The following is a 72,089-nucleotide window of genomic DNA, read 5'->3' on the forward strand; positions in this document are numbered from 1 at the left end:
TCAGAGTATTTTCAGTTTGCTGGGTGTATGTTGTGATTGGTAAATGCCCAGTTTGGGTGTATCACAAAAATGTATTTAACAGAATTGAGAAAATAGAACAACTATTAACACAGCTTTCTTTTGTCCTGAGGAAGAATCACAGCCCAAAATGTTGACTGTACTCTTTTCCACAGATGCTGCCTGGCCTGCTGAGTTCTTTCAGCATTTTGTGTCTGTTGCTCGGATTTCCAGCATCTGCAGATTTTCTCTTGTTTGTGCACATAACTTCCTTCTTCCTTTTTCCTGACGCAGTCCTGACCTGCTTCCACCCTAGGTTTATGCGTTCTGACATGGTTAATGAGGTCAATTTGGGAACCACACATTCTGTCATACATGTGGCAGGAGGTGGGTAGCTTGTGAGTGGAGCATTCCTTTTCACCATTTACACAATGGTGTTGCTATTGGAATCAGAATCAAATTTATTAGTCAAATAGTTTCCTGTGACGAGATTATGGACTACCAGAGGATGTGGATTAAAGGTCTTTGACAGGTAAAGTTGGTATCAAGTTTTTGAAAATGAGCTGCAGAGAGGGATTTCCCTGACTGAAGAACCAACTCTGACCATATAAGTAAAAAATGTATTTGAGATAAAATAAAGCTGACAAGAACAGTTGGCATAGAATACTTGGAAATATGGGACAAATGGCTCTATTTTTCAACAGTTTGTTACGTTCAGGTAAATTAATGCGACATTAAGGTGCTCATTCATACCTTGCTGAGGGTTTCTTGCTGACCACTAAATTTCTCAGTTGGGCATGTCCCAGCTTTCTAACTGATGAGATGGTGAAGGCATAGAGTTGCAGACAATTGCTGACCATAAACATTTTGCCTCTTGCCTTTCTTGTCTAAAGGTTTGCTCTCAGAAATGTCCAAATAACTGGAGTTGTCCATCCATTCTCCATGTGTGTTAACCTTGTTTCAATATCTGTCTTTGGTGATTGACCCTTTGGCATAACCAGTCATGGAGGCATTGAAGCTGACCTTGTTCTAAAAAGTTTATGAAACAAGCTATCATTCTTTTATGTTCTGTATTATCATGCCACCTCTCAGCAAAGACAGACATTAATGACAAAATTTAGAATCGCTGTCTATACATTCATATGTATATTGGTTAATGGAGGAATAGAGTGTTTGAGGTTAGAGGCAATTAAGTTTGGCACAAAACCCAGGCTCTGCCAGGAAGCAATGATCCTTGCCTAGTTTTATGTTTCCAAGACTTGAAATTACCTGCAACAGGCACTTCAAACCATTGGGAGGTACCGCCAATGTTTGTCCCACTGAATCATCCAAAGATAATCAGACTAACATCAGTATCTGCTCCCAACACCGGCCAGAGGCCCTAATTGCATTCAGATGGCCACATTGGGGTTACCACGTGATTCATGTGCCCAATAGAAAACTACAAAAAACAGTCTATCCCAAGCTCTGTTACAGGAAGAATACGTCAAATGGCCTGAAGAGAAGATTCCACTACGTGCTTAAAACCTCCTGGAGAAATATATTACATCTTTCTTAACTCTTGAGAACATTTGCTGGATGACTGCCTGTAGTAGTGAGGGAAAATTCACATCCTATTGAAAATCCCAAGATGGTGCATTGGGAGCATCTAGATGTCCTACATAGATAGAAGAAATAGAAGATCAATTTTTAAAAAACCCAGTGAAGATCCTGTGGGCAGGGTTGTATGGGAGACCGGCATTGCCTTCCTGTCAGCTTGAACGAGCCCAGCCATTCTGCTCTCACCTCTATCATTAACAAGGCATTTTCACCCACACAACTGTTGCTCACTGGATGTTTTTCTTCCTGTTTTTTTTCCCCCACCATTCTCTCCAAACACTCGAGAATGGTGTGCATGAAAATCCCAGCAGTTTCTCAAATACTCTAACTACCCTGGCAGGCACCAATAATAATTGCACATTCAAAGTCACTGAGATCACAGTTCTTCACCACTCTGATGTTTGGTCTGAAGAATAACTGAGCCTCTTGACCATGGCTGGATGCTCTTATGCATTGAGTTGCTGCCACATGATTGGCTGATTAGATATTTGATTGAACAAACAGGTGTACCTATTCAAGTGGTCACTGAGTGCATGTTACATCGTTTTACTATGAACCTTTATTATTGAAGAAAGGTTTTAAATAGTGTGAGAAAGTTGGTTGAGTTTGTCTTGCTGATGTTGAGCTTCAGGCCCTTCCTTTCATATGCTTCACTGGCCATGTAAACAGTAACTTGACACTTGGCCTCCTAGTGTGCACAAATACTGTACAAGTAAATTCTGCAATCAGCAAATCTAGTACTTAATGGAGGCAAAGCAGTTTGATCAGCTCGCTTGTAGGCCTACAGACTAGTTCCACTCCAGTGGCTATTTTTTTCGGATTCGTACAGCAAAACAGCAAGAAAGTTTGAAAATAATTAGCAAATGCTGACAATTTAACAAAGCAAATTTTGTTTCCAATGCAACAGCTGCTCCCAGTTTCAAAATACAATTTTTGAAATGTGATTTTGAATACAACGCAAAACAGAGCAATGTGTTTTTATCCTTTTAAACCAACCTTGTAATTTCCCTTTCCACAGCAAATCAGAGTCATTTGGCTTGTACTGCACAGTTAATTCAAAATAAAAAAAAAAGACGTGCTTAAAATCTGAAATAAAAAAAACGTGTTGCAGGTAATTAATTTGAAACTTCAGCTCTGCTTCTTTGTCCACAAAGCTGTGCTTGATCTGATGAGTATTTCTAGCGTTCTGTTTTTATACAGGTGTCCCCGCTTTACGAATGTTCACTTTACACCACTTTGCTTTTACAAAAGACCTACATTAGTAACCTGTTTTCGCATTACAAAGAGGATTTTTGCTTTTACAAAAACTTTACAAAAACTTTTCCCTTATAAATTAATGGTTCTTCACTTTAAGCCATTTCAGCTTAAGAAAGGTTTCATAGGAACGCTCTACCTTTGTGGGGGGGGGGGAGACACCTGTATTACACCTGTAATAATTTCAAAATGTACAAATCAGGAATATATTTGCCACTACAACAATTTATCAAGCAGACAAGTATAGCAAATAAAGATGAAAGATTAGCTCTATTTGCCACTTATATATAGAAACATACAGTGAAATGCATTAAATCAAATCAGCAAGGATTGTGTTTTGGGGGCAGCCAGCATAGCATTCCCACAACTTACTAACCCTAACAAAACTTCTTTTGATGTGGGAGGAAACCAGAGCACCCGGAGGGAACCCATGTGGTCATGGGGAGAATGTACAAAATCTTTACAGAGAGCAGCAAGAATCGAACTCCAACCAGTGCTCACTGGTGCTGTAAAGCAATTATACTAACCACTATGCTGCCTTTAAGGATAAGGATGGAAGAATTGGATCCTTGGACTAATAGCACACAGGTGTTGTATTCTTTATAACATGTTCATTTTTCTGGGAATGAGTGTGGCACGTAATAACAGTATTTACAACATGCCCCTGATATCCCTTAAAATTACCATGTTCAGTACTTTCTCAAACTGTTGTAATGCTCCCACAATGCTGTTGGGGAGGGAGTACTCAGATGTAGACCTAGCAACAATGAAAGAACAGTGATAAATGTAGTGTATTTAGTATTTCAGTAATATTGTAAAAATATTGTTAGATTAAGTATTCTTTTTTTAAAACTTTTTTTATTGAGTTTTCAAATTACAGAAAGAAGAAAAAAATATATACCCTTCCCCCTTCCCCTTAGCCCCTCCCCCTAAAATTCCTATAGAAAAAAAAAGAAAAGAAAAAAAAAAGAAAGAAAGAAAGAAAGAGTGCCTGGATATCGGAAGATCCCCACATGCTCCACGGAGTTCGTAATAACGTTAGTATATATATTTATTTCTTTCCCCAAATAACCAATTATTTTATCTTCAGAGCACCTATATATTTAATCCTGTCTTTTGTAAATAAGGGCGCCAAATTTTCAAAAATGTTTCATATTTATCTCTTAAATTATAAGTAATTTTTTCAAGTGGAATACAGCTGGAAATTTCATTCTTCCAACGATCTATACTTAAGTAGCACAGATATGTCTCTTCAAGGGGAAGAAGGACTTGTGTTGAAATAAAAGACAGGAAATGGACAAAGTTTACAGATTCATAAACAGTGAGTACAGGTGGTAATAATAATAAATTTTAAAACAGCAGAAACGGCTGGCTACAATGGAAAGATAGATGCATTGATTGCACAACAGGTAACTGGGTGATGTATACTGCACAAATTGAGCAGTATTGAAGCAAATGAAATAGCCAATGACAAGCGAGTGCCAGTTTTGCTGAGTGCAATAGGTGGAAAAGCATACAGATTGTTTAGATGTTTAAATGGTCCAACCAAACCAGCAGAAATGAGCTTTGCTGATATCATGAATGTAATGCAGGAATATTTAGAACCAAAACCATTTGCAGAACGCTTTAGGATTCATAAGCAAAATCAAAAGGATGGGGAGTCCATTACAGCATATGTGGCTGAAGTGAAGAGTTTGTCCAAGCTTTGTCAGTTCAGTCTTAGTCTTAATGATGCACTGAGAGATCGCTTAATTTATGGAATCTTACAAGAAAGCATTCAAAAGTGGCTCCTAACTGAAGCACAACTCATATTTAAAAGAGTAGTTGAATTTGCTGCATTAATGGAAACAGCAAACAGAAACGTGATTGAGCTGTAGCCATGAATGAAAGTGAGCATGAACAAAATTGCAATGTCTAAACAGAAACCTGCCTCGCTGAACAAATTGTGCTAACATGGCAGGGGCTTACATGCACCAGACCAGTGCAGGTTTAAAGGCAAAACTTGCAGAAAATGCTTCAAAGTAGGATGCGTACAAAGAACATATTGGGCAGACAAAAATAAATGGACTGCACAGGGAAGAGAAAAAGATTAAAAAGTCAAATTAAAATTTCAAAAAAAGCATTATGTGCATGCTGTTGATGAAAAATTGATTATGATGAGGGTGACATAGGACTTGAGATCTACAATGTGAAAACTAATGTGAGACAAGCAATATGGCTTACACCAGAAATGAATGGCAAATTAATTAAAATGGAATTGAACTCAGCTGTTTCAGAGAGGCCTGAGTGTGGTTTGGGGTGTAAAACATTTCAACCAGTGCTTGTATGGGAGAGAGTTTACCCTCATTATCGATCATCAGTCACTAGTGTCTATTTTCAATCCACAGAAAGGCGTAGCAGCACGAATGAAGTGATGGGCTCTGCTTCTCGGTGGACACATTACATGATTGAATTCAAAAAGACAACTAATCATGGAAATGTTGATGGATTGTCCTGTTTATCCTTGCAAAAGAAAGTACCTGAAAAATTTACAGAAGAGGACTCTCCTCTTGATGTATTCTCCCCAATGCAAATCAAGAGTCTCCCTATTACGGCAGAGATGATCCAAAGGGAAACCAGAAATGATCCCACACTGTCTCAGGTTTACATGGCTACCCAATGTAGCTGGAATCCACAGTGGAAATTCCATTTCCCCCATTCTCACCTGCGCTGGGATGAACTTGCCCTTGACGGAGGTTGCCTTATGTGGGGATTGAGAGTTGTACCATCCAAGCTGAGAGCTGAAGTGTTTTTGGAGCTATAGTACTGCACAAAAGTCTCAGGCACACACATATATAGGGAGGCTAAGACTTTTACATAGTACTATATATTATGTCTTTCCAGTTACCAAATACTACTTAATACTACTGAGCTAATGGAAAGCTAAGTAGTCTTATTTCTATCACCCAAACCACCTTTCTTTTTTAACCAATATGCAGTACTGTGCAAAGATCTTAGGCACCCTCGCTATACATGTGTGCCTCAGACTTGTGCACACTATTGTACATGCTGGTCACCTAAGTGTGGTCAAAGTGAAAGCGTTGGCTCAAAGCTTTGCCCGGTGGCCTGGGATGGGTCACCAGATCGTCCAGCTTGCTATGCACTGTTTGGGATGCCATCGCATCCAGAAGGTTCCAAGACCAGCGCCTCTCCATGGCCTGCATTGCTTGGCAGAGGATCCTTGTGGATTTTGTCTGACCATTCATGGGCTCAAATTTCTTGGTGTAGTGGATGCAACTAGAAAGTGGCCAGAATTGTTCCTAATAGTCTCTGTGTATTTATTATTTCAGTTGTTACGAACCCCGTAACTGGGTCACTTACCAGCAAAGATAGAGAGGTCCGTTGAAGTCTGATGGTACTATTTTTAACAGTATTTATTGATAAAAATACACAAAAATAATATCAATGCAAACATACAGATAATATATGTCGTCAATACTAAATCTAATAGCGCGGGTATAATAATAATCAATAAGAAATAGCTCTATCATTGTCTAGGGGATAATGTATTGTCCGATGGAAATATAAAAGACACTCAAGTTCATTCAGGCTGCAGCTTTTGGTTGGAGAGAGAGGCGGAGTTTAGAACTTGCCCGTTTTCCTTTTTATGATGTCGATCCTTCGAAATGTCGTCGGTGTCCTTTTCCTTTTAGCTAAGCCGTCTTCCGTGGTCAGCCCCACCAATTCCCAGGCAAATGGAAAAGGACGCACGTGGGCTTTCCACCGGCTGTCGCTATTACGCTGTCACGGGATTTCTAGCGTTTCTCTTGGTGCGTCTGAAAGGGGTTGTTCCTCAGTCCCTCTTTTATCCTTACTCATAGGGTCTCAGGTGTCAATCAGGTTGGGATGATGCAATCCCTCAACCAGCCCACTCTGGTCGTCCCCTGAGGGGCTTCAATGAATAGTACAGTACTCAATACACAATTCCATCTCCAAGAGACAATGGCCGTTATCCGTGGCTTTGTATCGCGGAGGCCAGGACACATTCCAAACGTCTCTCTCTCATTTCCTGGGTCTCCTGACCTGAATTAATAGCGATCTTGCGATTCTCAAAAAGGAGGGGGCTACTTTGTACCCTTCGGCCCCTCAGAGTTGGGGCACAGGCGTAACACAGTAGTATTTGAGTAATATTGTAAATATATTGTTTGATTAAGCATTCTTGTTCATTTAAATAATTCATTTCAGGTTGTATCTAAAAATAAGTGATCAGTATAAGTTATGATGCTACCACATAATACATGTGTGCCTTGCTTGAAATAAAAATGAACTCCTAAGTTAGCCTTGCATTCCTGGCTCCATTGTTTTCTTCCAATTAGCTTTATGTTTTAGAGGTATGAAACATAACAGTGGTGATGAGGTATTTTTAAAATAAACCCAAGATGACTATCTACTGTACCTGTTGAAACACAGCAAGACATTCGAGTTAAAGAAAAGCGCAGCGAGAAATGGTTGAGTTTTTTAAAAAGTGCAGCACGATTTTTATTCTTCAGAGCAGCACACTTTCTTTGCAAAAGGAAAGATGTTTGAGTTTAAATAAAGGCAGAAAAGGGAAGAATTTACAGTTTCATAAACAGTGAGTACTGGGTAATAATAATCATAAATAAATAAAACAGCCAGAAGTACCTCTCTGCATCGGAAGGATCGACATATTTGATTATGCTAAAGATGACTGGCTGCTGAACACTGAATGGATTGAGCAGTATTTTAAAGCAAATGGAATAGCCAATGAGAAACAAATGCCAATTTTTTAAAGGTTCAAAAGTTAATTTATTATCAAAGCATGTATCCATATACAACTCTGAAATTTGTCTTGTCCAGATAGCCACGAAACAAAGAAAGAACTTGAAAGTCATTTAGAGAGAAACATCAAAGCCACCCGCCCTTGCACAAACAAGAACAGCATTCCGTTTATCCATCTCCCTCCCCCCCCACAAAAAAGAACAGGATTATCAACCCCTCCCCTACACTAAAGAACTAACAGAACATCAATCCCCAAACACCCTCCCCTCGTACAACAAAACTGGAAAAGGAATGGGCAATAAAAAACACAATATCAAAACCACGTCTGAAAAAGTCGACAGTCCATAAACTCAATAGTCCACTCCATAAACACAGAACCACAATACCATCCTACAATATCACTGACATTCATTAAAAGAGAGGGACACCACATGAGACAGAGGCCTACCTGCCTGACACAGTGATAGGCCTTGCATAGACTCCCTCTAAGCTGCGATCAAAAGGAAGGCAGTCGGCACTGAACTCTTGCTCACTATCCAGTTTTGCCTCGATGTCTCAATCTCCCTTGATACTTTAATCAGCAATTAATAGACACTTTAACCCACGTAGTTTGCTCAGGAATTTGACTGCTCCAACCAAACCAGCTGAGATGAGATTTGCTAATATTGTGAAAGTGATGCAGGAACACTTAGAACGAAAACCATTGTTGTTTGCAGAATGCTTTAGGTTTCAAAGCCAGAATCAAAATGAAGGGGATTCCACTGCAGCGTGCGTGGCTGAACTGAAGTTGCCTGAGCGTTGTCAGTTTGTAATGGGCTTAATGATGTACTAAGAGATCATTTAGTTTGTGGAATCCTACAAGAAAGCATTCAAACAGAGCTCCTAACTGAAGCACAACCTGCATTTAAAAGAACAGTTGAAATAGCTGCATCACTGGAAACCACAGCCAGAGACACAATTGAGTTGCAGTCAGGAATGAAAGAGAGTGTGACCAAAATTGCATTGTCTAAACAGGAAGCAGACCGGCTGAACAAACAGTGTTACTGTTGTGGCAGGAGCTCACATACACCAGATCAATGCCAATTTAAGGGTGAAACTTGCAGGAAATGCAACAAAGTAGGACTCATACAAAGAGTATGCCAGGCAGACAAAAACAAATGGACTGAACAGGGAAGAGAAAAAGATGAAAAGTCAAGTTGCAATTTCAAAAACAGCACTAATATGCATGCTACTGATAATGATGAGAGTGATACAGGACTCTGTAGAATTGACATTTCTAATGTGAAAACTAACAAGAGACAAGCAATATGGCTTACACCAGAAATGAACAGCAAATTAATTAAAATGGAATTGAATACTGGCTCGGCTGTTTCAGTCATTACACAAAATGAGTTTGAATGGTATTTCTAAGATACTAAACTGAAGACAGTAGATATCCAACTAAGAACTTGTACTGGAGAATAGATAACTCCTGTGGAAATAACATTTGTAACAGTGCAATACAACAACCAGCAAGCCACATTGGGCTTGTGTGTGGTAAAAACAGGAATGCCAGCATTGTGGGGACGTGAGTGGCTCAGACAACTGCAACTTGATTGGAGACCCATCCACCAATAGCATGTCACATCTGAAATAGTGTCAACTGAAAACAAATTAAGAAAGTTACTGGATTATGTCACAACTGTCACCATGCTGTACACCATGAACCGTTGCCCAACAGAGGGCAAACAGGTGTTGGTGCCAACCTCTGTGCCTCTGGTTGGAAGGCATATTGGACCGGGGAACAACCCTGCTGCTCAGAGGACGCATGAACGTGACGAAAGCGCTGGTCCAACTACAACAATTTTTGTAGGTAACATATTTGAAAAAGCCTCTGATATGTTAATCAAGCAATTCTCATGAAATGTAGCTTGGTTTTAAACTGAAGGGAAGGTCAAGGAGCTTCAGGAAAATTGCAAGCAGAGTCAGAATCAGGTTTATTATCACCGGCGTGTGTTGTGAAATTTGTTAACTTAGCAGCAGCAGTTCAATGCAATGCATAATATAGAATTGATAAATAAATATATACAGTATATATATATATATATATATATATATATGTCTCCATTACAATGTATGTATATTGAATAGATTAAAAATCATGCAAGAACAGAAATAATATATATTTTAAAAGTGAGCTAGTGTTCAAAGGTTCAATGTCCATTTAGGAATCAGATGGCAGAGGGGAAGAAACTGTTCCTGAATTGCTGAGTGTGTACCTTCAGGCTTCTGTACCTCCTACCTGATGGTAACACTGAGAAAAGGTCATGCCCTGGGTGATGGAGGTCCTTAATAATGGATGCTGCCTTTCTGAGTCTTCGCTCCCTGAAGATGTCCTGGGTACTTTGTAGGCTAGAACCCAAGATGGAGCCAACTAAATTTACAACCTTCTGCAGCTTCTTTCAGCCCTGTGCAGTAGTCTCCCAACCCTCCCCCATACCAGAGAGTGATGCAGCCTGTCAGAATGGTACATCTACAGAAGTTTTTGAGTGTTTTATGTTGAAATACCAAATCTCTTCAAACTCCTAATGAAGTATAGTCATTGTCTTGCGTTCTTTATAGCTGTATTGATTCAGCTTTTGTGGGGATAAAGAATGAGAATCTACTCTATGTGCATTAAGGTGGGAGACAAAAAGCTGCTTGTGAAAGTAGATGCAAAGACCAAAACCCAACTGGATAATGGAAGGCCAAAAAGAAAGGAGTCAATGGAGATACAAAAAGAAAGGATTCAGCAGATAATGTTGTGGATGCTGAAGACAAGAGAGATCTGATTGAAATGGGAGCAATAGAAAGATTAATAAGAGAATACTCCAGAGAACTATATGTACCATCTCAGGATCAAGATGCACGTCCAAGAAAGAAGAAAAAAGGCAAGAGCTGTCAGAAACACTTCCTGCAGTCCCAGGGCCAACTCCTAAACAATCATAGAGGAGGTACCAGGACCTGATATTGGTTCACAGCCACAAGTCTCACCTGACAAGCAAAGTGATTGCTCAGTCAGGAAAGACGTGATCCCACAAGAGTAAGAACACATCCACAGCAATTAAATCTTTGGGCCTGAATGGGACAATCTAAAAATGACTCTGCAGTGTATGTCTGTCTCATAGTTGTATGGCATAGTAAACTGTGTATGTAGTTGAGAAGTATTGTATATTGAGTTGGAGTTTATAGCTAAGCAGGGAGGAGTGTTGTGTATATAATATTTCAGTTATATTTGAGTAATATTGTAAATATATCATTTGATTAAGCATTCTTGTTCGATTGAATAATTCATTACGTGATATATGTAAAAATAAGCAAATTGTATGCGTCATGATGCTATCACATGATACATGTGTGCCTCATTTAAAGTAAAAATAAACTAAGGTAAACTCACGTACCAGGCAAGGAACAAAACATAACAGCCTCGCGCACTGTTGATGTGTCGAGAAGTCTCTTCTGAAGGACTGGTTCTCCATAAAACTTAGTCAGCAACAATGGACCACAGTTTGATGCAGAACAGTTTCAGTCATTCCTGAAAATGAATGGAATAAGATATATTACACCTACACCGTATCACCCAGCTTGGCGGAAATTTGTCCAGGGTGTAAAGAATACACTGCAAACAATGTCAGCACAACAGACAACACTGACATTTATTGAGAAACACAAAAATTTATTTCTTGAATATCGCAATGCAGCTCACTTTGCAACCAACAACTCACCAGCTCTGCTGTTCCTGGGCCAGGAACTAGTAGGGTACCTGGTAGTTCCTGGTAGGGACTGGTGCTCACGCTTGGATGTCATCAAACCCCATCTCAGAAAGAGTATGCAGGATGAACAGCTAAGGCAAATTGAGGGCTCGTCAAACAAGGAGGTTAGAAAAGTGGGTAATTGGAAAGGTTATGGACTGAACTGGACCACTCTCCTACACAGTGGAGATCATGTCTGATGTAATCTGGAGATGACACATCCATCAGGAGAACAGTCAATTGTTAGAGAAGAAATGTGTCCAGAGATGTCAGAACCACTTCCTGCTGTCCCAGGGCCAACTCCTAAACAATCATAGAGGAGGTACCAGGACCTGATATTGGTTCACAGCCACAAGTCTCACCTGACAAGCAAAGTGATTGCTCAGTCAGGAAAGACGTGATCCCACAAGAGTAAGAACACATCCACAGCAATTAAATCTTTGGGCCTGAATGGGACAATTTAAAAATGACTCAGCAGTGTATGTCTGCCTCATAGTTGTATGGCATAGTAAACTGTGTATGTAGTTGAGAAGTATTGTATATTGAGTTGGAGTTTATAGCTAAGCAGGGAGGAGTGTTGTGTATATAACATTTGAATATTACTGTAGATTATTTTATTAAGCATTCTTGTTCATTTACATAATTTATTATGGGTTGTATGTGAGAAGTAAGTGACTGGCATACGTTATTAGAATAAATAAGTCCCCAGGGCTGGATGAGGTATACAGCAGAAAGCAGTGGAAGAGATTGCTGTGCTATTGCCGATGATCTTCACCGGCCATAGGAGTAGTTACAGTAAATTGCTGGTGGCAAAAGTTATTCTGGTATTCAAGAAAGTCAACAAGGATAATCCTGGGAATTATAGACCAGTGAGTTTTATATCAGTGGTGAGCAAACTACTAGAGAGAATTCTCAGCAATGCTCCTCAGACAGGATGAAGAGGTCAATACTCCCCAATGCCATTAGGCTTTACAATTCTACCGCCAGGACTTAAGAACTTTTTAAAAGCTATTATTAATGCTTTTTGAGATAGTGATTTAGATGCATATCATATTTTTTACTGAGTTAAGTATTGTATGTAATTAGTTTTGCTACAACAAGTGTATGGGACATTGGAAAAAAGTTGAATTTCCCCATGGGGATGAATAAAGTATCTATCTATCTATCTATCTATCTATCAGTGGTAAGGGCTTCACTGAAGAAAAGAAAACTAAGTACATGAGTATCCTCAGCTCCCATGTTTTTCTCTTGATTAGTTTCTGGAGTTACAAAACATAACAGTCACTGGCTTGAAAATGTTAATCAGGTTCACGAGTTACGATTGGCCCCTCACGTCCATTCTGACTATCCCTAATGAGACTTCGTTTCTCCAAAATGCTCATAAATCCTGTCACTGAGAATTCTCTCTAGTAGTTTGCTCACCACTGATGTAAAACTCACTGGTCTATAATTCCCAGGATTATCCTTGTTAACTTTCTTGAATACAGGGATAACTTTTGTTACCACCAATTTACATCAGATGCAATATTTGGGTGATATTGTAAACGTTTTGCTTGTTTAACCATTCTTGTTAGTTTAAATAATTCATTATGGGTTAGTGTGAAAGTATGTGAGTGGCTTATGTCACCATGTCACCACGACATACATGAGTGGCGCACTTAGTGTAAAAAAACTAAACTAAGGGATACGTGTCTTGGGCTCCCTTGCTTTTATTTCAATTGGTTTTATGTTTTGGAGTTCCAAAATATAACAGTGGTGACTTTTTAAATGAACCTGAGGCATTCCCTATTTGTTGAAGTGCAGTGAGACAATCCTGTTTTTTTTTTAAAAAAGCATAGTGAGATGTTTGAGTTTTTTTTTAAAAGGCATGGCATATGCTTCTACGGGGAGAGAGAGCAAAACAGCTGAGTTTTTAAAAAAGAGGCAGAAAATGGACTAAATTCATGGGTTCATTACCATGGGTACTGGATGATAATAATCATAATTTTTTTTTTAAAAAAGCTGAAATGTCTGGCTATGTCAGAAAGATAGATGAGTTTGGATAACACAAAAGATAACTGGCTACTGTATACTGAATGGATTGAGCAGTATTTGAAAGCAAATGGAATCACCAATGAAAAACAAGAATCGATTTTGCTCAGTGTATTGGATTTAAAGCCATGCAGTTTGTTCAGGAGTTTAACTGCTCCAAACAAACCAGCCAGACTAAGCTTTGCTGATATCGTGAACATAATGCAAGAACATTTAGAACTGAAACCATCGTTGATTGCAGAATGGTTTCCGTTTCATATGTGGACTCAAAAGGAAGGGGAGATCATTTCAGCATACATGGCTGAATTGAAGAAATTGTCTGAGCATTGTCAGTTCAGAGATGGGCTGAATGATGCACTGAGATATCATTTGGTTTGTGAAATCTTGCAAAAAAGCATTCAAAAATGGCTCCTAACTGAAGCATAACGTACATTTAAAAGAGCAGCTGAGATAGCGGAATCAATGGAAACCACAGTGAGAGAAGCAATTGAGTTGCAGTCAGGAACAAAGTGAGCATGCACAAAATTGCAACATCTAAACAGAAATCAGCCTGGCCAGACAAATTATGTTAGCAGGCTGAAAGATGAAACTTGTAGATAATGCAACAAAGTAGGATATATACAAAGAGCACGTCAGGCAGACGAGAACAAATGGACTGCACAAGGAAGAGAACAAGACAAAAAATCAAGCTGCACTTTGAAAAAGAGCACAAATCTGCATGCTGTTGATGAAATATCTGATAATGATGAGAGTGACATAGGGCTGTGTAGCCTTGAGATGTGAAAACTAACATGAGACAGGAAATATGGTTTACACAAGATGTGAACAGCAAATTATTTAAAATGGAATTGGACATTGGCTCAGCTGTTTCAGTCATTCCACAAAATCAGTTTGAATGGCATTTGAAATATACTGAACTGAAGACGGCAAATATTCAACTAATAACTTATACTGGATAGTAGATAACTCCTTTGGGAATGACATTTGTAACAGTGAAATATGACAACCATGTGTGTGGTAAAAACAGGAGGGCCAGCAATGCGGAGTCATGAGTGGCTGAGGCAACTACAACTTAGCTGGAGCTCAATCCATCAGTTGCAAGTTACACCTCCCGCAAGAGAGTCAACTGAAGGCAAATTAAGGATGATATTGGGTGATGCCACAACAGTGGTCAAGGGTGACATCAGAAAACTCAAAACATTTCAAGGGTGAAAAATAGTTAAATGGAAGTGCCACACCCTAGTTTTACAAAGCCTGTCCGGTTCCTGATACCATCCATGATAAAGAGGCCAGTGAGCTAGATCGTACGGAGGCTCCATCCCAAGGCTGAGTGGAACCCATGGGCAACGCCTGTGGCCCCAGTAGCCAAGAAGAATGGGTCTATCAGGACCTGTGGTGATTTTAAGGTCACCATCAACTCAGTACTTCAATACCCTCTAGATCAATACCCTCTGCCCAGAATAGAGGATATCTTTGAAAACCTTTCTAAAAGAAAACACTTCAGCAAAGTGGACTTAGCTGAGGCCTACCTACAGATGGAGATGGAAGAAGAGTACAAAGAATTTCTCACTTTAAGCACCCACACCACAAAGGGTGCTATTGCTAATAAAGTCTTATTTTTTGCACTTGCACTCTGGCAGAAATCTACAGACCAGGTGCCAAAAGGCTCCCCAGGCATTCAGTGTTACCTGGATGACATTGTTGTTACTTGTAAGGATAACAAGGAAAATCTCCAAAATCTCAAGGCAGTGTTAAAAGGTTGAGGTGGTTATGGGCTCAGTCCATGACTCCACAACTTTGATTTCTTTAAATCAAGCTTCACTTACTGTGGTCACACCATTGATACACAAGATTTACATAAGTTTGCTGAGAAAAATTTAAGCAGTAGTGGATGCTCCAAGCCAAAGGATGTGTCGCACTTGTGGTCCTTTTTAGGGTTTGTCAATTACTAAAACAGGCTCCTGCCAAGCCTGCCTACTGTGCTCCATTCCTTGAACTCATTACTACAGATCAGCAAGAAATGGCAGTGTGAAGTGGCTTTCAAAAGGTAAAGGAAATGATGACGACAGACACTGCTATAATGTTCCCTTACCATTGCAGAGAAAAATCACACTCAGATTGACAGAGAGGCCTTGAGTCTGGTTTGTGCTGCAAAGTGATTCAACCGGTGCTTGCACAGTAGTTCACTCTCATTACTGATCCTCAACCACTGGTGTCCATTTTCAACCCTCTGGAAGTGTTTCACTGTCAGCAGCAACACAAATGCAGAGATGGGCTCTGTTTCTTGGAGGAGACGATTACAAAATCGAATTGAAGAGAACGACTAATCGTGGAAATGCTGATGGATTGTCCCGTTTATACGTGAAACATTTACAGAAGAAGGCACTCCTCTTTATGTACCCTCCTGGATGCAAATCAGAAGTCTCCTTATTACGGCAGAGATGGTCCAAAGGGAAACCAGAAAAGACCCCACACTCTTCCAGGTCTACAAGGCAACTCAAAATGGCTGGAATGTGCAGCAGAAATTCCAGTTCCCCCAGGGCCAGGATGAACTTGTCTTTGACAGAGGTTGCCTTATGTGGGGATTGAGAGTTGTTGTACCATTCAAACTGAGAGCTAAGTTGTTGGAGGAGTTACAAAATGCAGTCAAAATGAAAGCATTGGCTCAGAGCTTTGCCTGGTGGCCTGGGATAGATCGGCAGATCGAGCAGCTTGTCGTGCACTGTTCAGGATGCCAACACATCCAGAAGAAAGGTGTCCAGAGCTGTCAGAACAACTTCCTACAGTCCCAGAGTCAACTCCTACAACCATTACAGAGGAGACCTCAGAAACTGAGATTGTTTCACAGTCTCAAGTCTTACCTGCCAAGCAGAGTGATTTCCCATATATATATATATATATATATGATTTAAAAAAAAATTTCTCACCCCTTTTGGGGGGTGTGTATGTGTATTTTCCCTCAATCTCGTGTCCTCTACCAGAAGCCTGGGAGCCCAAGGGTTCAGCGCTGTATTCCTGCTGTTCCTGGTGATGCACTCTTCTGGACCAAGATCTCAGATGTTGTTCCTGGGATTTGTTGGAGCCACTCTCCCAGTCCAGGTGTCACAGCTCCAAGTGCTCCAATCACCACCGGGACTACTCTGGCCTTAACCCTCCCCTGCATCCTTTCTATCTGCTCTTTCAAGCCCTGGTATTTCTCCAGCTTCTCGTATTCTTTCTTCCTGATGTTCCCGTCATTTGGGATTGCCATATCTTTTACTATTGCTTTCTTCTGTTCCTTGTCCAGTGTTATGTCTGGCTGGTTGGCCAGTACCTGCTTATCAGTCTGTATTTGGAAGTCACGCAGGATATATATATATAAATATAAATAAATAAATAGATGTGTCTGTGTGTGTGTGTATATAAGTTGCAGATATACTTAAGTACATATGTGTATGTATCTTTATAAGCTGAGATGCATTCTGTACTGAGCTGGAGTTTATAGCTAAGCAGGGAGGAGTGTTGTGTATTTGATATTTGATTAATATTGTAAATAGATTATTTGATTAAACATTCTTGTTCATTTAAATAATTCATTATGGGTTATATGTAAAAGAACATGAATGGCATACATTACCATGCCACCATGTGCATGCCTCACTTAAATAATGCATCTCTCAGGCTCCTTAGTTTATATTTCGATAAGTTGTATGTTTTGGATTTGCAAAACACAACAGTTTCATGTCCCCATCTAGCTTTCTTAAGTACCTTCTTTTAGCTCCCACCTGGCTACTTTATAACTCTCAAGAGCCTTGCTTGAGCTTTGCTTCCGAAACCTGAAGTATGCTTCCTTTTTCCTCTTGACTAGATGTTCCAGCTCTCTTGTCAACTATGGTTCCTTCACCTTACATCCTTTCCTTGTCTCACTGGGATAGATCTATCCAAACCCATGCAAGTTGCACCTAAACAACCTCTATATTTCTGTTGTACATTTCCCTCAGAACATCTGTTTCCAATTTACATTCCCTAGTCTTGCCCAATAGCATCATGACTTGCCTTCCTCCAATTAAATATTTTCCCGTACCAAATGCTCCTATCTCTATCCAAGGATGTGCCAAAAATCAGGGAGTTGTGATCGCTGTTTCCTAAATGCTCACCCAAGTGATCTTTATTCTACGTCTGACCTATGTTCTTCCTGAGCAACACATAAACAATGCTGGAGAACTCAACAGGTTAGACAGATCCTATGGAAATGAATGACTGTTTCAGCCCGAGACCCTTCATCAGGACTGCGTCTGCAGAGTCACTTGTGTCTATGCTTTTCCTGGCTCAGGCGCATTTCATTCAACATCACAGAGTAAATCTGGAAGTTGAAATGCAAAAAATTGCAGATCCTGGAATTATGAAATAATCAAAATGTTTAACAGGTCAAGCAACATCTGTGGAGAGAGAAAAGGCACTTCTCTGAGGACAGACTGGAGAGACCATAAGATTTAAGAGCAGATCATAGCTATTTCCTACCAGCTGAGCATTTCCAACATTTTATTCTTATTTTGAAATCCTGGAAGTGTTTAATTTGGATAACTTCTATATAAATTGCTCCATTGTGTAGCAGCTGAGAACAACTGAGTCTAAAATGGGAAGCAGTAGCACTTTACTGAACAGAGAGGATTTAAAAATTATTCTTGGGATTTGGCTGTCAGTAGCAAGATTCCCCAACACTATTTTATCATAAAAAGGTAATGTTTTGAACTATTGATGTCCATATAGTGAAGGACAGATGGGGGAGTGGTGCCGGGTGGGGAATTCCAGGATTAGTCCCAGCAATGAGGAAGGATGATACATTTCCGAGTTGGACGGATATGCAACTTAGAGGAGAGTTTGCTGGTATTGCATTCCTTACCATTTGAACATTAAAAAACTGTTGCTTTTCCAGAAAAAAATGTTGAACTTAAAAAAATAAAAAATGAAGATAACATACTAAAAATTGTGGAGATTAACTCAGCTCTGTCAGAATCTCCCAGACAAAGTCAAATAAGTGGTATTGGTGGTGTGCTGGGGCAATGGCATCAACAAAGGTGATACCAACAGGCTCCATAAACTGATTAGGAAGGCTGGCCCTGTTATAGGAGTCAAACTGGGCACACTGGAGGCTGTGGTTAGAACAAAGGACCTTATGGAAAACCCTGGCAATTCTGGACAATGTTTCTCGCCCTCTGCGTGCCACCTTGGCTGAACAGAGGAGCACTTTTAGTAATAGACTAAGACAACTGTGTTGCTCCAAAGAGTTCTATATAAGGTCATTCTTACCCTCCGCCATTAGGCTCTATAATGTGTCAACCTATACCTGAAGAAGTGATGACTGTTTGTGGTAACTTATTTTTTATTCTTTTTACTTCTCTTCTAATATTTGTATATCTGTGCACTTGTAATGCTACTGTGACACTGTAATTTCCTTTGAGATCAATAAAGTATCTGTCTAGTAGGGCAGAATCAGTGAGAGAGCTGACAAAGAAATCTGCTTGATGTCTCATTATCGTCTCTGAGTGTCTTTAGGGATTGTAACTTTCCCTAATCTTTGTATTCGGAATTTATCTAATTAGGGTTGGGGAAAATATGAATTTTACTTAAACCTTAGTAATTCATCCCAATGCTTTACCAACTAATTGTTTTTCTTTCAACAATATTTTTATTAGTTTTTTAAATAAAGAGAACATAGGAGAATGGGGCAGTGCATAACAAATGTACAATTCACATTCATGAAAGAGATGCACTCGGAGTACAAACATTATCATCCCACCCCTCCCAGTCCCCAACTCCAAGCCATCAATTCATTGGCAAAAAGGGTTAAACAGAACCTCCAACTAATTGTTTTAACTAATGATTTACAGATCAGATTAACGAGTGAAGTGGATTAAATGTAATCATTAGATTTCCTTTGTGTGGATTCTTGTTGAATGGTAACTGGCTGCTGCATTTACAAGCACAACACCAGTGCCCCCAAATTAAGGTTATAACTTTGGCCTTAAACAACAAGTTCTTTTTCTATTGAGACTGAACCAACCAGCAAAGTCTTATTTACCATAGTTTAGCAACGTTATGACAACTTTGCACTAAAATGGACTTTGTTTTTTGTTCTAATTCTTGTTACTAAGTTCTATCTACAAGATCTTGCCGGACAATTCCCCCAAAAATGTCAGCTCTAAGTGCTGCTGTTACATCCTCACATATCAAAAAAGATGCACATCCTCCTCACTTACCTGTACCTTTGGCAAGCCTGTTACATCTGTGCGTACAAACAAGCTGGGTGAACTCAGCAGGTCGGGCAGCATCCGTTAACTGCTCATTTCAACGGATGCTGCCCGACCTGCTGAGTTCATCTAGCTTGTTTGTACATCTTGATTTGACCACAGCATCTGCAGTGTACTTTGTGTTTACTGTTACATCTGTATCCTGGAATTCTGAGCTGCCAATCCTGCCCTTTCCTCAGTCAGGTTTCCATTAAGTAGTTTAACTGACTATTTATCGTACCTTGTTGTGCCCCTGTCTATCCTGGATAGTAGATTTGCTCTCAATAGCAACTGCTTTATCTCATGACTTGCTCCTGTTCATAGTCCCATCCTCCTGCCAATCTAGTTTAAGCCCTCCTACAAGTACTGTGCCAAGTTTTAGACATGTATATGCAGCTAGGGTCCCTAAGACTTTTGCACAGTACCATAAGCGGCAAAGAGCTTCCTGACAAGCTCAATGCCTTTTACGCTCACTGTTAGGGAGTATTGTGGAGTTGTGTGAATATAGCAGATATTAATTCAAGCAAGAACCAGTTTTCTGTTCTTAATCTAAGTTGTAAATTGCAAGCAGTAAATGGAAGTTACAGTACTGTGCTGAAGTCGTCGGCACCCTCACTATATATACGTGCCTAAGATTTTGTACAGTACTGCATGTGGCTCTAGCAAACTTTCCTGAAAGGATATTGGTCCCTCTCTGGAGTTAAGTGCAACCTTTCCCTCGTGTACAGTTCGACTGTATTCTAAAAGAGATCCCAATGGTCCCAGAACCTAAATCCCACCCCCCTCCCGCACCAGTTTCTTAGTCACAAATTGATATGGCCCCTTCCCCCCCTGCACCAAGTTCAATTATCATGCAGCCATACAGCCAAACCAAACAGTGTTCCTCCGGGTCCAAGGTGCAAAGCACAGTACCAACAGTCTTGCACAGCACATGATATATATAAAACAAATAACATAAAGGATAGCAATAAACTTAGTCACACAAAAAAAATATAGCCCTAGTCCCCGAGTACATGAATATTATCGGCAAGAGCAAACCTGCTGCAGACGAACATAATCCAGCTTGAATTCCACCGAGCAAACACTAGAGGGCAGCACCATTGCCAGCATGGACGCTGCGCCACACGTCGCTGGGCACCTATTCTAACACCTCTTTCCCGGGCGGCTGCAAACAGGTGACCCCACGGTATAAGGCCTAGTATTTACTACAGCCGAGGCCACACGGCCCGTTTTCTCTCAGTCCTGCCAATAAACCAGTGAACCAGACCTGCAGCTTTCCACATAACCAGTCCAACAGAGTCTTACGATCACAGGAAAAGTAACAATGGCAATCACTGTTAGACTGCACACCACCCTCATGGACTGACTCCGACACCTCTCGAGAGCGGGGAGCAACGTGGTCCACACTGAGTCCAGCTCCTCCACTGCCAAGCAACTTACTGATGGGTTAGTCCTGCAATACTTGAAGTTCTTAATGTCCAGCAGTATCTTGCAGTCGTAAACAAAGATATTTAAAACAGACAGTAATACTGAGCCTTTGGCTGGCTCTGTAGGGGCCACTGCATCTGAGCACGCCACCATCTTACCAGCTCCTTGGCCACAAATTCATCTAGACTATCCTTCTAGCAAATGGCACAGAGGTCACCACTATCGAAGTTCTGCTTCTTCTTACCTACCTCCCGATATTCCTCCGGCAGGGCCTCATCCCCTGGTCTACCTCAGCCACGTACCAACATGTACTACGACTTCTGGCTCCTCACACTCCTCCTCAAATATTTTCTCCAGCTACTCCGAGACTTCAGGTGCCCAGGAAGCCACACGCTGTCCTGGCGTCTTTTCTGTGGCCACAGAACCTCCTGCCTGCCTCCTCACTATCAAGTTCCCTATCTCTATTACTGTTCCCTCTAGGTTGTGTGGGAGCACAGCCACGCAGTAACTGAAATGCTCTCGCGTACATAACCTTTGTTGCCACACAGCAGGAGTTTTCTTTTATATAATGTTAACATAATTTTGAAGTTTATGTTAATGTAATTGTGAAATACCTTGTGTTAAGTATTAGTGACTATAATCCAAATATTTTCTAAATAATAAATGTACCTCAACCTTTACTTTGAAACATTTTAGAGCAACATATTTACATTAATAGTGTTTAAGTTACAACACCAATACAAATTGTAACAATAGACACAGAATGGACGTCGGTAGCTCATTGTTAACAAACTGCTGACCTGCTGAACGCTGATGTCTAAGTTTCAAAGGTGAAAGATTTTCTTAATTATACTATTTCATTGTACCTTTCAATTAATGAATAAAATCAAAAGTATGTGACTTTTCAATTTTCTTTCTAAATATTCATAGTATGCATAGTATTCATAGTAGAGGTCAATACTCCCCAATGCCATTAGGCTTTACAATTCTACCGCCAGGACTTAAGAACTTTTTAAAAGCTATTATTAATGCTTTTTGAGATAGTGATTTAGATGCATATCATATTTTTTACTGAGTTAAGTATTGTATGTAATTAGTTTTGCTACAACAAGTGTATGGGACATTGGAAAAAAGTTGAATTTCCCCATGGGGATGAATAAAGTATCTATCTATCTATGCATATTACAATAAAACTTCTAAAGTGCCACACAGTTTACAGGCCATGTAACGCTTCCTACTCAGAGTAGTGTTCATCGTGCGCAGCTGTTAAAAAAGAGGGAACGTTGAAACTATGGGACACCACCCTTACCCTCTGAGACTTATAGCCAATCACAGTGCCAGAGATCAGACTACTTCTGCCAGCTCTGACAGAACATCCCCATGATGTACTGATGACCTCAAACATTTCCTGTTCCTCTGTCTCTCCCTTCATAGCTGCTTGCCTGGCCTGCTGAGCCTTTTAATTGCGGATTTCTAGCATTTACAATTCTCTGACGTTCAATCCTTGCCAATTTTGTGACACCAATGAATCATGTCCCAGATAGCAGGGATTGATTCAGACCGCTTCTTTGTCTTCGCTCCATGGTTGGCTGCCCCGACTTCGTAAGCCTTCAGTGACCACTACCACACTTCAGCGATGGGCATGGGCGCAAGCGTTGCGTTGCTCAATTGGGAAGGAAGTATTGGCCGCAGTTGGTGAGGTCCTGGCTCCCAATCTGAGCCCTCGCCATGAAGTGGGCATCTTGAATTTGTTGATCTTTTGCATTTGGCACCTAGAAGACGGGACAGAGTGCCAGTGACCTATCGCCCGCAATCACGAGAGACACGCGAGACAGAAGGAAGGGCCGACGCTGGGCACCGGACCGGAGCGCCGGCTGGGGGGCGTGACCGCACTCACGCTCGGCGGCGTCTCGCCGGCGTCGCGACGTGCGTGAGATGTTGACGCAAAGGTGGGTCCGCTCAGTTGCCGACCGAGTGAGGAAGAGGAGAGGGGGAAGGAGGAAAAAGAAGTGGAGACGAGGAAAGGGAGGAGATTGCGCTGAGTTGGGGAGATGGAGAGGAGCAGGAGCACGGTGGTGGTGACAGGTAACTGGGTCGGTCGCGTTGCCACGGTGTCATCTCCACTTTTTGTTCCAGCGAGTAGCAGGCAGATGCTGCCGGGGGGACCTTCTGCCTCCGCGGCTCCCACCAACTTGACCGAGAGTTTAAGGGCTGGGATACGAACCCCCGTCCCTCCAGCCGAATATACTTCTTTGTGTGCATTTCGCAAGTTTTGGACTGCCTTTGACACCTTTCATTTTCCTTGTGCATGTTTTTGAAAGCTAGCGTCATCCTGCTAGTGTAAAAAGTTCTCCTCCAGCCTGACGCCGGTGGTTTAAAGTTCAAATATAAACACCTGTTGCAATTAGTGTTAAATTAAAAATAATGCAAATTACAAAGCATTTTTAGTGACTTGCCACCAACAAACCGACAACAACAACAAACTTTGTAATGGCTGCATTGTTAGGAAAGGTTATTAATGCTTAGCTCTTAGTGTATTGCCATAATAAAAGGAAGTTATATTAATCTGAGAGGGGACAGTTCTTGGAGTCAGTGAGGAAAATAAACAGCAAAACGGGATAGAGAACGTTATAGTTTTTTTTTATTGCTGTGTCGGGGAGCCATTGTGCTAACTCTGCTGTACTGCATGTGATGCAGAGTTCTGCCAGACAAAGGGACAAGGGAGTTGGTCAGACAGGGGCCGAGACTGGGGCCAGACAGTTACATTAGGCAAATGAGACCAAGCATGAAAGGCTTGGGATTGTTGAGTGTCTGCGAGCCTGGAGTGTTGTGACGACTTGCCTGACTGCAAATAGTTGGGGAATACAGAGCCTTTAACTAGTTAAGAAAGTAAAATGGGTCGGGGGTGGGGGCAAAGCGAGAGAGAAGGGCTCAGACTGAAAGCAGACATTTGTGTTAAATTTAATTTTAAAGTTGGAGTTGACGTTCTTTGAGTGCGGTTATTTTTGTTTTTGAAAAAGTTTACATTTATATTCTGGCAAAGTTTTTGAGTATCAATGAAACTGAGCATTTATTAGAATGTTGATGTTTGCAGTTACCTTTTTTTTGCACTGTCCAGTACTCTTCACGAGGGGAGGGGAGATTAATGGAGCAGCCAATGCAGGGAGGAGAAAGTGAGCGTAATTTGCAATTACATATAGTTGTAACAAGGCTTTCTATTTTCTAAAATATCAGAAAAGAGACAAGGTTATTGCAAGTTTTGGTTGTGTGACTTTTGGTGGCTCTTTTTATGACCTTTAGGTGGCCCCATACATTTTGCAGTCACTGAAATGCCACTTGTGCAGTTGCTGTTGTAGCAAGCTGGAGAACATAGTAAACTCCCTCAAGCAGGGCGATGCTTATAACCAGATCATAATAACTGTTTTAATAATTGTTCCTTGACAGAGAAATTTAGGCCTTGGGACACCAGGAGTTTGGGGCTGCATCACAGCTGTGCTTCCCACATAGTGCCCAAAGCTGACACTGCCTGAAATGAAATGCCTTCTTCTTGGATTTTGGCAATAATCGTCTTTTTTTTTTAAAAAAAGTCTTTGAAGTATTTTATCTGAAACACTTGGTTAATTTACAAATTTCAGAGTTGTATTTGGATGCATGCTTTGATAATAAATGAACCTTTAACCTTTTTAATTGTAAGTAACTTTGTAGGATGTCAGTGATCTGTGACGATTCTGGGATTTTAAGGGTAAGTAAGCAAGGGAGTGAGTGGAGGGACATTCTTGTGGGGTGGCTGTGGCCCAAAATTTAGAATGAATTTAAGAAATTTGAAATTACCTTTGTCAACTGGTCACATATAAAACATTAAGCAAAGGTGTCATAAATACACAAAAATTCTTCCACTGCCTCACAACATGGTGAACCTGGATTGGAGCATTCTTCCTTTATTCCTGAAGCAGCTTTTGTATTTGATCTGTAAAACAGAAATTCAAGAAAATTTTTTTTTGAAAGCTACATATACACGGGCAGGGAGGTGGAAAGCAGTAACTAAAGAATACAAAAAAAAGTTCTGTATATTTCAAGCAAATGGTTAATCAGTTACTTTGATTATAAGGTTCTTTCTCTAACATGCCTTGAAGTGCTAATAATAACCTTCTCTCGTATTGTGTAAACTGTCTGAATAAGTATCGGAGACATTTTGAACCAGTCACACGTGTGAAGTGGTGTCGTCACAATGTCACCAGCCTGTTGTGTTCACAGAATGAATAGAAGGCCATTCAGCCCATCATACTTATACTGGTTCTTCAAAAGAGCTCTCCAATGTATCTGACTCACCTGCCCTTTCTGCATGATTATTCCTCGAAGCAGGTCACAAGTGAGATGTCCATCTACGTATATTTTAGAGTTGGGTCAGTTTGTTCCTCTCTTATTCCGGTTGGGGAAAGAGGACCGCTCAGGATTTGAGAAGCACCCCAACCCCTCTGTAAGCTTCTTGGTGTGGCGACAGAGGCCCTGCTGCCACACTAGGCACCATATCCATCCTTGCTGCTGCCTGTTGGGCAGCTCAGATAGTAGCTGTGGGTATCAGGCTGTGACCTGCCCTGTCCTCCGCTCTGTTCAGTAAGGAAAGAGCTGTGTCAAGTCAAGAAGCAGCCACAGAACGACAGAGGGAGCTGATTTTGAAACCACTTTTCACGTCCTACAATGACACAAAGAGCCGCACATCCAATTAAGTGATTTTTTTTTTTCAGGGAAGGACTGTTGGCCTTGTAGGAAATGCGGCAGACAATTTGTGTTGGGTATTTTGAGCGCATTGCAGGAAGCTTTCATAAACCACAAAACTGTTATCAGATAAGCAGAGATGTACGCTTCTGGAAACTGAGGAACTTCCAGACTTTTCTTAAGAATGGCTGTGGGATCTTGTGCATTTGAAAGGACCACTGGAGCTTTGAGTTAATTTCATAATCAAGAGTATAATTTCTCGGAGCAGTTATGCACTCAAGTTGACCTTGCACTTTATGATCCATTTTGAGATGGCTCTTTCTCCAGATAGGAGTACCAGACCATGTTCCACATTATATGCCTTAATAGATTAACTGTGAATTTATGAAATTTGTGTAACTTTACTGTTGAGTTCCTTGCAGTACAAGAGTGAAAGCTCAAAGGGGGAATGAGGTGGAAAGGTGACTGATTAATTGGTCAATCAACATATTCCCTTTTCCTTTGAGTTTCTGTGTGGTTGAATAGTTTGTGGCACATTTAACAAATGCAACTTATTTGAAAGTGCCATCTACCTTGAGAATCATTTTCTTGCAGGTGTTTACTAGAAATTAATTTTAGAAAAATTACATAAACAACGACTGGCGGCCAATGTACAAAGGAAGATAAACTGCAAATTTAAAAAAAATACTGAGATAGTATGTTGTGAAAGTGAGCAAAGAGTCCATACCAATTCGGGAGTCTGGTTGTAAAGTAATAATTGTTCCTGAACATTTGGTAGTGTGGGACTTTACCCCCTGCCTGACAGTAAATGAAAGGGAGCGTGGTTCAGATCGTGCAGATTTTTTATGCTTTTTTGTGGCAACACTCCATGTAAATCAACTCAATGGTGAGGAGAGCTTTGCTTGTGATGGCCTAGACTGTATCCACCACGTCCCGCTTCCATACCAAGCTGGGGTGCAGCCAATTAGGATGCCCTCTGGTCTCTGCAGAAGTTTGTCAAAGTTTTTGGTGACATGCTGAACGCACACTAACTTGTAAGAAAAGAGTCGTTTTCGTGCCTTCACTGTGATGGCACTTGTGTGTTGGATCCAGGACAGATCCTCTGAAGTGTTAACATCAAGTAGTTTAAAGCTTCTGACCCTCTGATCCCCTTCTGAGGACTGACACGTGGACTGCTGGCTTCTTCCTTCTGCAGTCAATAATCGATTCTTTGGTTTTGCTCACGTTGAGTAAGAGGCTATTGTTGTGATACCACTCAACCAGTTTTTCAGTCTCCTTCCTATATGCTGATTTGTCATTGCCTTTAATTCAGCCAACAACAGTAGTGCTGTCAGCAAATTTAAATATGAGACTGGAGCTGTACTTTAACCACACAATCTTAGGTATGAAGCGGGGTGGGGGGGCAAGCACATGGCTTTCTGGTGCACTTGTGCTGATGCTGATTGTGAAGGAGACGTTGCTGCCAATCCGTACAGATTGGGGTCTGCCAGCGAGGGAATCGAGGATCCCGTTACACAAGGAGGGTATCGATGCCAAGGTCTAGGAGCTCGGTGATTACTTTCGAGGGACGATGGTGTTAGATGCTGAGCTGTAGTCAATTCAGAGCATCCTAACTTGTACATGTTCATTGCCTAGGTATTCCAGAGCTGAGTGAAGAGTTAATGAAATGGCACCTGCTGTCGACCTGTAGTGACAGTAGTCAAATTGGAGCAGATCCTGGAGCAGTAGTTAATATGCTTCATGACCAACCTCTTGAAGCACTTCATCACAGTGAATGCAAGTGCTAATGGATGATGGTCATTAGGGCAGGTTGCCTTGTTCATCGTGGGCACCAGTGTGATTGAACCCTGCACGTGGGTGCCTGACACTGCTGAAGCAAGAGATTGAAGACATCTGTAAACACAACAGCCAGCTGATTAGCACAGGTCTTCCCTTCTCGGCTGGGTACACCAGCTGCTTTCTGTGGGTTCACCTTCCTGAAGGATGCTCTCATGTCCAGGGTCTTTGGGCTGTGAGGGTGCCTCTGTGTTCTGTTGGCAATGAGATTAAAAGGTTGTGACCATGTGCTTGGAGGTAAATACACCCCCTCTCCCCAACCCCAACACCAGGGCCTACTTGGTTACCTTACTTGACCTGTTCAGCAGATTTGCATTCTTGTCCTTTGAACTCATAAACCTGAGAGCTGATCTATTCAGGACATTTAAAATGAGCAAGCGATTTGACTGGGTTACACACCACCCAGCTGTAGAAAGGCAAGGCCTTTATTTCATTACTGGGTCTGAATCGAGAAACACTCTTGCAGGCGCCACTGGGAGCACCTTTACCACACAGGTAAACGAGTTGTTTACCACCATCGCCTCGAGGGCAGTGAATGGCCGCACATTAAAATAGAGGCCTCTCACCAGCAGCACCTTTAACCCAAAAGTGATTTGTAAAGCAAAGGACCAGATCAGTTCCGGAGCACGTCGCGACCGCGTCAACAAAACCTGTAGAAGCAAAACATCTGGCAATGTTGAAAACCTGGGATACGTGTTGTAAAATCAGTGCAAGCCTGCAAGTGCCCTGGGGTTGACAAGGCAGACAAACACATAACTCTTTTATTCCCATTGTCAATCTACTGCGTACTCTTCAAAAACCAATATATCCATGGTATGCCTTGATCATTGTCTGATCAGAACTTTATACAGCGATTGTGGCTTTGATACCATCTTTGATTGGTAAGTCAGTGAGATAATGTAGAATCGTTGAATAATTACAGCATAAAAGGAGGACATTTAGGTCATTTGAGTTGGTGTTTTGGTTTTTGCCTGAAACTGGGTGGACTGCATGATTTAACCTGGGTTGGCACGGGTTAAATCATCCACAAATGACTAACAAATTTTACGACACATTGCAATGATAATAAAGCTGATTCTGAAAAGGAAAAGTTGCCAATCAGATTAGTTTAAGAATACGTACACGATGCTGGAAGAACTCAGCAGGTCAGGCAGCATCCGTGAGAAAAGAGTAGCCAACGTTTCGGGCCGAGACCCTTCATCAGGAATGGGGGGGGGGGGGGGAGAGAGGGCCGAAGCCCAGTAATAGAGATGGGGGAGGGGGAAGGGCTAGTGGCGCCAGGTGGAGAACCAATCAGAGGAAGGATAAAGGGGGAGGGGATAAGCATGAAAGAACTGTAGAGATAAAGGAGCAGAAAGTTGAAAGGGGAGAGAGGCAGAGAGGGACCTAGGATGGGGGGAGGGGGAGGGAATTACCGGAAATTGGAGAATTCAATGTTCATACCACCAGGTTGGAGGCTACCCAGACGGTAGATGAGGTGTTGCTCCTCCAACCTGAGTTTGGCCTCATCATGGCAGTAGAGGAGGCCATGTATGGACATATCTAGATGGGAATGAGAGGCAGTGTTGAAGTGGGTGGCAACCGGGAGGTCCTGTCTATTGTGACGGACAGAGAGTAGGTGCTCGACGAAGCGTTCCCCCAATCTGCGTTGGGTCTCGCCGATGTAGAGGAGGCCACACCGGGAGCACCGGATGCAATAGATTACCCCAACAGACTCGCAGGTGAAGTGTTGCCTCACCTGGAAGGACTGTCTGGGGCCCGGAATGGTGGTAAGGGGGGAGGTGTGGGGACAGGTGTAGCATTTGTGCTTACAGGGATAAGTGCCGGGTGGGAGTTCTGTGGGGAGGGACGTGTGGATCAGGTAATCGCAGAGGGAACGATCCCTGCGAAAAGCTGAGAGGGATCCCACCCCACCAGCCTCCGGATCCAACACATTATCCTCCGCAAGTTCCGCCACCTTCAACAGGACCCCAACACCAAGCACATCTTTCCCTCCCTACCCCCCTCAGCTTTTCGCAGGGATCGTTCCCTCCGCGACTACCTGGTCCACACGCTCCTCCCCACAGAACTCCCACCTGGCACTTATCCCTGTAAGCGCAAATGCTACACCTGTCCCCACACCTCCCCCCTTACCACCATTCCGGGCCCCAGACAGTCCTTCCAGGTGAGGCAACACTTCACCTGCGAGTCTGCTGGAGTCGTCTATTGCATCCAGTGCTCCCGGTGCGGCCTCCTCTACATCGGCGAGACCCGACACAGATTGGGGGACCGCTTCGTCGAGCACCTACGCTCCGTCCGTCACAATAGACAGGACCTCCCGGTTGCCACCCACTTCAATTCTGCCTCTCATTCCCATCTAGATATGTCCATACATGGCCTCCTCTACTGCCATGATGAGGCCAAGCTCAGGTTGGAGGAGCAACACCTCATCTACCGTCTGGGTAGCCTCCAACCTGGTGGTATGAACATTGAATTCTCCAATTTCCGGTAATTCCCTCCCCCTCCCCCCCATCCTAGGTCCCTCTCTGCCCCTCTCCCCTTTCAACTTTCTGCTTCTTTATCTCTACAGTTCTTTCATGCTTATCCCCTCCCCCCTTTATCCTTCCTCTGATTGGTTCTCCACCTGGCGCCACTAGCCCTTCCCCCTCCCCCATCTCTATTACTGGGCTTCGGCCCTCTCTTCCCACCCCCCCCCCCCCATTCCTGATGAAGGGTCTCGGCCCGAAACGTTGGCTACTCTTTTCTCACGGATGCTGCCTGACCTGCTGAGTTCTTCCAGCGTTGTGTACATATTCTTTGATCCACAGCATCTGCAGTTGTATTTTTGTGTTTAGATTAGTTTAAGCCAAGCTCAGAGACTAAAGGTCACTGGTCTGTTTTCCCCTCCTCTTTCCAATAATACAAACAAACCCATATTTGATTTGTTTATTTTCTAGTTTCTGCGTTGTCAGTTGACATTGGGCGAGATCAGTTAGTGAGTGGTTTACTGTGTTGAAGAGATGATTCAGGGGGAGGGGCTTGGGAGGAACTGTTTTGTGGTTCGTGGATTTCCGGTGGGACTGCTCAGGAATAATTTGGATGTGAATGCAATGACAGAGAGAGCTAACAGAAATTGATGTGAGAGTAAATACTTTTGAGTCTGAAGGAAACTGAATGATGATAGTGGCAGAAAAATAATGATTGGGCAATAGAGGTGAAATGTTGTGAGTACTTAAATCAACTTTTTAAAGAGTTTTTCCAGTAGAAGAAAATGTGGGTAGTGGGAGAATCAGGTGTTCAAACTGTGTTTTATATAAATAACAGCTTCATGTTATTTACCTTCACTGAGGCTGGGGAAGAAAAAAAACCAGAGGACATGGGTTAAGGGTGAAGGGGGAAAAGTTTAAAGGGAACATGGGGGGGGGGAATTTCTTCACACAGAAGAAGTCCTGTGGAATGAGCTGCCAGATGAAGTGGTAAATGCGGTAATTGTGGTAAATGCGGGCTCACTTTTAACATTTAAGAAAAACTTGGACAGGTACGTGGATGAGAGGTGTACGGAGGGATATGGTCCAGGTGCAGGTCAGTGGGACTAGGCAGAAAAATGGTTCGGCACAGCCAAGAAGGGCCAACAGGCCTGTTTCTGTGCTGTAATGTTCTATGGTTCTATGTGTGGAAAGGGCTTTTTTTTGTACAAAAATGACATATTTGGTTTTGTACTGCTTTGCATTGCATATATCTTCAAGTAGAGAAATGGGCACTTGGCCCAACGAATTCATGCTGGTGTTGATGCTGGCCGTGGTCTTCTACTTGCCCTTCTTCCCCTCATCCCCCCTCGTTTTATCTGACAGCATTGCCAATTTAATTCGTCGCTTAAGTGCATCCGTGATCCTGGTTTGAATCACACACTGTAGCATTGAATTCCACATTCATTCGGATGTTTGAACAAAAAAAATCTTCTGCGCTTCCAATTAGAACCAACTTTAATAGTAGCCAGCCTTGTTTTTTTCCAAATCTCCTGCTCAATGTGGAGAAGTCCCTCAACACTTTGCTTATGGACCACTCCACATTCTAAAGACATTAAGTTGCCTCTCAGCCTCCTTCTGAGCAATTCACCTTTTGAGATGTACACATTTATTTATTCCTGGTAGCATTGTAATAATATTATTGCGTAACTGTGAATTCATTTAAACCCTTAGACTATATATGTCAAACTCAAGGCCCGCGGGCTAAATCCGGCCCGCGGTGGAATTATCTTTGGCCCGCGAGATAATATCTAATTACTATTAAAGCTGGCCCCAGTAATCGAAGCGCCTATGGCGTATGATATGGCTAATGCTGAGTTTATTCAGGTACCAGGTTTTCAGGGTTTTTAGTGTTTATTCCGCAGTCTTGCTCGGCAGTCTTCTTCATAAGAAACGGAATTTGTAAAGTGAAACACTTTGTAGTTATAGCAGAGACTGAGACATATGAGAGCAGGCTGAAAAAACGGAGGCAACGAAAGCTGCGTTCGCACGCGTCCGACTGATCCGGCCCGCATGAAGCTGCATTTTGCTCAATCCGGCCCGTGACCTAAAATGAGTTTGACACCCCTGCCTTAGACAATAGATTGAAGTTGGGGCTCGTAATGTTTCTTACAGCATCAATGATCTGGCCCATTGTGTATGTGCCAGCTCTCAGATCAATCTCATTCAAAGTAAATTGGTTATCAATGTACATGTATGTCACCATATACAACCCTGAGGTTCATTTTCTTGCGGGCATTCATGGTAAATGTAGGAAGCACAATAGAATCAATGAAGTACTACACAAAAGAGGACGGACTAACAACCAATGTGCAAAAGACAACAAACCGTGCAAATACGAAAAGAAAGGGGGGAAAAAAGCAATAGATATCAAGACAATGAGATGAAGAGTCCTTGAAAGTGAGTCCATAAGTTGTGGAACAGTTCAATGATGGGGAAAGTGAAGCTATTACCTCTGGTTCAAGAGCCTAAAGGTTGAGGGGTAATAACTGTTCCTGAACCTGGTGACATGGGTCCTGAGGTTCCTGTACCACCTCCCTGTTGGCAGCAGAGTAAAGAGGGCATAGTCTAGATGGTAGGGGTCCTTGATGATGGATGCTACTTTCTTGCTACGGTGATCTATGTAAATGTGTTCAACGGTGGGGTTGACTTTCAGTTGCATTTTCCCATTATTTCCCTGTAAATATTCTCTAACGTTCCCATCAAGTCTTTTCTGTCATCGCTGACATGAGAGGCAGTTTTAAAGTGGTTATGTTTTCTTAGCTCCAGCATGTCTTTGGGATATGGTAGGGGGAGGGTGGTGTTGACTGGAGCTGTTGGAGGAAATCCATGACATTTTGTTAGAAGGTGAAAACGTCACCTCATTGGCACTCGAGGTCAGGATTGAACCCAAGTTCTGTAGCAACATTGCTACCTGTATACCACTCTGCTGCCCTATTACAGAATCCGAGATGCCATGAAAGAACTTTGATATACTGTCGTTATGTTGTTTAGAAAATATGTTTTTGGTTTACTTCTTCAGATTTGCAGGAGGTGAGCCAGAATCCCACTGTTACGAGTTTTTGAGGATGAAGAATGGCGGTTAGCTAATTTTTAATTGTAGGATAGCAAACAGGAGAACTTGGAGGCTGTGCAGTGTGCGTTTGTACAGTGCCTTTCCCGACATTGCACCATGCCAAAGCCAATTAAGCGCTCTCATTTTAGAGTCAAGACAATCTGGTTTGAGTCGGCAAGTTCTTACAATCAATTATGTAATAAATGAGCGGGTATTGTTTTTGTAATGTAAATTGATGCAAATGCATCAGGAATGCCCAGGAATTTGAGTTCCTTTATTAATCATTTGGATGAGTGTCACGGAGTCTTGTGGGCCTATGTAAGAGGATCGTCAGAGATCCTAATTTTAGGATCATGAGTGCAGCGTTCCTTCATGTTTCCATGAATTGGATCAAGCTGTGGAGTGGGAACTCAACCTGCGTGGCTGATACTTAAACTGTGTAGGAAATAGCGAGGAAAGGTTTTTGTTCAAGTGTGTTGTCTGTATCACTAATGTTCAGAGGCAGATTCTAAGTTAGGGTTATATTTCTGCTGTGTTTTTGTTTTACTGATGTTGAAACACTTCTATATTTAAGGTTTTGGCCCCTTTGGAGAACACACTACCAATGCGAGCTGGGTTGCGGTGCAGGTAAGATGACTTTCCCCCCTTATTTTGATTATTTGCTTTGCTGCCTGCCTGTCATTTCCAGGCAATGTTACTGAAGAACATTGCGTCTTCAATTAATTATCTCTACAGATGAAGAAATGCCGAAGTATGTAAGTAATGTGCATAGGTTACGCAGATCTATCGAGTGTTAAATAGAATGAAGCTACCTTTTTCCCATCTGGTCTATTTCTGAGGGCACAGACAGAGCAGGATATCACTAACCTGAGTTGCACTTGACTTTGTCTTTACCCTGTCCTCAACTTTGACCAGCACTCTATTTTCTTGTTTAAATGCGCTCCTTGTTGGACAGTGTAAACGACAGGTTTTTTTTGGCTAACCTGCATGTGTGAACACATGGCAACATTTGTATTAATTGGCTTTGCCATGATAAAAGGCCTTGCAGCTTCGGTGAATTCTTGCCCTTGCCTGAGGCCCGTCACATCTACCGGCTCTGAAAATTGCTATTCAGGGATAGTTCTATTCCACACAACTGTGCCAAGCTTGTCCTGCTGCTCCACATGTCTCTCTAACCCTTTTGGCACAGACCGTTATTTCTTCCTGCTAACTTAACTTCCCCTTCAACACTTCCATTGTATTCACCTTTTTCATGGGTCCTAATTGTGGACTGTCCAATTGGGAGCCTATCTCATCAAATCTTTAATTTAAAAACAGAAGTATTTATAAGGCGCCTTTCATATCCTTCTCAATATCCCAAGCTCTCTTCAATCAGTTACATATGGTTGGAATACAGACGCTGCTGAAACATGGGAAATACAGCTTCCAGTTAGATCCCGTAAATTAGCAGTATTACAGTCAGCAGATCACCTGTTGTTTAAGTGATTGAGGACTAGGTGTTGACCCAAGATAACTCATGAACTATTTCTGTTGGCATTGGGAATTGGACGTACCCTGGAGAAGGAAGATGTGGCCAGGGCGAAGAAGACCAGCTGAGAGGTGCTTGAGTCTACTTAATGACCAGGGAAAGTGGTATCGAAAGCCTGTTCGGACTTGCTTGGATGTTCTATTCTTCCAGTTATGATATTTTCTTCCATCCTATAGTTACTTTTTAGCACTTGGGACAAAAATTCCTTCTCAAGGTTCAAGAATGTTTAAATGTCATTTGCAGTAGACAAGTGCAGAGGAGGACCATGTAATTATTACTCCGGATTTGATGCAGCACCAAAAAAAAACCCACAATAAAATAAAGAATGCAATAATGTTGAAAAAGCACAATAACTATATATTGTATAAATTGACACTAAACACAGGAGTGCTTGCTGGTAAGGTGACTGACAGGCAGTGAAGTAGTGCAGGTGGGGGTGGTGTGGGTTAGTGAGTTGGAGGTGTTGATCAGCCAGTCTGCTTAGGGAAAAGTAACTGTTCTTAATTCTGGTGGTCCTGGCATGAATTCTAAGTAGTCTCCTCCCTGAAAGGAATAGGACATGCAATCCATGAGCAGGGTGGGTGGGATCCTTCATGATGTTACTGGCACCTGTCTGTATATATGTCCTTGATGGTGTGTAGGCTGGTGCCGGTAACGTGTTCGGCAGTTTTGACTGTGTTGTAGAGCGCTCCTGTCCACCGCAGAGCAGCTTCTGTACCATGCAGTGATGCAGCATGTTAGGATGCTCTCTACTGCAAACCTGTACAATGGCGTAACTGTAGATGGGTTCATCACCCACGTGTTTAGTCCAGGGAGCTCTGTAGTCAACACAGGCATGTATTAGAAGGTGCAGCAGACGCTGTGGTATCTTGAGCTTGGATCCTTCCTGGAGCTCTCTGGATTGTATAAGTTGGCACATCATTGGACAAGGTCAGTACCAAGCAAGTCATGGGAGGCTTCACTGAGTATTTGGCTGTTACTCCCTGTGTGATCCAGTTTTTGTAACAGTGTGCCACACGAAGTTAATTGGGGATAAATAACTAGAATTGTTAAGGATGAGATCTCAGGGTACTTGGAGGCACATGATAAAATAGGCCATAGTCTGCTTGGTTTCCTTGAGGGAAAATCTTGCCTGACAAACCTGTTGGAATTCTTTGAAGAAATAACAAGCAGGATAGACAAAGGAGAATCGCTTGATGTTGTGTACTTGGATTTTCAGAAGGCTTTTGACAAGGTGCCACACATGAGGCTGCTTAACAAGCTGTGAGCCCATGGTATTGTGGGAAAGATTCTAGCATGGGTAAAGCAGTGGCTGATTGGCAGGAGGTAAAGTTTGCGAATAAAGGGAGCCTTTTCTGGTTGGCTGCCAGTGACTAGTGGTGTTCCACAGGGGTCTGTGTTGGGACCGATTCTTTTTACGTTATATGTCTGTGACTTGGATGATGGAATTGATGGCTTTTGTTGAAAAGTTTGCATATGCTATGAAGTAGAGAGGCTATAGAACGGCTTAGAAATGGCAGATGGAATACAGTGTTGGGAAGTGTATGGTCATGCACTTTAGTAGATGAAATTAAAGGGTTGACTATTCTCTAAATGGAGAGAAAATTGGTGCAAAGGGCCTATTATCTTAGAAAGGATGTGCTGACACTGGAGAGGATTCAAGGAATTTTCAAAAATGATTCTAGGATTGAATGGCTTGTCATATGAAGAGTGTTTGATGGCTCTGGCCCTGTATTCACTAGAATTCAGAAGATTGAGAGGTGACCTCATTGAAACACATCGAATGCTGAAAGGTAGACTTGATAGAGTGGGTGGAGACAATGTTTCCTATGGTTGGAGAGTCTAAGACCAGAGGGGACAGCCTCAGAATAGAGGGCCATCCTTTTAGAATGAGATGAGGAATTTCTTTTGGCAGAAAGTAATGAAATTGTGGAATTCATTGTCCTAGGCAGCTGTGGGGGCAAAGTCTTTATGTACATTTAAGGCAGGGGTTTCTTGACTGGTCACGGCACGAAGGGATATGGGGAGAAAGCAGGAGATTGGGGATGAGAGGAAAATTGGATCAGCCGTGATGAAATAGCAGAACAGACCTGATGGGCCAAATGGCCTAATTTATCTCCTGTATCTTATGGTCTAAATTCTTGGTTTTTAAGAGATGATTTGGTGCAGGGGAAATTTGAAGTAGGCTATGTTCCCATAATTACACTTTAGAGGTATTAGATTTGCTGTGAAGGGTATGTACATCAGAATCTCAGGGCTAGCACAGATTACTTGCATTTTGTCATCTAAAACTTCTTCTAAAAATATCCCTTTTACTGCAAGGAGCTTTTGCTTGTGACCTCTGGAGTAAAAATGTCATGAGCTCACTGCAACAGTGGTGCCATTGTCAGGTCGTAGGTCTGAACCTGATTTATGGACCAGGTGGAGCAGGATGATTTTGGTAGGACAAATAGATCTTTATTGAAGGCGCAATATTGTGCTTGCTTCCTAAGTGTTGGGTTGCTTTTTGTATAAACTTAGAGTTTTCACGAGTGAGTTTGCCTTTGTTCAAATCAAAAGTAGGCTGTGTAAGCTTTAATATCAACTAACAGTATCAACACTAGAGGATTTTGAGTCTGATTTAAAAAGTAGTTTCTGGCACAATGCAGGCAGACATTGTTACATTAACATCATCAGCTTATTCCGATGAATACAATGATGACTTGGGATTAATTACTGAAGTGATTTTTACTTCAGCCCCTTTCAAGCCTTCATCTTCACACACACACTCTCTCACACACACACACACGCACGCGCACACACGCACACACACACTCGTGTTGTTAACACAATTCCAGACAGCAGGCAGCGGGAATGAACCAACACAAAGGCAAGTCACCAGACGTCTGTTCCCCACGGCAACAGCATCTGCATTTTAATCACAGGAGCATCAATCAGAAAGTTGCCTTTTAAAATCAGTCGCTTATGGAGTGGCTACATCTTTAAATGCACTTCGTCTGCGCCAGAAATGCCAGTCTAGGCAAAGCGTTACTTATTCCAAATTTACCAGTTGTCTTAAATTCTTATTTATAAAGGTAATTTAATTGGTTTGGTAGCTGTGCGACCTTTTTAAACGTTGTTCTGCCAAAATATTTATGGAAGCGGAGATATTGTTGAGCAGGATTGTCCTGGAGCTGCTAGAATTATAAAAAAGGATGATTGTTGCTGCTTAGCTTCTGTTCTCCTTTCTGCATATGATTAGAAATAACCTGATGCTCCATAGAATCGGTGGGATTGTGATGCCATCCATTGATCTTTTCCAGAGGTGTTGGTTTTATTGATGTCTTCTAAGCAGCAGAGCCCATTGCAGTCTGAGATGGTGCTTCCTCTCTTGCCTCCGTCAGAAATTAATGTATTCAAGTGCCTCGGAAGAACAATACATACTTCAGAGAGTTTAGTGGGTATGTTGCTTTTTACCTAGATGTGTTATCTTTGGATGAAATTTTCAGCCCAGGTTCCCTGCTGCACGCTCAGGTTGACGTGAAAGATTCTAATACAGTATTTTGAAGAAGAAATCTGAACCTTGTCTCACGGGCAATAGTTATCATGGGAGCTTGCTGTGCGTACTGCATCATTACCGATGCAGTATTTCAAATATACTTCATTAGCTTCTTTGTCAAATCATGCATCCTCAAGGTTGTGAAAACCATGCCGGAATACATTTGGTTGAGAATTCAGCTGATTCATAGGATTATGAAGTGGTTAATGGATATTTTGTGTAAACTGGTGATTATTTTTTCTGTGTAGCGCTTAGAATGAAAAGGAGGGATTCTTAATAATACTGGAGAGGTTTGGTAAGAGCACATCTGAAACGGTACATAAAATTCAAGATCATGTGCATAAATACACTCAGTAGCCACTTTATTAGGTACACCTCCTGTACCTGATGAAGTAGTCACTGAGTATATGTTCACGGTCCTTTGCTGTGGTCTGTCCACTTCAAGGTTCAATGCGTTGTGCGTTCAGAGATGCTTTTCTGCACACTGCTGTTGCTGTGTGTGGTTATTTGAGTTACTATCACCTTCCTGTCAACGCGAACCAATCTGACCATTCTACTGTGTCCTCTCTCATTAAAAAGGTGTTTTTACCCACAGAACTGCTCACTGGATGAATCTTGTTTTGCACACCAGTCTCTGTAAATCCAGACACTGTTCCCGTGAAATTCCCAAAAGATCAGTAGTTTCTGAGATACTCAAACCACCCTGTCTGGCACCAACAATCACTCCACGGTCAATGTCACTTAGACCACATTTCTTCCCCATTCTGTTTGGTCTGAACAACTGAACCTCTTGACCATGTCTGCGTGATTTTATGCATCGAGTTGCTGCCACATGATTAACTGATTAGATATTTGCATTAATGAGTGTATAGTGAGGGTATGACTACAATGAAAGCTTACAGCAATGCCACAGGCATTAAGGTTCAGAGAACACAGCAAAAGTTACACTCACTGTGCACGATAGTGAAGAAACAAAAAGAGATCAGATATTCAAGATGACAATAATGCCAAGTCTGGTCATGCAAGGGATGCTTCATGTTTTATAACCATATAACAATTACAGCACGGAAACAGGCCATCTTGGCCCTTCTAGTCCGTGCTGAACGCTTACTCTCACCTAGTCCCACCGACCTGCACTCAGCCCATAACCCTCCTGTTTTGTTTTACTCTTTAGATTAGATTTGATTGGAATTGTGCAGGTCGATTAAGAACCTAATAGTAGCAGGGAGGTAGCTGTTCGTGTGCCTGGTGCTGTGCCCAATGGTAGCAGCAAGAAGAGGACATGACATGAAAGGTGGGGATCCTTGACAGATGCAGCCTTGTTGAGGCAGTCTCATGTCGGTACTGTACCTACAATGGGCTGGGCTGCATTCGCCGCTGTCAGCCGCCTGCATAAGTTGAGCCTTCATGCACTGGAGTTCAGAGGAATGGGGGTTAATTTCCTGTATACCAGGTGATTCTGAGGAGACTTGAAGGTAAATGCTGTCTTTATGTCCTCTTCTGAGAGGGAATTGAGAAGTAGGGAGCATTGTCTCAGGCCAAAGAGGCCATCATTGAAGGTTGAGTTAAAGAATTTCTTTGCCTTGGCCTTGTGTGAGTCTTTGAGATTCTGCATCCACAATGGCCGAGATGCTGAGTTATGAAATAAGTTCAAGGCTGAAATAGATTTCTGGAGTTTAGGAAAAAGCATTTTGTGAATTGAACAAGAAACTTGGGAGTTGAAGCCAGCTATTTGATCCAGCATGATCCCGCCCCCTTCAGCACCACTCCCTTAGCACTTTTGTGGTTTTGTGATCCAAATTTTTGCTGCAATATATTTTTCATGATGTCATTGGTGAGCGGTGGTTACAGGTTTTACATTTATTACGCATGTTGGCTATAGAATTTGAGCTAGCTCGCTTTGAAACTGCTACCCCTTCAAATGGACAGACTGGTGTTTATATGCTGAAGTTGCACTAAAAATCAAACCAATAGAATCCATATCTATGGCAAGCATTTAGAAATAATTAACTTTCAATATGTCAGTCACCATCTTGGGTAACATCAAAGCACTTCACTTTTAGACTATGGTTGCTGAGAATGTAGGGAATTTTGCAGCCAAGCTGTGCAGCACTGTTCTCCACAAACAACATTTTGACTGACATAAGAAAAATCAATTGAGTGGTTTTGTTGATATGATGGGCAAACCCCGTTTGCATTTGAAATATTGGTATGGGACCTTTCCCTGGTGCAAGCTGATAGGGTCTTTTGCATTTCATTCACTAGGCAACTGTAGACTATTCAGATTGCTGCAGAGTTTAATTAGTATTCTTTCGTATGTATTGATCCTTTATACTGCTTCCCCTTGTCCTTCAGCTGTGAAATTAGTCTGCTGGACTTAAATTTTTAATAAGATGGAAAGGTGCCCAGGCTGGTTCATGCTCTGTACTGAATGATAACAGATTGCAAATTCTTGCCACCATGCTAGGTTGTGAATGGTGAAGACGATCTGCATTTAATTTACTTATTTCCATTGAAATCTTGCCCAGTAAACCACTGCATCCTGTGTCTTGAATTTTTGCTGAACTCGCTGTTTCCCTCATCAGTCATGCCACGGGAGTTGTACCTGAGCATCAGCTGTGATCGGCTTCAGAGAGAGTTAATGAGACTGACTTGTGCCTGGACTCGATTTCAGTTTTTAAGATCTATGCCCATTCCTAAACTGCCACCGAAAGAGCTAGTCAACTTCCTTGAATGGCTGTAGTCCTTCTGATGAAGACTCTTGTAGTGTGCTATTGAGAAGGAAGTCTGAGGATTTAAATTGAGTGATGTGTCTTTAAGTGAGTGTGTCTGGAAACTTGGAGGAAACATTCAGTTGATGGTGTTGCTGTGTACCTGCTACCCTTGCCTATTCAATGAGTTCCTGGTGTGCTGAGTTCCTCCAGCATTTTGTGTGTGTTGCTTGGATTTCCAGCATCTGCAGATTGTGCGATGGTAGAGAGCACAAGGAGCTGGAGGGTAGAGTAGTCTAGAAAACTGTGTAGATGGTGCACATTGCTACCGCTGCATCAGTGACAGAGGGAATAAACAGCAAGGTGTCTTGAATTGTTCAGCTTCAGTTTTGTTGGCACTGTACTTTCCCAAACAAGTGAGAAATAGTCCATCGTGCTCCTGACGTGCCTCGTATTGGGGTTTGGGATGTCAGTAGATGCATCTCCCAATGCAGGATAACCCAAACTTTGACCTGCTCTTGTGGCTCTGCAGTTTGTGTGGCTGATCTGTTAGTTTCTGGTCATTGGTGACCTTCCCTACCCCCGCCCTCCCCGGAATCCTCAATAAGAGGAATGTTGGTAGTGGGTGGTTTGACTCCTTTGTCATCAATGGTCATTGCTGGGATTTTTGTGACATACGTTTTATTTGCCACTTATCAGCTCATGCCTGAATGTTATCCGGATCTCCCTGTGTCCAGACGTGTGCTGCTGTATCTCCTGTGGAGTGGCAAATGGAATTGAACTTTATGTAGTCATCAGTGGCGTATCCTACTTCTGACCTTGGGGTAGAAGGAGGGTAATTGATTAAGCAACTAGAGGTGATTTGGGCTGAGGGACTCCTGAAATGATGCCCTTGGACCTGGGATTATTGATTTCCAACATCACCATCAAATACTTGCTGACAAGACATGTTTTTCCCCTGCAGGAAGGTTGAAACCCATCAAACAAGCCCCAGAGGCAGCAGGGATAAGAAAATAGAATTGGGTATGAAACAGTGTTAAATTGTTTTCGGAGGTGGAAAACTCTTTGCAGGTCGGTGCTGGGGTTACTGATTTTCCAGATTTTTTATTAATTATCGAGGTTCAAAGAATTTTTAAATCTGCAGCCTGTGACTTGGAAGTGCAGTAGATGGACTGACATAAGGAAAATGAAATCTAATACACCATAGTGAAGCATTAGAAGCAACAAGATTGGCACCATGCATCAGTGGAGCACGTGTAATACCCTGAACTAGGTGATGCCTTATTGTATAAATACAGTTATGCTGTTGGGTATTTTATTTTCTGCAGATTTTCTCAATGCAATGTGTTCTTTTAATTATACAATCAAGTAATTCAGTTAATTGATAAGTTAGGCTTGTTGAATTAGTCAATAGGATTGTCTTATTAACATTTGGCCAATAAGATCCCCAGATCAGGGGTAGCCATTATCTGGAGAGAGCGCACAAGTTTTTTTGATGGAGGAGGAGAAATAAGGACATTGGAAATGGACATTAAACTTGGCAGAAGAACATGAACTCGTTTGGAAGGACAGATACTGTTGTCTGAAAATCCTCATGCAGGCAATGGCCTCACGGAGAATGTACAGATAATGTTTAATTAGTTATCACACGTTCTTGGAGAAAGTATTTACCCAAATCATATTTATCCTAAGCGTGTTTGTTTATTGGAAATGGCCTTCCATTGTTACTTCCGTGCATTTTCGAGTTATGTTCCTGTTAGTTTGTATTCACAGTAATAGCTAACTCATTACGAGCCTTTGGTGAGAGGATTACCCGTAAATACAGTATATATTTGCCCTTGGAAAGACGAGGACTGATTGGGTATAGTTAGCATGGCCTTGTTCGTGGAAGATTGTTTCTCATGAAGGTGAAAAGGTGATTAGAAGATTGGTGAGAGCAGTGCATTGGACATTCCTTGTGTGGATCTTAGCAAGGCCTTTGAGAAGGTTCTGAATGGTGGGCTGATCCAGAAGGTGAGAAGATGTGGGTTCCAGGCTGAGGTAGCAGATTGGTTTTATAGTAATAGTAGAAGAGGGTAGTAAAGAAAGTGTCTGGGATGTTTGACCTCATCAGCTGAGGCACTGAGTATAGGAATTGGGACATCATGTTATAGCTGTGCAAATTGTTGTTGGAGTTTTCTTTGCAGTTCTAGACACCACACTATAGGAAGGACACAATTAGTTAGAGAGGGTGCAGAAAATATTCACAGTGAAGTAGCCCGGACTGCAGAGCTTATTAAGAGATTGGATAGACTGGGGCAGTTTTCACTGGAGCAGAGGAGGCTTAATGGTGACCTCATAAAAATTTGAGGTGCTGAGATAGGGCAGATTGTCTTTTTTTACCAGGATAGGGAATCTGAAACTAGAGGCAGAGTTTTCAGAGGATCTGAGGGGCAAGTTTTTCACTCAAGGGTGGAGAGTTTACGGAAAGAGCTGCCAGAGTCAGATATACTTACTACATTTATAAGACATTTGGACATGGTCGGAAAGGTTTGAAGTCAAACGGGTCAAACAAGCTAATAAGAATACCATAGATGGGTTACTTGATCAGCATGGATGAGTTGGACAGGAGAGCCTTTTTTGGTGTTGTATAACTATGAATATGTGAATCTAAAATGTGAAGGATACAGTTGTAGGAGTGATTTAGCAATGGAGATCTGATGTATACACATAACTGAACGAGGCAGGGCTTAAAAGGACACTGGCTCCTAGGCTTCATAAACTGAGACATAATGTAAAAGCCAGAGTCATGCTTAGCTCTTATAAAACAACATCCTGACTATAACTGGAATGTTGTTCCAGTTCTGTTCAGTGGACTTTCAGAAGAACGTGACGGCATTGGGGTGACCAACCAAACGATCAGAATGGTTCTGTGATTGAGGGATAAATTTGGAAGAGGTGATAGAGTTGCCGGATAGACTTGACAGATGAATTACTCCCATGGCTGAGGACGTAATGAAGCAGAGCGCACAGGTTTAAGTTGGGCCAAGCAGCACCTGTTCTTCTGGAGCACTAGGAGGGCTGAGAAGTCTGTAGTGCTGATAGCATTCAGTTTGTGCGTGCCTCATCATGTTTGGCATTCTCAAGATGGCAATGAGCTGTGACCTCGGGTGAGATCACGGTGAAGTTTTAGTTGTTTTGGAGTGTATTTTATTTTAGTTTGTGGGGGTAGTTTTGGGGACACAGAGGGAAGTTGGTGGTCAGGTCAAGGTTTTAAGGACAGGGATGTTGGGGGTTGGAGGTGGACTTGGAGGGCAAGCCAGAGTCTTGTGTCTCAGTCTCTGCTCCACATTCAGAGGACAGCAATGTTGATGTGATACATCAGCAGACCGGGCTGGGATGTCTGGCCACACACCAGCGTTGGGCAAAGGCTGGTGATACCCCAGGTTCAGCGAGTTGTCGGCAGGTTCCAGAGTCGGAGTTTCATGCAGGCAGGAGGAACAAGGTCCAAAGGCCCCCTGCGTTCACAAACCAATGAGAACTGGTTTTCAGGGTCCCATCAACAGCAGGTCTGGAGTTCCAGTGAGTGGTGGTTCCTGTAAGAACTGAAGTCCAGAATCAGGTGTAGTATCACTAGCATAGGTTGTGAAATTTGTTGTTTTGTAGCAGCAGTACATTGCAGTACATAATAACATAACATCTATAAAGTACTATCTGTGTGTGTTTATGTATATGAATGCAAAAATAAATTAAGTAGTGCAAAGAGAGGGGCAGTGAGGAAGTGTCAATGGGTTTATCGTCCATTCAGAAATCTGATGACAGGGAAAGGAGCTGTTCTTGAACATTGAGTGTGTGTTTTCGGACTTCTGAATCTCTTTCTTGATGGTAGTAATGCGAAGAGGGTATGTACTGGGTGGTGGAGATCCTTAATGATGGATGCCACCTTTTGAAGGTGTCCATGATGCTGGGGAGGCTGGTGCCCAAGATGGAGGTGGGCGAGTGTGTAACTTCCTGCAGCTTCTTCTGGTCCTGTGCAGTGACCCCTCCATACCCGATGGTGATGCAACCAGTTAGAATGCTCACCTTGGTACATCTGTAGAAATTGGTAAACATCATTAGTGACATACCCAGTCTCCTCAAACTGCTAATGAAATATGGCCACCATCGTGCCTTCTTCATAATTGCATCAATATATTGGGCCCAGGATAGATCTTCAGAGATGTTGACAGCCAGGAACTTGAAACTGCTCACCCTTTCCACTGCTGATTCCTTGATGAGGACTGGTGTGTGTTTCCTCAACTTTCCCCCCTTGAAGTCCAGAATCAATTCCTTGGTCTTATTGATGTTGAGTGTAAGGTGGTTGCTGTGACACCACTCAACCAGCTGATTTATCTTGCACCTGTACGCCGCGTCACCACCTTTTGAAATTCTGCCAGCAATAGTTATATGGTTGTCAAATTTCTGGATGACATTTGAGCTGTGCCTAGCCACACAGTTGTGGGTGTAGAGAGAGTAGAGTAGTGGGCTAAGCATGCAACCTTGAGGTGTGCCTGCGTTGATTGTCAGTGAGGCGATGTTATTTCCAATCCACACAGACTGGTCTCCCTGTCGAAGTCAAGGGTCCAGTTAGAGTCGGATGCAGAAACCCAGCTTTTGGATCTTGTTGGTCAGAACTGAGGGGTATGATTGTGTTGGACACTGCTGTAATCAATAAACAGCAAGCAGCCTCATGTAGGTTTTACTATTTTCCAAGTGATCCAAGGCCATGTGGAGAACCAGTGAGATTGCATCTGCTGCAGACCCAACGTGGTGATAGGCAAATTGCAGTGGGTTGTGGTCCTTGATTATTCAGTAATTAATTTTAGCCATAACAAAACTCTCAAAGCAGTTGAACACAGTAGTTGTGAGTGCCGCTGGATGATAGTTATTGAGGTAGGTCACTCTGCTCTTCTTGGACACTAGTATGATTGTCACCCTTTTGAAGCAGGTGGGAGCCTCCAACTGCAGCAGTGAGAGATTGAAGATGTCCTTGAACACTCCCACCAGTTGGTTGGCACAGGTTTTCAGAGCCCCACCAGGTACACCATCAGGGTCCAATACTTTGTGAGGGTTCACCTTCTCAGAGGCTGACATCAGATCACAGGGTCACCGGATGTCGCAGGGATCTGCTCCGGTGTGGTTTTATTCTCCCTTTCAAAGCGTGCCTAAAAGGTGTTGAGTTTATCTGGGAGCGAAGCTTCACAGGCGTTCATGATGTTAGGTTTCGCTTTGTAGGAAGTAATGGCCTGCAAACCCTGCCAGAGTTGACGTGCATCCGATTCAATCTCTAACCTCAATTGGAATTGTTTTTTGCTCTTAAAATAGCTTTTCATAAGTTAGGCCTGGACATCTTGTATAGCTCAGGATCTCTAGTCTTGAATGCCACAGTTCTACCCCTCAAAAGTCTATGAATCTCCTGGGATATCCAAGGCTTTTGGTTTGGGTATGTCTGGTATTTTCTCCAAGGCCACACTCATCCACACAGGTCATGTTGAAGTCGGTGATATCTGAGGTGTATTTGTTCAGATTTGAAGATTAATCCCTGAACATTGTCCAGTCCACAGACTCAAAGACCCTCTAGACTTGGAGGGTCGAATCAAAGTCCAGGAGGAACGGAGACAGGCTAACCCCTATTGACATCAATGGATCTGGGGTTGAGAGGGTGAACAGCTTTAAGTTCCTCAGTATACTCATCACCGAGGACCTCACTTAGACTGTACGTACCGGCTGTGTGGTGAAAAAGCACAACAGCACCTTTTTCACCTCAGATGGTTGAAGAAGTTCGGCATGAGATCCCAGATCCTAAGGATTTTCTACAGGGGCACAATTGAGAGCATCCTGACTGGCTGCATCACTGCCTGGTATGGGAACTGTACTTCCCTTCATCGCAGGACTCTGCAGAAGGCAGACAGCCTAGTGCATCTGTAGATGTGAACTTCCCACTATTCAGAACACTTATAGAGACAGGTGCTTAAAAAGGGCCCATAGGATCATTGGGGACCCGAGTCACCCCAACCACAAACTGTTCCAGCTGCTACCATCTGGGAAATGGTACCGCAGCATAAAAGCCAGGACTAACAGGCTCCGGGACGGCTTCTTCTACCAGGCCATCAAACTGCTTAATTCACGCTGACACAATTGTATTTCTAAGCTATTTCTGTTCTGTTGTAGATATTACTGTACATACTATTTCTTACAAATTATTATAATTTGCACGTACCATAAAGATTTTCACTCAGATATGTGAAGAATGTATGAAATAGTCAGTTCAACTCAAGTTGAGGCCCTTGGGACAGAGACTTGTGTCTGGATATCACTGTGAGTCTGCTGGGTTAGATGGAGGCCTAATGACTGTGTGAATGTGTCTGAATTCAGAGTTTGAATCCATGTTTACTGGAGGCTGAAGAATATGGACTGTAGTGGGATTAGAGGAGTGTGTGGGGGGTCGGAAAGGTGTCTGAAAATCACTCTTGATTTTCTTTTCTCAGCTCTTTCAACTCCTGTAGTATCATGGCCATATCTTTCTCCTGTCGTCTTTGCTAGCTTCAGCCTGTTCTGGTGCTAGCTGTATCTTCTTGTCTTTACTTTCCATTTGTATTTCTTGTTTTCCAGTGTGTTTTGAAGTCTGAGATGCCATACTGGTGTTCCTCTACTCTTTGCTTAGCAAAAACATCTTTCATAGATGGTCGAAAGTAACTAAAACAGCTATTATTCTTTGAGTTTCGTGGGAGGGAATGCAAGGCAGGTCAATACTGAATCATGGCGTCACCGGAAGTCCCTAACCTCCTAATCTACCAGAATTCTCTCTCTTTTAAAACTTGCCCCTTTCAACAAGCTTCTGATAACTTATCTTTGGCGGTTTAATCCTGACATCAGGTGCTATCCCAGACTGCAACTAATTCTTCTGCGTGTTCCAAAAATGTGCTGGTTAGTCATTTAGAAATGTCCGTTACTAATTGACATAAGTAAGTGGAAAAAATTAATTGAAAGGGCAGTTAATAGACGTGTATGCGAGGGAATACTTTGCATTGGTACAGGGAAATGAGGGAATTAATGAGACAAACAGGATTGCGCTCCTGACAACCAACATCTTTGGCATTGTAAGTCTTATTTTAAAAAAATACATACATCTGTCAACAATGAATCAAATGCACATTAATATAAATCACCAATATTACAGATGTTGGAAATCTGAGAAAAAAAAAGTACTGGAAGCAGCCATCAGGTGAGATTACATCCAGGGACTTTTCAGGTGTGAGGCCCTTCAGAAATGGGTGAAGAAAACAAGTTAGTTTTCTGTCACTAGTTGAGGGAGGGTTGAGTGGAACAATTAATATCTCCGATGGGGTGAGACCAAACAAGTTTATGTCGCAGTTTAAATCACAAATCTTTGTCTTGTGTAGCATGTTGTTAATAGCAAGGCTGTGAATGATGCCCAGGAGACTAGACTATCCTAGCACAACAAAAAGACCTGAGCTGAGAATGATTATAGGTATTACTTACTGCCCATTTCACCACTGGCATTTAGGGCAGCAGTGAAGGTCCTCCATCTCTGGCGGTGTGCAGGGCTTCCTTCATCGTGTCAGTAGCTCTCTGTTTTCACTCAAGTCCCAAATACCGTCACACTCAGATGCAGAAAGATTCTTCATTGTTGTTTCCGTAACAATTTTGTTGTAACAGTCAGTGTTGTTAGCTGAACCCCTTGAACCTGGAGGACTGGTGGACCACTCTTAATCTGGCCTCTACCCTTTGACCTGTTTGACGTGGGTGACCCTACCGAGAGCCAAAGCATGAAGCCCTGACTCCCGCCAACATTGCTCTCCCTGTCTTTATGGCACGCAAGCCTCCAAACCCAGCAACGGCTTTGTGGTCCTCTTAGAGGACAGATATTAAAGCAGAGTTATAATACAGACAAAGAGTGAGTTGCATAAATTTGGAGAATTCAGTGGTCCAGTGGCCTGTGACATTCCCAGATGGAAACTGTGGAGTTACTTTTCAATGTTGTGTTGAGCCGTTTGCAACAATGGCGTGTGATTGGGATGGACAATAAATGACAGTAATTTGAAGTTCTGAGTCACTCATTTGGACTGAATGCAGGTCCACTGCATACCAGCCACTCAGTCTGTGTTTGGTTTCTCGAATGTAGAAGTAGTCACATTGTGAGCACCAGATGCAGTTCACGAGAATGAAAGAAGTGCATGTGAATTGCTGCTTCATCTGGAAGGACAGTTTGGGTCCCTGGATGGTGGGAAGAGGTGGAAGACAACTGTTGCATCCTCTGAATGCAGGGTAAAGTGACATAAGATGGGGAGTACAGCCAGGGAGTTGTGAAAGTGTTGAAAGGGAAAGTGACTGTGTGTCTTTTGGCGTGATGCAAGTTTAGACAAATGAATGTGTGTTGGTAGAATAGAAAGAAGGCCCTTGGGGCCCTCTTGAGGTGGACGGAGGTATAGAGTTATACATAATGGATGTAACACACACAGAACGCTGCAGGAACTCAGCAGGCCAGGCAGCATCTATGGAAAAGAGTAAACAGCCAACGATTTGGGCCGAGGCCCTTCATCAGAACTCACTCTTGTGTTTGTATGTAATGAAGATGATTCAGTTGGATCCAGGAGTTGTGAACCATCAAAGTGGAGGAGAGCATCTGAGGTGCCACGGATCTAAGTGGGAAGGAACTAAACCAGGGCAGAAAGGATGGAATCATTGTAGGAAGAAATAAGTTCACTGGGGCATGTTTCTTCCGACTTTGGGTCTGCCCAGCTATTTCTGCTTGTGGATCTGGGGCAGAAGGTCGAACTGGGGTACTACAGGGTTGAAAATTGAGGGAAGATCTCCTAAGGATTTGATTGTGTCTATGGGGGAGACAGTTGCTGCACCTGAATTCATCATCCGAGGTTAGAATTGCGTTCTGCTGTGTTAGTTTTTGGTTTAGAGGGCTTCCTATTTTGGCCTATCCTGACAATTATTATCCCATGTAATGATGAGTTAGTGCATTTTATTTTAGAATAAAATATATATTTTATACTGAGAAATGTTCATTTAGGATTCTGTGCTTCAGCTTGGTATTGTATGGTTTTTGTTTGTAATTGTGGCCAGTTTTATATTTGTTGGGTTTGGTTCCTTGCAATTTATTAATATCCTTGTCGTAGCTGCCCCCTTGGGCTTAGCTGGAGGTATTACACACAATTGCCAGACATGCTGAATGGTGGGAGGAATGGTTGGCCAAATGTTGAGTACAGCTGTGAGTTTGTTTGGCTTTGGTGAGGGAGGGTAGGTCAGACAGAGTTGAGAAACTCGTATGACAGAAAATGGCACAATTCATGTCATCAGCCTGAATGCTTGTTATTAAGAAACAACAAAGACTTTCATTGTCAAGATTTGAGGCATTCCACCATCCCACTGTTGCGATGTTTTATGGACTGTGTTAGAGCAGATGGGCTGTTCTGTTTAAGGATGATAGTGCAGGCTATCCTCTTCTGTGCAGTGTGAGATGGACTGTTCATGGACATGTACATCATTTAAGTCAGTCTGTAGCTATCGGTGGCAGCTGTCTCTTAAAATTTAACACACACTCACACAATTCATGCATTCATCAACTGCAGATGCACTAAATCTTGCAACCTTTGATTTAGCACTATGTAGTTATGTAAATGATTAAGATGTGATCATTTTCAATTGGTAGATTCTTTTAATCTGTAGGTTTTTAAAATAATCTTGTTCAGTTTAATCATTCTTTGCATGATTTCCATTGCAAAATCTTGCTCATTACTCTAGGTTGTACTATTCCGGTGCATGTCCAGCTGGACTCCTTTGTCTGTTGTGTGTATATCCAAATCATTGTCCACACTGTAAGCTGCCCATCATCATGTGTGCCCTGACCCCTGCCCTGTTCCTCCTTGCCCTCGTGTGCTCTGCCCTCTCCACATTTGCCTTTGACTCCTTCATCTGTCACCTTGTATTTGTAGAACTCTCACCAGTTTCCAGCGAAGTACATATTTCATTTTTAAATTCTCAGCCTCTGTTTTCAAATTTCTGCCTAATCTCAACTTTCCCTACCTCTGAATTTTATTCTAGTCCTCTGATTTCTTTCAAAAACAACCGAAAATGTGCAGATGCTGGACATCCAAGCAACACACACAAAATGCTGGAGGAACTCGGCAGGTCAGGCAGCATCTATGGGAAAGAGTATAGTCGACATTTCGAGACCCTCCAGCAGGGTCCTGCCAAAGGGTTTCAGCCCGAAACATCGACTGTACTCTTTTTCCATAGATGCTGCCTGGTTTGCCAAGTAGCTCCAGCATTTTGTGCATGTTGGTCTGATTTCTTTATTGTTTTTATCCCAGCCTGTTGCTTTAGACCGTTTTGCCTTGCTGCATCATTGGTGGCTCTGCCTTCTGCTGTTGGGTTCCTGTCCCTATTCTACTCTCTTCCAAGGAACTCTTTAAAACTACAATTTTGACCAAGTTTTTAGTCATCAATCTTAATATTAGGGCTTGACATTAAATTTAGTTTGATTACAACCAATGCAAAGTAATTTGGGAGTCACATTTTCCCTGCTGTTCCAGTTCCTGGTGTTTCACAAGCTCTGCATCCAATATCCTTGTTCTCATTCATAATGAATTGCTTTGGTGTCATGCCTTTACAAAGTAAATCCCAAAGTATTACAATGCAATTCAACGAGCAGGCAATTGACAAACAGAATTTGACTTGGAGCTACAAAAGTCTTTGTTAATGATATAGGGTTTAATGAACAGCAAAAGAAGAGAATAGAAGGCAAAACATTACTGGTAGAGTGAAACAAATTATTTGCGAGAGGCAAGAATTGAAGGAACTTGGTTGTTCTTTATAGTAGTTTAGTGATGATAAAGAGTGAGGCTGTAGATGGATGGTCTCAGCTTGGAAAATACTCTCTCGCAGGCCACCAGGTCTGCTGAATTCCATCATGGCAAGTAATAGAGCTGGAATCATCAGCCTCAATTGGTACTGAGTTACCTGAACTTGACAGATTAACTATGCTAATTATAACTTTTTAAATACTCTATATTGCTAGCAACTCCTGTATTTATTGTCCTGAACTTCAGAGTTACATCACATCAGTGGATCTGGAATCACGTAGAAGTCGGACCAGATAAAGATATTAGTAAACTGGATATGTTTTTGGGAGCAGTAGTTTTATGGCTACCTTTTATTATTCATTTTATGTAATTCCTAATTTTATGTACTTACTGGAATTTTCTAAAATTTCTGCAGCAGCCAAGGTAGAATTTGGGCTAATAAATGTAGAGAGGTGGATCAGAGCCAGTAATTTAACTATTGTTAGTTTCTACTGTAAATGGCAGTATTAAGGACCCCTCATTAGTGCTCAGAGTATTCTAAGCCCACTGTTTCCAAAGACAAGCAGCTTCTACTGGATGCCAGTGTGCCATCTTTTACTTTCTGACTCTATTGCAGGAACTACAGAAGCTTGGGTTGGGTGACGAAGTCAATCTATATGTGTATGAGATTCCAGTGGAGTACCAGAAGGTCCTGGATTTAATCCCTTCTCTGTGGAAACGCCATAATCCAGAGGTTAGACACATTCTTCTTGCATAATATAACTGAACTTTAATTATTTTAACTGCAAAATGCAAGCCAGAAAGGAAGAGACTGGGTAATTCCATTGCCAATCAAACTTGGTGACCTTGCTGACTTAAGTGATTGAAGCCCATGAGAATAGTGATCTAACGCGAAAGTGAAACTGAAAGGCATGCGAGCAGATCAATGTGATTTTATTGAATGATGGAGCAGACTTGAGCTACATAGCTGACTCTAATCTTGAGTTCCTGTTGTAGTTGCTCATTTGGCGAGTTTGGGCCAACATTTGGTTCAATGGTTCCATTTAACATCAGAGAATGTTTACGTTATACAACCTGAAATTCTTACTCTTCACAGACATCCATGAAGACAAGAGAACCCCAATGAATGACCGGAAAAACACTTGCCCGTCTGCCCCGCTCACACACTGGCAGCTGCAAAGCATTAACTCCCCCCCCCCCCACTTATTTCAGCGCCCACCACCCACCAAGCAAGCATTTAAAAAGCCCCCAAAAGACAGACCATGATCTGCACCAACAACTAATTGTTCACCCAACAATTCAACATGCCACAGGATCTCTCTCTCTGTAACAAAGGACAGAGAGGTGTTGCCACAGCGAGCTGATTATGATGTTACAGGCTGCTGTGTCACTTTTATTCCATGTGTCTCCGACTTGAGAATCAGCAGCAAACTCCTCCGTCATTGAGAGAGAGGGAGCGAGTGATCGCCTGTACAAAGGCTCCTAACAGCCAGTACGCTGTTTGCGATGTTCCGTTTCTCCTGCGACACCTGTTGTTGACACTGGCATGGAATTGGCTGGTCCACAGGGCCTCACCCTGAAGGTGTGTAGCACCTTAGGATATCGAGAAAATGGCCGGTCAGTGAACTCTGGGAATGGGAACCACCACTGTAAAGAACCGCAGTCTGAGCGCAGCTGTAGATCATGGACTCCACCAGAACCCCATCCACCTTGCAAAGGAAAAAAAAAGAGACATTAAAGAGAAGGAATTAAAGCTGTTTCACAGATGAGGTGCAAGAAGCAACCCTCCAGTGACATTTTTGGATCTAATTTAAACCATTGTATTGTGATTAGAAATTTGCCTCCAACATTAGACTATTGTTTAGCCACCATAATTGAATTTTTGCCCAATATCTTCATTTTTGTCTGACCAATTAATTATTTCTCCAAGAATGTTTGTTATTAATTCTCAAGGATGTTTATAGAAATTTAAGTTTGCTGGCTTTTGGAAAAACAAGCACAGTCATCTCAGTTGTTTGGCTTTTTTTTTGTATAATTGGAGGAGATGCGTTTGAAGTAGGGGCAGGAGTCCACACCATCTGGTTCAGCGTCAGGCTCCTGAACCAGCACAGATATCTTAACCCTAAACTGATTTAACAACCTATGGACTTGCTTTCAAGGATTCTACAACTCAGGTTATCTGTAATTTTTATTTTTTTTATTTACACTTTGCTTGTTTGTCAGTTTTGTGTGCAGATTTTTATCGATTGTATTTTGTGTTGTACTGTGAATGCCTCCAAGAAAGTGAATCTCAAGGTAGTATATGGTGACATATATGTACTTGGATAATCAGTTTACTTTGAACTCTTGAAGTAAGCCTTAAAATCTATATATCTGCACACAGTCCCTTGAGTTTTCACACTGCATTGGTTTCCATTACCTCCTACCTAGATGTGGTCCCTCTCACTCTCCACCTTGGTAGAGAGACCAAGTGAACTTCACGCCCAACCAGGAGGAAACAAAAATTACTGGAGTTGTGAAGTGTGTTCTTTATAATTGTAGAAATCAAATGTGTTTTCAAATCCCTCCTTGGCCTTGCTGTTCCCTGTCTCTTTAATTTCCTCTAACTTTCAAAGATTTCTGGTCATCTCCACCTTGGGCCAATTGCATGTTAATTGCTCCTCTGTTGACAGGCAAGCTTTCAGCTGCGAAGACCCTAAACTCTGAAAATCCCTTACCCTTCTCTTAACAAGGTTTATCTAAAACCTGTCTCTTATTGGCCAAGTTTTTGCATGCATAAACCTTATGTGGCTTGGTGTTAAATTCCTTGTTGGACCTTTGAGTACTTTGGGCCATTGACTGTACTACTGAACAGAGGTTACAAGTGTGTTAAATTACATGCTGACTGATTGTATAGGGAAATGAGTAAAAGGTATAGAATGAGGAGCAAATTGTTAAATATATATGTACTGCAAGAAAAACAGATCTGGAGGCTGGATTTCAGAAGGAAACAGCAAAAAGCGAGAGGGAGGGATGAAACTATATTGAGTAGAAAGTACGGTGTTGAACGGGTGGAGAAGTGCTGCTCTGTTTTTGTCTGTAGCAATGTCCCAGGGCATCCACTGGTTTTTTAAAAAACTCTTAAGAGGAGGGCTTTATTAAAAGTTTGGCAGAACATCATAGACTGAAAGTCAAGTTAGACAGAGGAAAGCCTCCACTTCAAAAGTTGAGTTTTGCTGTAGATGCTGAAGAAAAATTAGTAGGTCAAGTGTCCAAGTGATTGAAATGTCGATTTATAGCAGTGAAGTAAGAGTCAAAAGTAGTGATAGGAAGCATTGTATTGGGGACTGGGAAAAAGTTCATAGCAGGACATGGGAATGGAAAGATGATAGGAATCAAGGAAGAAAGTTTGGGCCTTTTCCGAACTGCCTCTGCCCAACAAATGCTTGTTATATATTGTTACTCTTTCAGTTATTCATCCACGTCGGAGTTTCGGGAATGGCCACCACTGTGACTTTGGAGAAATGTGGTCACAACCAGGGCTACAAGGGGCTGGACAATCGCTGCTACTGCCCAGACAGCCACTGCTGCGTTCAGGGAGGACCGGACTGCCTTGAATCCATTGTCGACATGGATGTCGTCTGCAACAAGATCACAGATCCACAACTAGACGTGGTTATTTCGGTGTCAAAGGATGCAGGAAGGTGGGGAAACCACCAGAGCACTGCTCTGTGACTTGCTAGAATGTGGTCTTGTACCACTCTTCATTTTGGTCCTCCCAGAAGTAGAAAACTAGAGCAAGAAAAGGGGTGAATTGGGTACATAAAGACAAATAAGCAGGGCAAATTAAAGGGGGAGGAATGATTCATTCAGGAAAAGTGGGGAGGGTGTTAAGTCTGTGTGTGTAGGGCTCCGTTGGTCTTGAGAGACCATGGATTTGCACCTTGGAAGGTTTCCAGGGCGCAGGCCTGGCCAGGGTTGTATGGAAGACCGGCATTTGCCCAAGCTGCAAGTCTCCCCTCTCCACGGCACCAATGTTGTCCAAGGGAAGGGCTTAAGGACCCATGCAGCTTGGCGCCGGTGTCGTCGCAGAGCAATGTGTGGTTAAGTGCCTTGCTCAAGGACACACACGCAGCCTCAACCAAGCCTTTAGGTCACTAGACGAATGCCTTAACCACTTGGCCACGCGCCAACACTGGGGTTAAGTACGTTGTAGATATTAGATAAAAGGAATTATACACTTAGTCTATAGACCCTTTAGCCTATGTTCGTCACTCTTACATCACAAGAGTTGATCAAATACTGTTTAAATAATTGACTTTAATAAAGGCTTTTGAGCATTGGGATAACGGGGTGGTTGAGGGATATTGAGAAAGTGAGTCTCAGATTGTAGAGATAGTGTGTCAGCTGAAACTAAACAATCAAACTAAGCATAACATAGAGTGCAAGATGTGGGAAGTAAATTATCACGTATTAAACCCTTTTGAATCTGTGTATCTTTGTGATATTCCAGATTTATTTCACTACTTGAATTTAAATATTCTTGTTGCTGTGTGAGATTCAGATTTGTGTTGTTTGACCAGTGTTTCGGGACTTTGGCTGCTAAACCAGAAACTTAAGCACCACATCTCCGTACCCTCATGACATTACTGGGTTCTGTTCTGCCTCAGCTCACCAGCACACATTCTAGTCTGTGCCTCTGTTTCTTCTTGACATGATAAACTGTGTCAATCGAGCTCTATCCATTTGTGGCTTGCGCTGTGCTTGTTCTTGTTCCCTTCTAGTCCAATATCACCGGAGTAATTTAAAGTAGATTTTAGATCAACCTTTAACAGGGGATTGTGGGTTATGTGAAATGGACACAGACGAGTTCAGGCCTGGAGCAGATCAGACAGACTTGAGGGTCCAAGTAGTTTACTCCAACTATATTCTTGTGTGTTTCTGTTAGTCCTCTCTCTTGTTTTCAAGGGGCTTCCAGGGACCCCTTTTTCTCAGCTTTATGTGCAACTTAACGCAGCTGGACATCTCCGCCGTCTTTTTCTGATGGCCACCTGTTACTAATTTTATTTGCTTCACTGGTAGCTATTTCTTCAGCTCTGGGTACTCTATCTTTCCATAACCACCTCTGTTCCTTTAAGACCCTTCATACTGTACCTCTATCTGAATAAATAGTTGGTGATCAGTCCTGGTACCTGTCTGCTTTGGTGAAAAAAAAAAAGATAACTTGATACAAGAATACTAAAATGGATAAAATTTTTAATATTAAAGTCATCAATATTCTGTGTAATCAAACATGAAATTAAGTTCCCTCTTTGATGCAGTAAGGTATTTCACTACACACTGCTTTTTGAGGGCATCACATGACAACCAAAGCTAGAAATTCTGACAACAGTTAGAAGCTAGCCCGGCAGAATTAAGAAAATCTCAGGAAAGATTTATAATTGTTTGAATAAAGTAAATCAGTTTGAGTTAGTGTGTATGTGTGACAATAGGGCATGGATTAAATGAAATTGGGAAAGGACCCAGAAGTGTTGTGGAAGTGTGTTCAGTGGGGATGATCACAAAAGAGAAATTTGTGTTGTGGGGTACAGATGTCAATTAGGGAGTTATGTTGAGGGAGTAAGCAACAGCACGGGTGCAGTGATCTGAAAAGTTGCTTCCTGCACCGCTTACTAAATGATTGATCACAGACTTGTCTCTGTCCACCCAGGTACCTCTGCGATTTTACCTACTATACCTCTCTGCATCTGAGCCATGGGAGATCAGCTTTCATACATGTCCCTCCACTGGGAAAGCCTTACACAGCTGAGCAGTTGGGAAGGGCTCTCCAAACCATTATCGGGGTGATGTTGGGCATGTTGCAACATTCCAACGCCAAGATGAACTGCCTGGTGGAACACTGAGGTTTCGGAAGCTGGCCAAGGCGCAAGAGGACCCAAAATCAACGTCATAACTTATCTTTCCAACCAGTTTTGGGGAACTTCCCTGGTCCCTGCTGCCATTGTAAAGTTCACCTGTTTAGGAGTGGGGAGGGGCAATTGAGTGAAGCCTGTAACGTGGTAATTATTGTATCTTTTAGGGGTGGAGGGAAGTACAAATCTCATTTGAAGCCCCAAGAGCCAAGTCAGGGCTAAAATGTTGAGTAACCATTTCTTGGGGCATCTGTAAACTACGATGCACATAATGCTGTGTTCACTCTGTGTATGTTTTAAAGTTGTTTTCCAGTTAGCAATTTTAATCTGAGCCCAGGACAGCATGAATATTTTTGACCTTATATTATTTTTTGATAATTGTTTTGTCTTGTGTCTCTGACAGATGATCACAGAAACTAAACTTTGAGCACTCTGCTGAACGTCATCCCAGAGTCTAAAATATTACAACTCCTAACGATGGATGCACTTAGGCACTTAGATATTATAACTACTTAAAGACGTGCTCTCAGCCTACGTATGCAATGTTTGCTATGTACTTCAGTCAGTCTTGCCTAGATTTAGTATTAAGTAAGGTGTAAATCAAACTAACCATAGCTTAAGTACGTTGAACTAGGTTGACATAATCCAAGTGAAATAACTTTTAGTTTAATTCAGCTACTTAAAACCTTTGTTTTTGCGTTGTGGATTTTGAGTGTCCGAGTAAAACTCATTATAAAATCTTAGCTCACTTCCCTCAAGTACTGGTAAGTATTGCCTCATTCCCCGTCCCTTCTTAGTGTTTTTAAGGAACTCCCTACAGCCACATTATTAGCAGAGTATTATTGGAGTTCAGAACTATTTCTAAAAGCTGCCCATCTGCCACTTGCTAAGGAACAGGATCTCCCCTTGGGACAATGCTGGTTTCCCCAGGGGTTAACGATGTTCTGCAACCATCTGTCTGTTGCAGCACTCCAGCAAATGATGCTCTTCTCCACTGTGAACATGTTTCTGTACGTTCACCTGGGTTAGATGCCACAGGGGAGCTTTAACACATTGAGCCTTTCCTTCAGAAGGAATTTGTTTAGCACTGAGCACCTACGAAATGAGCCTTCCTCTTTTTTTTCCTTCTCCTCACTATCCTTCCTGCCAGAGAGAGTTCCCATACCTCAATCGATGTTGCACGTTGGTGTAAACAAGTGGGGACAATGGGATGTGCCTCTTTGTAACTGGTTCCGCATCTGAAACTTGTTCAAATTGGCTTAGCATCAAAGCTTTCCAGCAGGCGCAAAGGTCCCTCAGCTGGTTTGTCATCTGAGGTGGCTGCTGCTTATAGTGAATGAGCAATCTTGGGCAGAACTAGTCCACCCAAGGGGTGATTGAATTGAGAGGAGTGCAAATATTGGTGGACTTTCGAAAGGCTGCCATTGACATGATCCAAATGAGTCTCTCAAAAGCCAGTCAACTTGGCATCGTGACTGGAGTTGAGACCTCATCCAGATGAGGGGTCTTGACCCAGAATATCAACGGTCAGTTATCCTCCGCCGATCATGCCTGACCCACTGACATTCTCCAGCAGTTTGTTTCTTTTTGCTCGAGAGAGATCCTGATACGCTTCCTGAGAAGAAACAGAAAATGTGAGGATGGACTTTAAAGAGTGTGGAGAGAAGAGGTCAAGTCTGATGACCCTTCAAGTTTTATGGAGCTTCCCAATGATGAACCTTGGTATTTTGAGCTGAGACTCCAATCTATGATTTTGGAAGCATAGCTTGAAAATTTTGCAAGCAAATTGGTCCTGCAAGGATTTTGATTGTAATTAACTGATTTAAAGAATACTAGATTTCTGATACTAGGAATGCATATTGTTTAAGGAATTTCCTTTTATTTTAGAAATATCCTTACATTTATCTAGCGATATTATTATAGATATTGAGGTGCTTCATAGGAGTATTATAGACAGTGTAACAGAGCAACATAGGATGTAGGGACAAGTGACCGAAATCTTGATTGACAAAGTAGGTTTAACAAAATGGGTTTTACAGCTTGTTTTAAAAGGAGGGGTGGGGGGGATAGAGGATGCAGTGAAGGAAGTCCAGAGTTCATTGCCTCGACAGTTGTCGCTTGTAAAAGCGGAATTAGTTGAAGGCAGAGATTGGAGGAGTGGGTAAAGAAGATGGAGAAAAAAGTTAAAATACTTTAATATGCTTAGACCTCCCAGATGTGCCTAGAAACTCCTTCATTGGACATGGCAAACCTCTGATTTGTATGTTAAACTCCGAGAATTTAAAATGTTTTCAACTGAGCTTGATGTGTAATTAAGTTAATATAATCAATGTGTCTGATAACCTCAGCCCCCCCCCCCCACCCCCCCCACATTAACTTCTATTCCTTGATGAAACATGTCCGTGATCACATCTGTTTATGTGAACTGGAGAAAGGATGTTATATGAGAATAGTGATGTTAATTGTTCTGTACATGGGAAAGAGTAAATAATTTGTGTTTTGCTTGTTTTGACCTCCAAGGGACTACATCGTATTATTCGTTAATTTGTCATATTTGTTCATTCGTATTTTCATAGAAAAGCAATTGCTTGTGGGCTGGGTTTCAGTGAATGGATCACATTCTGGGTCCCACACTCAGCTCTCGTTGTTAAAGGGCATGGGAATTGTTAGACAATGAAAGATCAGGGTCTGTATAATTTACAGTGCACCATCTTAATGTTCACTAGTGACTTGGCTCAGTGATCAGTGTCCATTTCAAATACTTTACCGTAGTTCCAAAGGGGAATTTGTTATATCCATGTGCAGATAATTTGCGGGGAAGGAACAGAGTAGGGTGTGAAGTGGGATTCGACTATTGATCTTTTGAGAATCTGTACAGATGCCATCTCAGATTACTTCTAAATGTTTCCCAAAAGTGCTTTAATGAATCAATAATTAAGTGCTTCCAACATCTCCCAAGGGAGTCTCTTGCCTTGTTTCTGGATTATGTCCACAGTTTCCAGATTTGTGGTTGTATAACACAATCTTAGAAAGAGTTGCCATGGAAGATTGAGGTGAGAGGAAATATTTACTGAAGGGATATTGCTGGCGACCATGGATGTCCAAATCTGCATAGAATAGATTTTTGGCCAGCAAGGAATTGCTTACAGGGATTGGGCTGGAATGTGGAGTCGAAACTGACGGGTGGAGAATGGTTCAGTGAGTTGCACCTCCTCCTAATTAATGCTGTCTTTATTTTATGATGTCCTGCCAACACCAAATGTGCTGGATCAGAAGGAATTATTAAAGATGGCTTGGGGAGAAGCAGAGTGTTCCTTATATTCTGGGTAAAATTACTCAACTCGTTGTTCTCTGGGGTCCAAAATGTCTGTCAGACTTCAGTTCAATGCAGATTTGAGTTCAGATGAAGGATCTCGACCTGAAATGTCGACTCTCCATTTCCCTTCATAGATCCTGCCGGACTCAGTGAGTTCCTCCAGCATTTGTGTGCACTCTTGATCCGAGCTTTTGCAGTCTCTTGTTGTCCGCCATCTCAGTCCTGCGATTAACTTGCATTGTGTGCAGGTCTTTTAGTACAGGTGTGCGCCGCTTAACATCCGATCGTATATACGTCCGTAGTCCTGATCGGAGAACGTGACGTAGCGGACGTAACCAATCTCGTGTATCGCACGTTTCTTGAGTGTAGTGGCGTTATCTCTCTGTTTAATTTTCTTTTGAAAATATTACCATAAAGTGCATCATGGCTTCCAACCGCACCAAAACCACGCCTAGTGATAGCAGCAGCAAGAGGCAAAGTATATAATATGGTATTCGCACAACGTCCAAATCACATAGCGTCCGATTTCACGGAGCGTATCATGGACATTAAGCGACGCATACCTGTAATTCATCACAAATGAATTACGTCATGTGTAACAATGTTCTTCTTTTACATTCAGTTGAACCTGAGTTGAATCTCTGAAAATACTTATAGTACTATTTTTTTTGAAGTGCATATTTCCCAAGAGAGCAAAAACATGTTGGATTACTAAAATAGTATTGGAAGTACTCAAACAATACACACAAAATGCTGGTGGAACACAGCAGGCCAGGCAACATCTGTAGGGAGAAGCACTGTCGACGTTTCGGGCCGAGACCCTTCATCAGGACTCAGGACTCATCAGTCCTGACGAAGGGTCTCAGCCCGAAACGTCGACAGTGCTTCTCCCTACAGATGTTGCCTGGCCTGCTGTGTTCCACCAGCATTTTGTGTGTGTGGTTTGAATTTCCAGCATCTGCAGATTTCCTCGTGATTGGAAGTACTCAGCCAGTCAGGCAGCACCTTTAGGCTGAGGAGCAGATATGATGTTTCGGGCCAGATCCTTCATCAAAAGTTTTATGAAGAAATGGGTATAAGTTGCAGAGACTGGGAAGGGTGGAGAGAACAATGGGGATGTCTGTTGTTGTGTAGATAAAAATTGGCAAGACAATAATTATTTTAAAAGCAATCAGGAAGCCCACAGTTAGATGTTTCTTTGTTCGTCATCTCAAACGGCCATCTTTAAGTAATCTTACCAACTTTAGTCTGGATCCAGCATGAAGTTTTCCCTATTCGTTCCTTTCCCCCTGCCCCCACCCACCCTCTCCCTATCACCATTCCTCCCTCTTTGTATATTAACGTAACTACTTTGCTATTTTCTCCCTTTCCCTGTTCTGATGAAAAGTTCTTGACCTGAATCATCAACTCCTCTCCACGCAGTTGCTACCTGATCTGCTGATCTTGCAATATTTTGTTTGCTTTGGATTTTCAGCATCTGCGTTTGTTTTGGTCCAAAGACCCATCAGTTCAGACTGGATTCTAAACTGCTGACTCTGGGGGGGGGGTGCGGTTGGGGAAGAGGATGATACTGAACCCCTTCCCCCCCCCTCCCCCCACGATCTTCAGTGATTACAGAGGATAATATGTTTGAAATTACAGAACTGAAATGTTTGGAAACCCTTGCTATTTCTGGCAAGATGTAGAGAAAGCAAAGTCCTATTTTGCTTTAATATTACAAAGCTTTGGGGAAGGATGAGGACCAGTGTTCAGAGACACGAGATCAATGGCGCTGAATTTTGAGTCTTAAAGCTTAGAATATATAGTAGTAAGATTCCGGCCACTGTCAACCAACCAACAGTTGTCCTACTTTTAATTGTTTCCTTTAATATACACGACATACTCAACTTTCCCCCCTTGCCACTGTATTCCATTACTCCCCCATGCCCCAAAGGGAACTAGATTACCTGATAGGAAACCTCCTCAAACTTTGCTCTCTGTCTACTCAATGCTGCCCCCTACAGACTTGCTGAAGTATTGAAGGGGGTGCCACTCTGTCTCTAATTCCCTACCAGTGGGGTATTTGAGGGCTAGTGCAGAGGGGGCTTTGTCCAGCCAGCGCCATCCCTGTTATGCTGGCTCCTCAGTGGGAATACCAAACAGTGAGTCACCTCAATTTCTCAGGTTGCAGCTTTGTGAGGAGTCACTACTCTCAAGTCAGTGCAGAACCATCCAATTTGTGTTAGTCCACTCAAGTGCAGCAGATCCCAATAGGATCAAGAAACTTCCCGTACATTCGTGCCTATCCCGAATCATCAACTTGAAGCTTTTGTGACACGTAATATACTTCTGAAAATGTACTGTGATATCTTTTATTAACCCTGTGAAGTTACTTGGGTTTAGTGTCCTATGGAAGAGTTTTTTAAAATTTAGTTTTGAAGTAAACATTATTCAAATACTAATCTAGCTTGAAAGAAAGTGAAGATTTTGCTTGGAAAATAAAAATGTTTTTAATACAATTTAATAAGCAGTTGTGTATATGTTAAATAACTGCGGAATCCTTCGGGATTGCCTGTGTTCGATTGAATGACACAGGATCCCACTGAGTAAGTTACAGGTTTGGTATCTAATAATCTGGATGTGCAAGTTCAAGGGCCCTACTTCAGCTGGGGAATTTGAATTCAATTAAATCAATCCGGAACGAAAGAATAGTAATGTCTGAAACCAAATCCTTCACCCCAAACTGTGGCCTCTATTCTTTCATCGTCTGAATTCCAAATCCTCTGACCTCTTGTCCTCCTGATCTATTCATCACTGACTAATGACAAAATGGTCAATATCACAGATTCTCCACTGCCTGTACTCTAATCTACTTCCCTTTGAAACTCGCAGTGCTTTGTTCACCAGAGACTGAATCTAGTGCTTGGATACCTTCTCAGACTTCTTTGTGGACCATAATTCTACAAGGACATTGTCTCCTTGACAGTCAGCAATCTTTCTGCCACAGCCTTGTAATACCCCAACCAGATAGAGTTTGCTTCTATCATCTGTGATAAAAATCCCTAAGTGGAAATATCCTGGGGTTAGAGAGATGAATTTTATAGGTGGGGTGAAAGTGAAGGCCCTTAATGTTAGGACATAATTTGACAGTGGTTTCAAAGAGCCCCAGTAAACTCCACAATGGGGTTATGTGGCGGGAGGGGTGCAGGGCAGAGTTTACTCCTGTTACCTTATACAAAGGAAGTAACTAATTCTTGGAGGTAATCAGCCCCACATCACTCACTGCAGGAGTAGGTATCTGACATCTAATCATCTTCAACTGATTCATCAAGAACTGACCTTTTCTCAAGGTCAGAATTGGGATTATCAGCAAATGAATCACTTCACATCGATGTGCAGCAAGGCCCAGGCGACATTGGCTGATAGAACTGGACAGTAAAGATTTTGCTTCCTGAATATATTTGGGTGTAGCTTATGGATTTTGGGCTGCTGTTCATGAAAATCACCATGAAATTTCCCTATCACATACCATGTTTTTGAAATGGCCTATATTTGTTATTCCAATTCATAATTCAATTCAATTGAAATGTTGCCCACAATGTAAGCTGAAAAGTTTCCTATCTTGCCCAGGCATGTCTGAATGTGTTTAGGCAGGGCAGGATTTATGAAGTCCATATGTTTACGTGAAAGATTTGAATATTTGAGACAGATGTTTCCCAGAGTAACTAATGCCAAGATTGTGGAAGGCATCTTTGTTGGTCCATTAATCAAACAGGTCACCGCTGACAGGCAATTTGAAGAACTTCTAGTGGGACCAGAGAAGATCGCATGGAAGGCATTCAAAGATGTTGAAAATTTTCTTGGCAACTACAGGGCACCAAACTACGTGTGCAGGTGGTTGACAACATGCTTCAAGCATACAAAACAGTGAAGTGCAACATGTCACTAAAGATTCATTTCCTACATTCCCATTTAGACTTCTTCCCCGCAAACCTTGGCACCATCAGTGACGTGCATGAGGAAGGGTTTCACCAGGACATTGTGGTCATGGAGAACCAGTATCAGGGCAACTGGAATCCATCAATGCTTGGCTGATTACTGATGGACACAAGTGAGAAGCCTCAGACACTGAGTACAAACAAAAATCATCAAAAGATTTTTAGCCGAGTTGAACTATTGCAAGCATCAACACAGATATGCAACTAAATGCATTGTATTCAATAAAAGTTAATTTATTGTTTCTCCAAATTCCTACATGATACATGTGGCTGGAAATTTGTGTTCAGACAAAAAACATTCTGAGGAAGTAATACTTTCGGGGGGAAAAAAATTGCTGTCCAGTGTAAATGACAAGCAACCAAAGTACCCGGTAATGGCCATCACCAAGTTGCCCACCATCGCTGTCCTAGCTATCTACAGTGACTTAACTGGACGAAATGAGTAAAATGCATTGCAAAAGTAGGCCAGAGGCCTAATGCCCTGCGGTGAGTGACTCGCCTTCTGATGCCTTGGAGCCTTTTTGAACATGCAAGACACACAACAGGAGTGTAATGAAATTCTCTGCTGGATGAGTACATCAACTCTAGAAAATGCACATGATCCAGGACAAATTTGCCCTCAAGGTCGACACTCTATCCACCCAGGTACATAATGGCTGCACTGTTGCATTTACAAAGCTGCTCCAACAACAACTCCTAAGCTCATGTCCTCTGCCACCAAGGAGAAAAGTTTCAGTGTCACCTGCAGGTCCTCTCCAAGTCTTACATTGTTCTGGTTTGGAAAAATGTAAAGCTCTCTACCCAACAGCACTGTGGGAACACATTTCCCAGAGGACCGCAGTGGTCAGAAGACAGCTTGCTATACCATAAGACAAAGGAGCAGAAGTTGGCCATTTGGCCTATGGCAGGGGTGTCAAACTCATTTTAGGTCACGGGCCGGATTGAGCAAAATGCAGCTTCATGCGGGCCGGATCAGTCAGACGCGTGCGAACGCAGCTTTCGTTGCCTCCATTTTTTCAGCCTGCTCTCGTGTGTCTCAGTCTCTGCTATAACTACAACGTGTTTCACTTTACAAATTCCGTTTCTTATGAAGAAGACTGCCGAGCAAGACTGCCGAATAAACACTAAAAACCCTGAAAACCTGGTACCTGAATAAACTCAGCATTAGCCATATCATACGCCATAGGCGCTTCGATTACTGGGGCCAGCTTTAATAGTAATTAGATATTATCTCGCGGGCCAAAGATAATTCCACCGCGGGCCGGATTTGGCCCGCGGGCCTTGAGTTTGATATATATGGCCTATGGAGTCTGCTCTGCCATTTCATCATGAGCTGATCCAATCTCCCCTTTAGTCCCATTCCCCCGCCTTCTCACCATAACCTTTGATGCCCTGACTACCCAGATACCTATCAATCTCTGCCTTAAATACACCCAATGACTTGGCCTCCATTGCCACCCATGGCAACAAATTTCACAGATTCACCACCCTCTGGCTGAAAAATGTTTTTTGCATCTCTTCTGAATGGGCGCCCTGCAATCCTCAAGTCATGTCCTCTCGTACTAGACTCCCCCACCATGGGAAACAACTTTGCCACATCCACTCTGTCCATGCCTTTCAACGTTTGAAATGTTTCTATGAGGTCCCCCTCATTCTTCTAAACTCCAAGGAGTACAGTCCAAGAGCGGTCAAACATTCCTCATATGTTAACCCTCTCATTCCCGGAATCATTCTAGTGAATCTTCTCTGAACCCTCTCCAATGTCAGCACATCCTTTCTTAAATAAGGAGCCCAAAACTGCACACAGTATTCCAAGTGAGGTCTTACCAGTGCCTTATAGAGCCTCAACATCATATCCCTGCTCCTATACTCTATTCCTCTAGAAATGAATGCCAACATTGCATTCGCCTTCTTCACCACCGACTCAACCTGAAGGTTAACCTTAAGGGTATCCTGCACGAGGACTCCCAAAGTCCCGTTGCATCTCAGAACTTTGAATTCTCTCCCCACTTAAATAATAGTCTGCCTGTTTATTTCTTCTACCAAAGTGCATGACCGTACACTTTCTGACATTGTAATTCATTTGCCACTTCTTTGCCCATTCCCCCAATCTATCCAAGTCTCTCTGCAGACTCTCTGTTTCCTCAGCACTACTGGCCCCTCCACCTATCTTTGTAACATCAGCAAACTTAGCCACAAAGCCATCTATTCCATAATCCAAATCATTGATATGCAACTTAAAAAGAAGCGGCCCCAACACAGACCCCTGTGGAACACCACTGGTAACCGGCAGCCAACCAGAATGGGATCCCTTTATTCCCACTCTGTTTCCTGCCAATCAGCCAATGCTCTATCCACGTATGTAACTTTCCCGTAATTCCATGGGCTCTTATCTTGTTTAGCAGCCTCACGTGCGGCACCTTGTCAAAGACCTTCTGAAAATCCCTCCTCCCCATCTTGTGGACAAGTAAGGAAAACACCATTGTCCTTGTCAGTACAGCACAGGTACCAGAGGGGAAAAGTGTTGCTGTTGGCTGAACACAGAATCTGGGAACAGGAAAAAATCCGCAGATGCTGGAAATCCAAGCAGCACACACAAAATGCTGGAGGAAGTACTTATTTCCCCCATAGATGCTGCCTGGCCTGCTGAGTTGCTCCAGCATTTTGTGTGTGTGTGTGTGGCATAGAATTTGGGAGCTGAGTTTTTATTTAGAGATACCGTGCAGAACAGATCTAGTGAGCCATGCTGCCCAGCAACATCTATTTAATCCAAGCCTAATCACAGGATGATTTAGAACGACCAATTAACCCACTAACCAGCATGTCTTTGGACTGTGGGAGGAAACCCACACGGTCACAGAGAGATTACAAACTCTCTTACAGAGGGCACTGGAATTGAACTTGGACATTGTGCTAACTGCTCTGCTACCGTACTAGCCCTTCAATGATGGCACGAAGCACCTTGGTTTGTCCCCACTTGTTGCTTCCTCTCTTCTAGCTACGGTTCTTCAGTCCTGAGCTCAGCCAGTGAGGCGGGAGGTTAAACAGATACTGGAACTGACCCTCGACTCTCGCCAGTTAACGATCACAATTTCATGTGTGCCTTTAACACTCTTACAACATTCCCGGGCCAGAAGGGCTGATGGCGACCCCAGGTTTTTTTTTAAAGTGAGTTTACGTGATTTGAAAAGAAAAATGCAAAGCTTAAATCTGAACTAGCTGGACCAGATGAGTGAGCCTCTTGCTGCATGACGAGCCATGGATTATGGAGTTTACAGAAAGTGGAAGGAAGGCAGAGAGACAGTCAAAAATGTACATTGATGTGTGTAGCTAGAGATGAGCACGTGGTACAGCCCTGGCTGAGTAAGGGGAACTGCAGAATGGAGTGTTGTCCACAGGATCTTTCACTTCTGCCAAGGCTCCAGCCAGTTCTCTTGCCTTGACGGCCAGTGTGTGACTGGTTTCACGTGGTTGTATTGAACTAATATTAAACACAATGAGTGAGAGGAAAGCTAATGCAAAAAGCAGACAGCAGGGGGCACTTGGAGCCTTCGCTAGGAGCAGTGCTTTGCCGTCTCTCTGCAAACTCTCTTACCTGCTTATTTTTTTCTTTCTTCCCCCTCCTTAACCTCGATTCCAGGTCCCTATTTTGTGTATTTGTGCATTTTTTTAAAAAAAATTACTATCAAGCAGAAACTGAAATGTTCTCGAGTCCCTGGAGTTCCCACCCGTCCAAATAGCTCTTGGAATACCTCTCACTCTCTGAGTGTAACCTAGAAAATGCAAGCACCACAGATTGCCTACCCATGGCACACTGGCTGGATGCGAATGGCCACCCTGGCTAGCTGAGGAGGAGGGCCCCAATCCCTCCCACCAGCTGCCCAAAGAACAACTGAGTGAGGCCAAAATGCAACCAGAATATGAGGAGCAGCCCCTTCAGATGCTAACAGAGGGATTACAACTTCCAGTATGACTCTACGACCGCAGCAGCAACACGCAGCGTGGAAGTCCATAAGCCAGCTCAAAGATCTGGAATCTGTATGGATCCCGGAACAGCCCATCTCCAGAACCTGCTGTGTCTTTACCTGCCTCCTTGACCACCTGTGACACTGCGTGGCACCAGATGTGAGGAAGGGGCTTGAGGAGTTAGTGTACAGCTGGGGCTCATGCAAATGTGGTGGCGCAGTCACCAGTCACCCCACCGCCATTGCTCAGGTTTGGATCTAACTCCTCTCCAGATGTCATTGCAGCCCTGATCCAAATGTGATAGGAAGGAATGAATGTCAGACTAGAGACCGGGTTGCAGACGAACGCGGAACCTCTGTTAGTCAAGAAGCAACAGTCCTAGCAGGATAATATTGAGCCAGGACACCCCTCCTCTTCTTAGAAATAGTGCCATTGTGGGTTCTCTCACACCACATAAATAATCTTCCAACCAAAACTTGCACAATGCAGCAGTAAACTGGAGTTTCAACCCAAATTATGGGGAACAACTCTGGTTTACGACTGAAATGTGCACATTCTGCTGGCCGTGACTTGTCCAGGGCTTGAAACAGTACAAAATCCAATAAGATACACCTAAAAGTATTCAGGAAGCAAAACCTCGGTGGTCGAATGGCTGAACGGTGTCTGGGCCTCGCTGCACAGAGACACAGTGATTCATTTGCTGAGTCATTTCTATGCAAATGAGATAGATCTAAGGATATCGTTGCCAAAATGAAACCCGCAGTTCGTAGAATTACTTTACTCTTTAGATTTTTTTGTTGATTTGCTCAATGTAAAGTGGGTTCAGAATCAAGAATTTAATTTGCAAGTTAGATGTTTTTTGGAATAAAAGAGTAACATTGTTTTGGTCTTGTTGGAGTATTTTTTTTGTACATTGTTCTTTGCATGTGAGCTACTCCCAACCCGCTTGTCTGTATTCCCAGTTCTGTCACCTGTTACTCCGGTCCCTCACATCTCTCCAAAAGTTTTCGACATCAGGTTGGTTCACCATTGACTGTGGACTGGTTGCATTGGGTTTGACCAAGTGAGTTTAGGACTGTCCAAGGCTGAATCAGTGCAGAAGGGTCTCGGGCCGAAACGTTGACTCTTTATTCCTTTCCATAGACGCTTCCTGACCTGCTGAGTTCCTCCAGCATTTTGTGTGAGTTGCTCTGGATGTCCAGCGTCTGCAGACTTTCTCATGTTTAAGGTTGGATCAAGTTGTGATCGGGTATAATTGGGTTTGGATCAGGCTGAGATTAACCATGATGAGATTAGGTTGGAATTGGCTGTGTTTGGGTCAGATTAATTTAAATTTTATACTGCACAAACCTTGTGGATGTAGAATGTCCTTAGAGTGGCAGGAGGTGAGGCATTTGTTACAAGTACACAGCTTATAACTTGCTATGGTATATTTATATTTAAAGTCAGAACACCCAACACAATCTGAGAATTAGAGTGAAACTCTAGAAAATCTTTAAATGATGTTAAAAACAACTGTCCTGATGAAGGGTCTGGGCCCGAAACGTCGACAGTGCTTCTCTTTATAGATGCTGCCTGGCCTGCTGTGTTCCACCAGCATTTTGTGTGTGTTGTTTGAAAACAACTGTGGCTACTTAACCTCTCATAGTTGCAGATACTGAGGTATATCAGTTAATGATGCATATGGGGGAACCTGATATAAGAAATAGGTATAAATGTTGTCCATTGATCCCCCGGGCCTGCTTCATCACTGAACCATGACTGACCTGAATATGGCCTCAGCTCTATGTTCCTGCTCTCTCTGCATAACACTTTCTTCCCCAAGAGTCCAAAAACCATTTTATCTCCACCTTGAATATATTCAATGCCTTGGCCTTCACAGCCTTTTGGATTAGAGATCTCTAAAGCTTAATATTTCACTGAGAGAAGAAATTCCACCTCACCTCTGTCCTGAAAGTATGTACTCCCTGTACAGAAAACATTGTTGAAGCATGTCAAGCTCCCTCAGATTCTTGTATACTTCAATTAAATCATCTCTTATTCTTCTAAACTCCACTGTGTACAGGCCTGGCCTTTCCTCTGAAAGCCCCTCCATCCAAGAAGGCAACCTTAAGTACGTTCATTGCATTTCCTCCAATGAAAGTATGTTCCCCTTAGCTAAGACCATCAAACCATTAACAGGGCTCCAGGTGTGAATAGGCAAAAACTTTCAAATTTCAGGGTCAACATTAGGAAAAGTATCAAGGACCCATTGTCTTTGTTTAATGAAATGACTCCTGGAATTTGCTTGATGCTCAAAATTGCCTCTGGTTATTAAAAGGACAAATTGACGGACAAGAAGACGCTTACCTCTAATTGAGCAGTAACATGAAGCAGAAGGTGGAGAGAACAATCCAACAACCATGGACTCTGTGCACAGTGCTCAGGTTCAAAAGATTTAGTTGAGCTACACATTTTTTTCTGTAAATAAGAAAATTTAAATATTTATAACATATGCCTACTCTCACTGCAATGTAAGGTATAGACCTTCAGCTCATCATCTATACCAACTCTGAGTAATCTCATTTCCCACGTCACTACAACCTGTTCTCCCACGTGACATGAACAACCCCCTATTCTCCGAATGTCCATTCACACCAGGGATAAAATAGAACATGTAAGAAGCAACATCAGCATTTCCATGAAGCGTGGGGGTAATAAACTTCCCCTAGGGAATGGTGGAAGTGGCTTCCTGTAAACAACATGGTGAAAATGAGCTGTGTCCATCCTTAATGAGTTCTAGTGTTGGGGCATACCTTTGTCGGGTTGTTCTCTGGGTCAATGTGAAGCATGCAGGTCAACCCTCACACTGTGTGTACTCACAGTCTCTTTGAAAGGAGCTGTGGCTCAGGGATACCGTTCTACATCGGAAGTCACAGCCCGGAAACCCAAGCAGAAACGTCTACACTGAGCTGCAAGAGCGCTGAACTGTCAAAACTGTGCCTTTTGAATAAACCCAGTCACCTTACACCTACAGCCCTTCAAACTAGCCATAACCTTGGATAACAAGAAGTGATGTGATTTTTTGA

At 42.5% G+C, this 72,089-nt stretch overlaps 1 protein-coding gene across 3 annotated transcripts; it reads left to right on the forward strand.

Annotated features, from left to right (window-relative positions):
* Window positions 1-23,032: 23,032 nt before the first annotated feature.
* Window positions 23,033-60,281, forward strand: pgpep1 (pyroglutamyl-peptidase I). Of its 3 annotated transcripts, XM_073068562.1 has the most exons (6): window positions 23,175-23,212; window positions 33,813-33,865; window positions 38,069-38,206; window positions 52,488-52,604; window positions 55,322-55,554; window positions 57,561-60,281. In XM_073068562.1, the coding sequence occupies exons 5-6, from the start codon at window positions 55,349-55,351 to the stop codon at window positions 57,751-57,753; spliced, it is 399 nt and encodes a 132-aa protein (XP_072924663.1). In that variant the 5' UTR covers window positions 23,175-23,212; window positions 33,813-33,865; window positions 38,069-38,206; window positions 52,488-52,604; window positions 55,322-55,348; the 3' UTR covers window positions 57,754-60,281. The 3 variants fall into 3 exon arrangements, with proteins under 3 accessions (XP_072924664.1, XP_072924662.1, XP_072924663.1); XM_073068563.1 differs by lacking the exons at window positions 23,175-23,212; window positions 38,069-38,206 and adding an exon at window positions 23,033-23,076; XM_073068561.1 differs by lacking the exon at window positions 38,069-38,206 and having other exon boundaries at window positions 23,083-23,212.
* Window positions 60,282-72,089: the final 11,808 nt, after the last annotated feature.

This window comes from Hemitrygon akajei, chromosome 16, assembly GCF_048418815.1.
Source record: "Hemitrygon akajei chromosome 16, sHemAka1.3, whole genome shotgun sequence".
Taxonomy (NCBI): Eukaryota; Metazoa; Chordata; class Chondrichthyes; order Myliobatiformes; family Dasyatidae; genus Hemitrygon; species Hemitrygon akajei.

Excerpts from the sequence above, each read along its gene's own strand:
- pgpep1 (XM_073068561.1), top strand. The coding sequence starts at position 23,179 with ATGGAGAGGAGCAGGAGCACGGTGGTGGTGACAG. Across the intron at positions 23,213-33,812 it reads GAGCACGGTGGTGGTGACAG|GTTTTGGCCCCTTTGGAGAA; the intron begins GTAACTGGGTCG and ends TCTATATTTAAG. Across the intron at positions 52,605-55,321 it reads GGAAACGCCATAATCCAGAG|TTATTCATCCACGTCGGAGT; the intron begins GTTAGACACATT and ends TTACTCTTTCAG.